Below are 57,556 nucleotides of genomic sequence, written 5' to 3'. Positions count from 1 at the left end.
TGACTTCTGTCCTTGCATGGCTCTTCACGGACTCCTTTCTGACTGTGTTGATAGAACCTCAACATCTTTGCTTATCTGGGCAGCAATTTCATCTTCATGTCCTTCTTCATCAGTGTTACATGAACTTTCATCATCATCATGCATGTGCTGAGGAGTCCATTCCTCATCCTCTTCATCCTCATCATGATCATCTTCTGCTGACTGTTTGATGTCACTTGTGTAGCCATCCCATATATTTTTAATGTACTTTCTTTTTTGCTGTTCTTCTGTTCAACATAGAACAGAAATTTTGACTTCAAAGGAAATTTAACTGTGGAAATTTTCAAAATGCACCTGAAGATTGTTTTTTATTCATCATTTATAGATGCTAAGGGGAGGATCTGTTTTATCTGGACTGCAGCGCCACCTTTTGGCCTGGTGTCTCACTCACACTGTCGTGAAGACTTTAATTAAGGTGTGTGTTTGTTCTGGAATTAAATGGAGATCGGACCGAAACAAATTTTCTTTGTTCAAGACAACTTTTTGCTGGATACAATGTGCAGAGGTAAGATATTTATCAGTACAGTTATGTGGCGCTGTCATTTAAAACATGTCAACAAGCAAACGAAAGTTTGTACCGTAGTTTAGTAGCTGTTTATATTTAGCTGACAGGGTTGGAATGGACATTATCACAAACAGTTCGGCTCAGCAGTTTTAGCCTGTTCAGCTTTCTCCTGCTCTTCTGTCAGTTTTCTGTTTGACAGTTAGGCTCCTGTGTCCACCATCACTACAAAATTAATCACAGAAATTGTTTTCAGCAGAGAAAATCATGGATCTCTCTTCTCACCACCAAACTTAATCAGCCAGCATGGTGTTGTGAAAGAGACTTTGATGTGCTGAAAATTAATCCAGTTGGTTAAATAATAAACAGAGTGTTTGAATTTTCATACATAAAATGTAGATTACATTACATAAAGGTTACGTGACGATTCGGGGAAAAAAGCACTTTATATACCTGGAATATCAAATCTGATACAGACAGTATGAACAATAAATTAGTAAATATGCATTATTTTAATGTAAAAAATATTCAATCATTACTTGTTTGTTCATTTATTAAAAAATTTATTCATTCATTCACCAAAAAATTACCATCAAGTTGGATGTTATTCTTCTCACAACTTCTGAAAAATTAGCAATGATTTTCCTGAAAAAAAAAAGAAAGAAAATTGTGTGGATGGGAAAAAAAAGGAAGAAGAGGACTACAACACAACTTCAGCTGCCTGTAGTGAAATGATAATCCTCAAGAATACGTGTATCAGGTCATATACAACAGGTTTTAAAGGAAACTATGTATCATGTTGGTGAGATAGAGATCTTTGAAACTCATGTAATGTGAAACTTTTGTTATTTGGTGTAAACTATGTGAAAATGCACAGAGGTCTTTTCTGTTCTGTCAATAAGTGAAGCCATCTCTAAGTTTCATTTTAGGGGTTGCTGCACTGTAGGGATTTAACACACTTTTATTTCTCTACCTGATGTCCCTCTGTATAAAACTCAACCTCTCCCCTGAATGACCAGTGTTTGATCCAGGTTGAAAGACAAACGGTTTGACCAGCAGATAAACCGGTCACATACTGGTGTCATTCAGCTGTTTGTTTTTCTTAATTGGCAGATGAGTTTGAAGGCTGACATGTAAGATAAACAAGTTCGGAGAGTCATTTCAGTCACATGTTGACTGTTGAGTGTAAGGCTCTTTGTTGTTACTGAGCGAAGCTGAAACAGTGAGATCAGGAGTCAGTGAAGGCTGAGTTACCGTCAGTAAAGGCTTGTCACTTCATATTTAAATCTTCCTCCTGCTGAACGTTATGTCAGACCAGCTCTGTGGCTGACTCTACATTCCCCCATGAAGGAAAACATGTCTTTCCTGTTTGCAGTTGTCTCCTATTGGGTGTAGTTCGGTTCCTTTCTGGCACACCTGTGACGGTGAAGTGAAACTTGTGTCATTGTTGACACGTCTCAGGGAGATACAGACACATTATCAGACACCAGGTAAGATAGGATTTTGTCAGTTGAAATTAATGAGTTGTGACTATCTTTTTTTAAAAGCATTCTTCAGTATGGTTTGTGTTTTCATCAAACATGTGATGTCGACTGTGGTTACTGCTGCGTTCATCTGTTTTTTTAAGTGTAACTCACCTCATTTTAAAGGGTAACTATCCTTTATTGGCTCACAGATAACATCTTTCCATCATTTTAAATGGATAAGTTTCAGAGTTAATCCAGTTTTTGAATCAAACATTTTTACAATAAGGATTTTTTTTTTTTTTTGCTGATTCAGTGTTTTTCCAGTCAAATCAATCAATCCTTCTAAGCTGATGGAATTAGTCGAGCTGTCATGAATTTGTGCCATCTAGTCCTAAAAATGTTAGGAGGCTGTGTTAAATGTTGATAGAATTTTGATGGATTAAAAATCACTTACACCCTTTATCCAAAATAAAATAGGTCAAAGACAACATACTAAATGTTACAGCTGAGTGTGTTAAAAAAAAAAAAAAAAAGATAAACTTATTTTGACTTTGAGGTCAGCAACTCATTGGAACTTTCAAAATGATTTTTTTGTCCCATTTTTCCCTGAAAGAGGATTCCTGCTGTTGAACTGTTCATTATCATGTTCAACTGTTGTCTCGTTTTGTTTGTCATGTTTTATGGGCAACACATCAGGCCTGTAGGCAGTCAGGCTGGTTTAGCATGTAGAATCTGTTCCTACAGAGCCATACTGTTGTTACAACGTGCAGAACACGGTGTTACACTGCTTTGCTGAAGAATACAAGGTCAGGTACGACTGCAGTTCACAAAATGATTAAGGTCTGTTTGACCATCAACCTGCCTGGACCACTACACTTAACAAAAGACATGAATAGAAAGAGATGCCCCTCCAGATGTTGCTTTTTGTGTGTTATAAAACTTTTTCAGAGTTTTAAAGTTCTGTCCCAACTTTCTGAAATTTGCTGCTGGCATCAAATTGAAATTGAGTGTAATACGGTGCTAAACAAGTTTCTTAGACCACCACCAAGTGTCAGGTGTTTAACACTACCCTACATTAGCTGTGTGTAGTTGACTACCAAAACACTTTTTATGTTTCTGTTGGTTAATCCACCAGTATGTACAAGCTCTAATCGAAATGATATATTTAATGCTAAATATAGTTATTGTTTTTATCCATGAATTCTCAAATGTGCTGTTTTAAAAAAGCACAGTAAAGCAAAATTTTATTGTTTTGATTGTCAAATTAAAGTTATTCATTTTATTCCTGAACACAAACATGTGTTTCAGTATTTGTTTTATATATATATATATATATATATATATATATATATATATATATATATATATATATATATATATATATATATATATATATATATATATATATATATATATATATATATATATATATATATATATGTATGTATGTATGTAAATTTCTGACTTCTTCAAAGAATTTCAGTTTCCTGGCTCACATTTAGGAATAAAAACATAAAACCAGTTTGAAACTCCTCACTCCAGTTCAAATTGGTGAAGTGAAGGAAAATCTCTACAAAACAAAAAGTCAGAGATTGAAGCTCTTCAGGATGCTGGGTGGTTTTCTCATTTTTATAACAGGTGGTCTAATACATTATTCAAGTACTGTGTATGTGTTGGACTATTTTGTTCTTGATAAAGCATTTAAACTTTTAGTTTCAAAGCTCCGTTTTTCGCATATGCACTTTTTCTAGTTTAAAAATGGGTACATTTTTTTTTTTTTTAAACACTGAACACTTTTTTAATCAACATCTGACAGCATCCCATCATTTTTGGAATGAGGGTTTTAGATTTAAAGTTCCTCTGAATTTAAATATTCCCCACTCAAACCCAGCTGAGCCTTGAAAAGTGGTTAATGAAGGTCATCCAGGAGAATCAAAAGTCAGTATTGCATGTATTTTACAACTGACACTGTAATTATTTAAATATTTCATGTTCTCTGTTTTTTTTGTCTCTTCCATATTCTTTTCACCTGTTTTAATGAAGAACTTAAACAAAATTACCTTTTGGTTTACAGTGTTTTTTTTCTCCAACAGCATCTTTTTTTCATAAAGGGAACTTTTGAGCAAACTAACCCATTATTTGTTTTTTTGCAGCTAAATGGCCCGTTGCTACTGTCGCCTGCGTAGAGTGTTACTCTGTGTGTGTACCCCATGCATCCTGCTGTTCACTTTTTTCCTCTACATCTCTGTCATGATGTGTATGACCATGACTGGCTCAGCTTCTCCAGTGGTTATGGGTACAGCACTCATCAGGGAAAACACTCACTTTGTGGCCCCAGGAACTTATAGTAACAAAAGCTTTGCCCCGTATCCTCAAACTTTCTGGGGGATGGACCCACACAGGAAAGCCTTTTGGAATCAGCTCCAGCTGGCAGTAGATCGAGTCTTCAACCCAATCCTGCGCCCTTACACCGTTCATAAGGGATATGAAGAGAGTTTGTCTCATCAGTCTGTGGTGAAGCAGCATTTCTCTGAAGTTATAGATTTGGACAGCACAAAGAAAGAGTTTAAAAAGCTCCCACAGCAGATTCAAGACTTTATGAGCCACATGCATAGGAGGGACTACCCAGTCCTCAATCAACCAAATGGAGTGTGTGGAGCTGGGGCGAAGCATGAGAAAGAGCCCCCTCTGCTTCTTCTGGCCATCAAGACGAGTGAGCTGAATTTTAAAAACAGGCAGGCCATCAGGAAGACCTGGGGCCAGGCGGGCTGGGTATCAAGACAGAGGAGGAACAGCAGCACAGGAGGGGAGACTGGAGGATACGTCCGCAGGGTGTTTCTGCTGGGCAAAGAGGACACAGAGGATCTGGGTGTGGATGTGTCGAAGTTACTGCAGCTGGAGAGCGAAAAGTATGGAGATATTCTACAGTGGGATTTCAAGGATACTTTCTTCAACCTCACACTGAAAGATGTGCTTTTCTGGAGCTGGTTCTCACGCTTCTGTGGTCACACTCGTTTTGTCCTAAAGGGAGATGATGATGTCTTTGTAAACACTCTTAATATGATCACCTTCCTACAGGATCAGTTAAACAAACCAAAAGCAAATGAGACCTTACAAGAATTCATGTTTGGTGAAGTCATTGGAGCCGCCTTACCCAGTCGAGTCAACAAGTCCAAGTACTTCATCCCTGACAGCTTCTACAAAGGCCTCTATCCGGTATACGCAGGCGGTGGAGGGGTGCTGTACTCCGGCCTGCTGGCCAAACGTCTGCACATCATTTCTAAAAGAGTTCACCTGTACCCCATCGATGACGTTTATGTTGGGATGTGTATGGTGAGGCTTAACGCCCACCCAGTCCACCACCCGGCCTTTCTCACCTTTGACTTTCCCTCGCCAAAGGAAGAGGAGGAGACGTGCTCCTACCACACAATCTTGGTGGTCCACAAACGAAGCCCCGACCAGCTGATCAAACTTTGGGCGGATATGAAAAACACACAAAGACAGTGTGGACACGTGACCCTAAGGGTTGATGAAAAAAAGAAAGACAAAGACAAACCCCCAGTGACAGTGGCTTCTCCTCAGTGAATATAAAAAAGGCCTGTGGACTGAAGAATTTTAAAGTTTACATTTTATAAGTTTCTGTCAGAGTGGTGGAGAAATAACAAGGAGCAAGTGTTTGTATTTATTCTTTTGTTTAAGACATTCATGTCCAAATAGTGAAACGCATCATTATGGTATTAAAGGAAACAGTATTTATTAGCAAAGTTTAAATATTTTAGTATTTTCTACCATTTTTTTATAGATACGTTAAAATAATAATTTAAAAAAAAAAAAGATTTTTACAGTGGGTTTTTTTTTTGGAGGGACTCAAAGACGCTTTACAAAACAGATGTAAGTACAGGTATGAGTTATGTTTACGTTCATCATTTTTATATCTCACTGAGTGAAACTCAACTTTAAGGGAGCTCTCTGTCCTTTCAGGCCAATGAGTGTTGGCATTTCAGAATAAAATGACTCAAGAGTATTTATGAGTGTGACCATCCTCTGTTTTCTAACTTTTTTAGTTTCATCTATGCTTTTATAGAATTAAAACCTGTTTAAAGCTACTAAGTCTTTTATGGCTGAGGAGAGCGACTTCTAAACGAGGATCAGATACTGCTTCCATAAAAGGAGCAAACAAACATGTCCCTACCCTCTGTCTATATAAATCCCATGTATGACAAAAGTTATTGTGCTCATACAATCAGTTATACAATCAGAGTTGAATATTAAAAGTTAGCAGTGGTTGAACCAGTTGAACGGTGCTTGTGGGAAGGTTTAAACCTTTACATAACAGGTTTCAGTTAAACTGTGGGGTTGCTATGATTTGATCTCACAAGACTTCTTACAAAAGGTATGACGGCAACATTTTAAACAACAGTATCACAAAGTTATTCTTGTGTTTCAGATCTTATAACTCAGGAACACCTGGGAAAAAAATATGTATTGTTCCACTTCTTTGATTATTAAATAACTTGTAAAATGCACACTGCATGTGTGAAACACATCACTTCTATCAGGGAAATCTTGTCCCTCGAAGGCAAAACAGTGTTTTTGGCCCCTTCAGCTGTTGGCCAGTGAGAATTAACTTGATACATAGAAATATTCAGTTGTATTCATGTATTTCAAGCTCTGATCCAAAATGAAGATTTCACAAAAAATATCCTAAATCAGTGAAATTAGTTACACTGCAAACTCAGTGAACATGAAGTACTTTCTAAAAGCAAAAACCCTGTCCTATATTCAGACTGTGTAACTCATGTTTTGCCCTTACCCTCACCTCAGGGAACAGAGTGTCTATGTTCAAGGTTCATATGGAACTGGTTCCTCTGGCAGTAGAAACACACTGCTCGTTGCTTTGTGCCGCATGTTGTGAGCAAATGTTCCAGGCATTCGTACTTGTGAAAAATTCTTTAATTCTACATCATATTAATATCTCCACTGGTTAGAGAGTTAGATCTTTAAATCTGAAACAACATTAATGTCATTCTTTAGGGAAAAGCCATGATCGTTGAAATGTACAGGGACAATACAGCTAAGGAGGTAATCCATGAATTTGTGTCTTTTATTGCACAAACAAAATCTATGAGAGGAATGTCAGCAAAAGATGAGGCATAAAGTCATCATGAAGGCCAGCTAGCAAAGCATAGTGGCCACCAACCATTCAAAATCCATCCTGAAACTACAAAAGGCTCCACACAGGATTGATACCGATCCAACATGTTGCGACATGATTCCTCGAAAGGGACCGGTAAAACTAGAAAGGTGATCAAAATTTTCTCCACGTCACAGAGTCTCCTGGAATCAAGAATGACAGAAATGCATGACATCAACGATGACAAATGTTTTTAAAATCAGGTGAATTTGTTTGTCTCATGGTGATGAATGGAAACCTTTGGGAATAACTTTACCTTGAAACTTTGGCTGTTGATGCTGCACATCTGACAGAGCATGTGTGAGCTCCTTTCATTAACTTGTATTTCTAGAGCTCTTAACATTTGTATTCCAAAGCAGGACTGATTTTGCTCTTAAGCTAAGAGCATCAAACATATACAACAGGATTTTATACATTAGATACAGAGGCAGGGGGTGTGTCACTCTCTGTACAATAAATCATCAGATCAGTCTGTGACATCGTCTGATCACCAGCTCCAGATTGACACTCCTCCCATTTGTTTGTCCATGTCTCTCCAGCAGCCACTAGGAAATATTTTCTGTCCTCTCCTCTTTGTCACCCGTGTCCTCCTCGCTTTCCTCTTCCTCCTCGCTTTCCTCATCTTCCTCCTCGCTCTCGCTGTACTGATAGTTACGGCGGTTAGTGTTAACAAAGAGGTCACTCTCATCATCTTCAGAGTCGCTGGCATCCTCTTCCTGTGCTACGTCCTCATCCTCCCCCTGATGTTTGTTTGTACTGTCCTGCTCCGACGGCTCCTCCGTGAAGCCTTGTGGCCTGGCGGAAGTCGAAGATAAAACAAAACACTTTTAGTCACACTAACGGTGCTGCTATAGATGTGTTTTATCTATATGTCCGCACTAACCAGAGCTGCTCTCGTTGCAAATACTGGATGTGATCTTTGTAGAGAATGGAGCTGATCTCTGCTTTCACCTTCTCTCCCTCCTCAATGGGATCCACAATGACATAGTCACCTAAGAATCCGCGAGCAGGAAGTGTGAGAAACATAAAAAAATTAAATTACTGAGATTGAATATTGAAGATCACTATCAGTCATTAGTTTGATAAAAGATTTGAATTTGATTATCATGGCATTTATTCTTTTCATAAGCACCACACACCAAACAGCTGCAGAGCAACTTAAACAACGAAAAGGCTGCATTTACAGCTGCTGAGGTCATAAATGCAGGAAGAATACACTCTGAAAGAGCATGGTCAACAGATATCAGGACAGACTACGCTCAGATACATGAGATTTGTTCCACTTACTTTCATTATAAACTATTGAATGTATTCTTAATACAACACTCCATCACGTACCTCTCTTGATCCAGATGTTCTTGCGGAACTTGGTGGGCATGCTGACCAGGAAAGTCTCACCTTGTGCTGTAACAGCTTCATGAAGGTTGTTCCCGCGGCCACCAATAATCTATGAGAACACAAACAGAGGATGCAGACTACATGATAAGAAAAATGCATTACCGTTAACTGTGGTGTGGATAGATGTTTGCAGTCAATAAGTAGGACATTTTTACAAAATTTATTTTATTCATTCATTACTTGCCTTCACAATTTGCTGGGTTTCTGTCGGTGTGACGTAGTCTCCGAGGACTTCCTTGACAACATGCTTGCGTTTTGTAGCCTGAGACATTATAACATGTGGGCTTCAGGTTCTTTCGCCAGCTACAAAGCAAATATAGTGTGTGTTTAAAGAGCTGATACACAGTAAAGATCTGTGTTTACAAGTCAGGAGGCGGTAAAGCACATCGTGGACACAACAAAGATTTGCCAACTGTGCACATTGGACATGAACGCAACATTACATAATAAACTTTCTAGAGAAGGCAGATGATCTGAATTCATTTTAATGAAGCCCGGAGGAATATGAATCCTACATGTGGCCATCGTTCACTGTCAACATTTGGCATAAACACTGAGAGATATCTGCTTTCCTGATACAAACTAGTGCTAACTAAGTTAAGCTAACACTCGCTATCTTAACAAAACCCAATTTAACACATAAAGACTTTAATAAGAACCTTGAAAGATGTTGAGTATGTTTCTTCGAAGAAGATTATTATTTAACAGCTTGACATCAACCAAAAAAGTCGATAGAACGGCTAATTTCACTGGATTCTCGGTGTTTCCAAACCACATGCGTCCCTTTTCCGACAACGTCACGAGATACACTTCCGGTACGACGTCGTGTACGTCACCTTCAAAATAAAGGTGTTTGTTTGTAAGGATTTGCGGATGAGGTAAAAATCCAATTTTAAAAAATGAAATATAAATAAAATAAATAAAATGGACAAATAATTAAATTTTGTCTCTACATTTTCAATTTTCAACGATTGTGTGACAATGTATAAATAGAGCAGATATGTAAAATCGCATTTTCCCTGAAACATGCTTCTATTTTACTCTTCCATGTCATTCGTGGGAGATACACGTCTTGACGAAACGTTGTACCTGGAGCAGCATTCAAGACCACAAAATATGAAAGGTTGACTTGAGTTTCTAAACCTATGTGTTGCCTGGAATGGCAAAAACATATTGTATTCTACACTTGTTTTATTCCTGTTGTGCTTTCTTCTCCAAACTGGTGGCTTCAGTTTGGAAAGCTATAATACAATCAGTTACATAATGCAGATTTTAATACCTTTGCAGTATTTGTGTTTTTATCAACTAAGCTCTCAGACCATGAGGCATTTTGAACTTGTGAGTACTATCGCCTCGTTCAAATGGGCTCTTAAAAAAGTGAGGACCCAAGTAACATATCAGTTTTTCATAAAATAATGCTTCACCATACTTCCTCCCTTTTCAACAACAGTGGGAGGTGTGGAAAGAGGAGTTGAAAACCTCACAAAGATTTAAATGCCTTCCACATAAGAGAATGGTTGCTCAGCTTTTTTTTCCCCCCACTGTGTGTCACATATTGCACACAAGTGTAGTTCTCACTGGCACTGTGTTGAAAGCCATCAGCTGGGGAGCAGTATGTGTTTGGAGTTTCATTATGTTATAAAAAAACAAGATCAAGAAATAAATTTATATGTTTTTTTAAGATGTGTACCTGTACAAAATCAAGGAACTTTTCTACCAAAGATGCCAAGCAAAACACATTTTCTTAAAAAAGGCTTTGTTAACTTGTTGAGTTCATAGCTGGAGGAATAAAAAACAGTGGGCAAAAGGCCAATCTATTGTCATCTGCATGTATTAATATGACCTGAGCCATTGACTGCTAAATATAAAAACACTCAGGTTATGTCTGAAAATTAAAAAGGTATTAGTACGTTGAGCCCATAAACAATGAAACAGTGAACAGTAAAATAAAAGTAATAATAACATTATTCTTAATAATATTTTTTTATATATATAAAAGCAGGGAATGAAAAGATTATTTTCAAAATGCCTTTCTGTAGAAGTTGATTTAAGGGAGTGTCATCCAAAGCAGAAAATAGGAGGAATTCAAGACATAAGCACTGAACATAATAGAAAAGTGACTATTTTAGTCATGTATGTACAACATTTTCTTTATGGATGGCTGCTGACAGGTGTAAATTAATAAAACAACGTTTTTGGGGTAGTGTTTTAACAGTTAATCCTTGTTCATCTTTTGATCAGTACAATTCCTCGTTGTCACTTCAGCAAACATAAGAAAATAAAGCCTCAATAAAAAATACAAAACTTGATGGCTTTGACCTAATTTATTTCTTATTTTTCAACAGCAGTCTTTACAATTGTATTGCAGTCACATGGAGATGCAAACTCTCAATAATAATAAAATAAAGAGTCAAATCACAATCATTCAGAAAACCTTCATACACTAAACAGTATCAACAGAAAAGAGGAAAGACGAGACGGAAGTCTAACCACAGTTAGTGCTGTATATTTGTTTAAGCCCCAGTAAGGAGTTTCTATCCACATATTACTAGACTTAACTGAAGAATGATGCCTTTATATGACAAAAGCGAAAACAAACTATCTGCAACAAGACTTTTTACTGCTTTTCACAGCAACTATTTGTTATAAGTAAAATGTTTCCCTGTGACACACAGAAATGTGAGATTTTGGTCTTAAAACATGACATACACTTACAGGACAAGATCAGCAAGAGAGATCAGAGATAGAAGTTAATTTCTCCTCAGGGGGGAGCTAAATATGACACAAGTTCCTCACAGAAGCCTCAAACTGTGTCTTAGCTACTGTCAAAGAAAGATGAGGTAAAACACTGACCCATCAGGCTAGTGGAACGAATAGCAAAGTTAAAATCAACTTAAAATCAATACAAATGTCATAAATCTGTTATTCTTGAAATAGTTTGTTTCCAGTGAATTGACACAAAATGTAATGTAGAGGGGCAAGGACAAGTCAGGATAAAAAGAGTAACATTAGTCTGACTTTGCCTGTGTTTGACTGTAATCTCCATGCAGTTTGGATCAAATGTGTGTCAGTAGAGTAATAGGGGGTTCAGCTTTTAGTGCGATATTTGCTGGTGAGAGTCAATGCATGTCAGTGTTTGTAGATAGCTGTTTAGTTGATGACAGCAGAGGAGCACATCCTGTTGATCCCACATGCATTGGACCCTCTGTACAAGTAGTAGTAGCCCTGTTCAAGAGAGAGGAGACAAAAATCTCAGGTACTCAAATTTTTATAATTGTGTCCCATGCCTCAAAGACTTTCAGTTTATCACAACAGTAGATGGCTGTATAAGATGTGGTGTTCCCAGAGGAGCAACGACAGACCAAGGATGTGTGATGAGGTAGAAAACAACCTCTGTCTGACTTAATGTTACAATAATAATGTGGGATCTCTTAAAAGATAAAAAGACCTTGTGCAATGTATTCTCTAATTCACAAAAAGTGTTAGGCGATCAGGTAGTCTTACCTGCTCTCCATAATCCTCTCCCCAGCTGTTTTTGATGGCCCAGAATGGAATACCTTTACCTGAAGCACAGAAACATTCACGCAGTGAACAAGAAGTTGTTGTGACTCCACTTGGTATTTTTATGGGGCTGTTAATAAAAACTGGTTTGACCAATGAGAAAAAGTTTCAGTCACAGGAGTGGAAACAAACAAAGAGGAATAAAAGCACTCACGTTCTCCATACCCCACCATCAACACAGCATGGTCAATCATCCAGGGGTTGCAGAAGATCTTCAAAGGGTGAGACACACCTTTCCTGTAAAACTATTTTGAAGGAGAGAAAAAGAGTCATTTAAATCTAGTGAATACAGGATAAATCAAGACACGACTTAGTCATTTCTTTGTGTGTGAGAACATGGTGATGGTGGAACTTTTAGTCTGTCAGAGTTGAACGGTTTGTTTGACGCGGTCAAGGATGAGAGAAGAAGCAAAAAATTTGCAAACCTGCATTGCAAAAGCATTCAGAGCAACTGAGATTGGTCCATTCTCAGCCAGCCACGCTGCAATTTCTGTGGATAAAGCAGCAAGAGTCATTTAAAAGCCTAGTGTTTTGTTTAATTTTGTAGTTCAAAATGATGTACATGTAAAAGAAACACCCATAAATCTCCACTGCATAATTTTTCCTAAAATGAGAAATGAACTTCAGATTTTTAAAAATGGTTCATAGAGTTCATTTCAGAAAGACTGAAACAAATTGTGTTACTGGTGCTATGTTCCTCCAGCTAACTCACCCTCCTCATCTTTGGAGAGCTCCAGAGAGCTGTTGATGTAGGCTGCCACCTTCCTGTTGGTAAAGTCACACTTCTGTTTGTGTCCGGTGTAGGAGTAGTCAGACTCAGTCTCCAGACCACCTTCACAACGCATGAAGAGTGGAAACAGAGGTGTTAGTGTATTCAATTTATTTCATTTAGAAAAATAAGTTTCCATGTGGGAAAAAAATCATTAAATTAGTTGCATGAGATGAAATTCAGGTCCGAAAAAAATGATTAAAAATGGTTTAACATGCTAGTGTCGTTCTTACCCAGCTTCTCAATGGCTTCATAAGCATTTGATGGCAGCCCCCCTCTGCATGCCTGGTCCAGCCCATCACAGTCAACCAGCTCTGAGAATCAAATCAATCAGTCGATCGATCAATCAATCAATCAACCACTCAGATCATGGGTTTTATTTGTAAATGCAAACTGTAAAGTTATTGTTTGTTAACTCTGTTTATGTCTGTGTTATTGTACCTTGTTCTGACAGAGACAGTAAGGACCCGTTTTTGAGGAACCATTGGCCTTCAATGTTACCTGTGACAGAAAACGCCCAGCAGGACCCACACATACCCTAAATAAAAAAGACACACTCACTTCCATTAGCATAGGGATGATAATCATTGGTTTGTATGTTCTATTTAAAGTTAATCCTCTATAACGAGGGCTGTTGGCCGTCACCTGGTTCTTAACAGGACTAACAGCTCCATGATCCCTCCAATCCCAGCTGGCAGGAGCGGGGTTACGGGCAGGAGCGGCCAGTTTCATTGGTCGATGCAGTGTCCATTGACTCAGAAGCTGGTTTAGATACTTAGAGCGAAACTCTACCTCTGAAGGAACAGAAGAAAACAGGAAGAGCAAAGTCTGAGTAAGGGTTGAGCAAAGGCTGATGCAACACACTTTAAAACAGGAAGATATATGTCCTAATCCCAAACTATGCAAAAATACAAAGACGTACATATGTTTGCACATACCTGTTAAGTCGCTGAACTTGGTGACTCCGTACTCAGCTGACCCTTGATCCAGTGACTGAAGCTTCTCGGCTGTCTTTAAATTCTCATGGAAGATACGCAAACGGCGGTCTGCCTCTGCAGGACAAAATAAGAACATACTTTGAACTTTCACTGTGGTAATTGCAGTTCCATCACTTGCTCTTGGACTAAGTTTTAACCAGAAATACAGCTCTAACTGAAAAATCAACCAAAAACTATTTTTTTATAACAAAACTATGTTGATCTTTTCATTGTTGTCAAACCTCAAGGTCTTTAATCCCTTGATGATGGTTGTCACAAATTTGGACATATTACATCAGGTCTTGTAGCTGGGATCCCACTGCAATGCATACTGGCTCATGTTCTACACACTGAACTTATTATTATAAAAATTTGAACTTATTGTATCTATAATATATCTTATAAATATCTATTGTATATGATATATTCATATTAACCGCTTAATTTGTGGTTAAAACCAATGATTATCCACTTAATTTAGCATCTGTAAGAATGCAAAAGCACACAAAAACATTTTTTTATTTACAACTTAATTAATTCAGACAGTAAGGGGTTTGGGTGAAGCCAAGTTTATAAGGTGTCCACTTGATAAGTGTGATGCTCTGTGACAAAAGAGATCTCAAACAGCTTCTGGTTAGATTGAACACTGAGGTCATATTATCTGAGAGCTTGGAAATGCAGGGCAATTTCATGCTGTGTTTAAAACACACAAAACTCAGGGCAGTTTTACTTTTTTGATCTACTTCTTGTGCAAACACCACATCCACAGCAAACTCTGTGGCTACGACATGTAAAAGGTGCAAATGTGCACAAAGCACAAGCCTGTTTCGTGATGTTCGCAGCTTGAAGTCATAATATTTTGTTCTTTTAATAAAAAGGAGGGAACCCAACCAAGTTAGTATTCCCTGCCTCTTATCTCTCTGTACTTGTTGATTTTTCTCTAAATTTTAATGACGTATGTATTATATAAACAGAGGATTTACAGATCTTAACACCTTGATGTTATAATCAATTTATTGAAATGTATTTGAATTTTCTGTCTGTTGTTTTGTTATTTGAAGAAAAACCCAGAACAAAATGCAAGGCTCACAGCACAAACAAAACAGTTTCTTAGACAGAATCTGTTTGTACTGTCCCCAGACACACACACAAAAAAAATGTGTTGTCCACTTACTCCTTTGGAATGATGAAAAGTGATCTGCGACTTTTTAGGCACCATTAGCTCACACTGAAGAGTACTTGCCCCTTCACTTTGAGATCAAAAAGCCAACGTTTACGTTGGCGATAACAATATCATGTATTTATTGCTGATTTATAAACCAAAACCCCAGCGTATTATTGATTTCACTCAGTTGGGCTTATTTTGTTTTATGTTTAAGTTTAAGGACACTCTAGATTTTTGTTATTGAGTTGACAATGAAAGGCGTTTCCATACTATGCACAAATGAATGTTTGGTATGACAAGAATACAGGAACCAGTGACTCACCCTCCTGACTGCTGTAATCTTTATTGTACCTCACCATGAACTCTTTGAACTTTCCTATCAGCTCCACAGACTCCTGCTGGGGAAAACAAATAAAATCAAAAAGGACATATCTTCAGTATTAACCAATGCAAACTTTTCAAACAACAAAAGAAATTTCACAAGCTACCAAGTTATCACCAGATATAATGGAAAGACTGATAAACCCTGAACACTGTTATTGACTTTTACCTCTAAAGGTGGGTTAGCAGGGGCATCCACGACTTTGGGGGTCTCATCCTGTTCAAGTTCAACTGGTCAAAGAAACATTAAGAAGGACGTGTTAAATGACAGAAAATTTAGTTACAGGTGGACATCACGATTCATACTGATGATTATTTAACCTCTTTTCTCCTCTGAACTTTTGGTATAAAGTGTTACTCAACAGTGAGATGAGGTGACCACACAGTGGCATTACATAATAACAAAGAAATGAAGGTCAATCCTCACAGGTTCTGGCCAGTTTTTCTCAGATTAGAGTAAGATCTGATCAAAGAGCAGGGAACATCTGAGTTGGTTCAAGGTCTCACCTTTAGGCTGGCATTTCTGTTTGAGTAGAGTCGAAGTGCCCTGCCAGGGGATGTCCCACACCTCAAACACGCACAGCTCTGTCTAATATGAACAAAGGAAAAGGGATGAGACATGAAATACACATGACAGATGACGCATATATGACACTGTGTAAAATATTCATAGGTAAGTGGAATATGTCTCAACGACACAGTATGTAGCCAAAGCTAAGAACAGGAAAGAAAGTCAAGTTAAGTAGCTCCATTTTCCCTCGACTCTGAGAGGGTTTTAAGAAAAGTGTGACTAAGTTTTAAGGATAATGAAACAAACAAACAAAAAGCTTATTGTGTTGGTGTTGTGAACGCATAAAGTAGACTAGTGAACGGGCATGCTTGTGGTTACTGGGAATCAGATTCAAGTCATGAGATCATATAATTGGTTGTATCTCTGCTAGATAAACAAAACTATGCAGTCATAGCGGTCTGATGATTCCCTACTCAGGAAACCAAAGAAATGGGTCATTTTAAAATCATGAGAACGGCATACCCTTCTTTTTTTTTCTGACATTTATTTTGCTCAAACATTCCCCTTTCTTGCATACCAGCATAACCACAGTACCTTGAGTTTCTCGGCCTCGGGATAGAAGTCACATGTCCTGAGCATGGTGGACTTCTTACACTGGGTGTTGCTCAGTTCAACAGTTATAGTGTAGCGAATCCCCTTAACCAGCTGAAAGACAGACAGGAAACGAACATACAGACATTTCAAATGCAAAACATCTTTACATCAACATGACTTATTTGGTTAAATTCAAGCTTGACTTAAAACATACAGTTTGTAGGTCTCATATTTTATCTTTGACTTTGGCTCTATGTGAATGCTGATTATGTTGTACTTTTTTGATGCTTGTTTAGCTGCATGGACTGTCTGGTATTATAAAACTATTTTGAACAGATGGATGCAAAAAGCAACTGTGAAAAGGCAAACTGTGTGTCACACTAAACTATAAGATTAAATTTGTTACTTATACTATTTTTAAGTTGTTTTCCTGGAAATTTAAATTGGTGGTTCAGACTGATCTAAAGTTAAGTCAAGAAGTGAAATTTCAAAAATCAAGACGAAAAGTTTTTTTTTTCATTTTCAATCTAAGAAGAGATACTATCTATACGGTTGAAACCAACTGGTGCCTTGATTGAGATGGTCCCTCTTTGTTTATGTGACGCAGCATGATATAGCTTTAGGAACAATGTGTACAACCTAGCATAAACTATACATGCAATGAGCCAAAGCACAGTACAGTAAAGACATCCTGATTAATGTTAGTCTGTGACACAATAAATCTTACGATGCTGTGATAAATTACCTTTGTAAGGTCGGCAGACATGCTGTGCTGTACTGACCTGTTTGGTGGCGGAGATAAGCCGGCTGACTCTGCGGAGGTGCATGGCGTTCGACCCTCGGTTATAGCGCTCCTCAGCGAAATCCAGAGCCTTCTTCAGGCCGGGGTCGGAATCATGCAGCCGGACAGGAGAGCCCGGAGGCCCGAAAAGAGGACGATCGAGGTCCTCACCATGCCCGAGAACCGAGGCAACCACGGCGGCCAAAGCCAGCCATATCACCGTGGAGCGGAACCCACCGGCAGTCATCATTGCTCCACTGAGCTACCAGATCAAAAGAGACCGATACACGGCCTGCCCTCGGTTAAAAAGAGTGTCTGTTTGTTTTACGTCGTTAAGTCAAAAACTGTGTCAACGACGGTTATACAAGATGTTCCGCTGCGGCCGCACTGTTGTTGACAAACAAAGCTGTTGGAGGATTTGAGGGAGGGGACTGTCTCTTTTTCTGTTTCACGCAGCGGTTGATAAACAAGCTTAGAGGAACAATACCGCCACCTGTTGGCTGAAGTGTGGAGCAGTTGGTTTTCAGTCAAAAGGTGACCGGAGCGCTACACAATTTCGTTTCCTCAAGTGCCCTGTGAGGACTTTGTGATAGATGATCTCACTTTTATATATTTTCCCGTTCATAAGCCACAATTTGAAAAAAATTTATCAGCGCATTTCTAAACGCTTCCATTATTATTATGCTATTCATTTCAAAAGAAAAAAAAAAAGCCCACCTTAGCATGAGCAAGAGTCGTGCCTTTTTCTGATAGTGGCACTTCTGGGGAGAAAAATCTAGAGTCTTTACAGTGTCTCTAAAAATACTGGTTAATCAGTCTAAGATAAGAGATGACTCACTTTTTCTTTTCTGTACTTGGTAAACCTCCTCCCCAAACCCATGATTGTTGTTGTAAAGATGTTTGCCCCTGTAATTTATGTCCCAATGTGTACTTGCCATAGTTTTCCCACTTGTCTTTTAATGAAAACATTCTTTTCCCACATCAAACCACATTCATTGGCAAAACGGCTGACTTCAGTGCTAATACCTCTTGCTGCCTCTTTTGTGCAGCGTGAGCTGCCGTAACACACCAGTACTTTCTGTTCCCTTTCAGAGACTGAATGGTGACATAAATAGATTACAAGCCTTCCGCTGTTCACACAGGTTGTTTATTGAACCAGCCTGCTGCAGTGAAGTGTAACTGCAAACACATCAAACATAGTTTCATTCAGACCCTCATCCACTGCTTTAATTTAAGGACCTCTTCTTTACTGTCTGAGCCAATCTAATGTGGTAATTTAACACTGATGCCTTCTGCAGCTCATGTCAAAGGCTTTCCTTTGAATGTACGATAGATCTGTCCATTTAATTTTCCAACTTTCCCAAATTTGCTGGATGGGGTTGAGGTCCAGACTTGAAGGGGCCGGTCCATCATTTTCAGTGTTCCTTTTTATAAGGACAATGACCTAAAACTCCTGGCTTTTTACCTTAATGACCAATTAAAAAAACAACAACTTAAACTGTTTAAATATACAAAGTGTTCTAATAATTATTGCCACCACTGTAGTTGGTAATGCAAAAGACATATTTATAAAGGGAAGGAAGAAACAAAACAACTTGTGTTAGTTTGAAGCAGTCACTTGTGGTTGTAGAAAATTCAATGCCTGCTGTACCAGTACAGGCTACTTTCCCTTCCTTGTCTACTGCTAGAGTGGTGAAGATGCTGCAGGAGCCTGCATCTATCCTCATAACCTCCACTTTTCATGTGAAATAAAAAATTGTGTCTCAAAGTTTTGCACATAAATTAGCATACAAGTTGTAGCTGCAACGAGGACAAGAAAAAAAAAAACATTTTTGAGTAAACCACATTTTAGTGTTTTAGTTTGACCCATACACAATTTCTTCTAATGAAGGAATGGAGGTTTTATTCCTATACCTAAGGCCTTCATTCAGTAACCATTTTTTTAGAAAAAAAAAAAAACACTCTTGTGCTAACAGAAGAGCACTCAGAGAAGAAACCCACCTAAAAACTACCTGTACCACAAGTCTTCAAACCAAAGCCTGAAGACAAATGAGCAGCAAGAGCCAGAATTTTACCGGGGTTATCAAGTGGGTACCTCCTGTCACCTGTCTTTCATTAAGTTAGGCCCAAAACACCCCAGAGAGGCTAAACAGTTAGTTCTGGTGTTCCGAAGCAACCCCTCTCTATGCCACTTCCCATCATCCATCACATCCGTAGGTAGAAAAACCTTGACAATGACAACCCAACTAAGTTAGGATTGTGGCATACAAAGGACCCAGGCCCTAGGAGCTCCAGTGACAGCACTGACAATGTGTGACCTGCCCCTGGAGTAAGCCCTTAAAGTTTTGGCCTCACTTTGGTTGAGTTGGTTTGAGTCAATATACATATATATTTTACATTTCTAAACACCACAAAATAATTTCATTTTATCCACTTTACTGTGAATTAAAAAAGTTTAGGACTTCATGAAATTACTTAGCTGAGCTTTTTGCTTTTAAGATTCGCAGATGGCATTAGGGTATGTAAAAGTGTTTACAGGTCCGCGTATTTTTTTCTTCTACATAAATAATATGTCTGCGAAAGTATCTCACTGATCCAGTCTATTCTCCTTTTGGATAAAACTGTAACGTCGTTAAAACTTTTATTTTGAAAGATTTACCCCGGATGTGTAATATCTGTTGCTGTTGGAGGGCTAGAAAACAGCCACTGACGCTGCTAACATCGCGGCCGAAAAAAACGACTGTAAAGCTAACATTTATACGGTTGATGACATTGGTTGACCTTACATTTCTCACGCCTCTGATTCTGGTTATTTAGGGCAACGTAAGTCACTTTGCTGTGGCGAACGTTATGACTAATTTATTGTCAAGGATCAGGCCGCATTCTTAGCATTAGCCTCTGAGCTAAGGTCCGACTGCCAAACATGGAGACTCGGGGAGTCGAAGACATGTTCGACTTTCGTCGGTAAGTCATTTAAGGGGAGCAAACTGTTTTACTGTGATCACCAGCTAATACAGAGATGTTAAGGGTTCTTGATCAGATATCCAGTACACTGATTTGGAGGACGGTCATTGGCGAGCCAACTACTTCGTAGTAACGTAGCCAAACAAGAGATCTACGTTTCTACAAAATGTGGACGTTACATACCTGATTAGCTTCTGCTGATGGAGATAGTTTCAAAATGTCCTTTTAACTATTTATTTGCCTAAGTTTGTGTAGTTTTTATATCAGAGTGCGCGTCTATTAGCGAGCTGTGATAGTAAATAAACTTATTACATAAGTCAAAATAATACACGTCGGCTATAAGACACGTTAGGCGGTAGAGCTGATTGTGTTTGTTGGCTTTACAGTCAGCGGAGGAGCAATTCTATATTTGATACTTCTTGTGCTTCTCAGCATCTGTCTGTCAATAGAGACACGTGTAATAACGGATTGTAAGCAGAGCCACGGACGTTGGTTAAATGCATGACTGACGGCAGCTCACGGTGCATGATCAAGGTTTTCATTTTATATCTCGATTAACTGTCGTGTAGTGAATTTAAAGAAAATACTGAAGTCCACACAACCTTCCAAAATATAATTTTGTGTATAATTGGGAATACTCTATGAGGCCTGTATTAAAGAATTTCCATACTTTGCATTATATCATACAACACGAATGCTGATTTGTACTTTAAGTAAATGAACAAGTAATCCTCTGCTACAGACGCGTAAAGCTACGTGGCATGCTGTTGTTCGTCAGGGAAAAATCAGGACAGTGGTGCTTCATGTTTTTTTTTTACCGTTATTGTTTCAGGAGAAAGTGTCATCCACGTTGTAATACATTACTTTCTCATTCTATAAAATTATCTTTTTTCTGTTATGTTGTAACATAATGTGTTATAATATTAGAGTGGCGGTGCTATGATATTTCTGTCAAGTTGTAATGTAATGATAATGACTGGATTTGGGCAAATACAGACTTCTCATATCTGTGGTTGTGAAGTGACAACCGCAGTGTTTGCAATAACTTGCTTGTAGTTGCGTGTATTAAGCCTTATGCCAGATCTGACATCTCCTTCAGATAACGAAAGGCTTTCTAAATGGAGAACACTTGGATACTTCCAGTTTTTTTGTGTTTGATAGTACTGAAACTAGCAAAGCTTGTGAAAAAAAGACACAATGATTTTTAACCATAGGCTGCCATGAGTGGAAGAGAGAAAGCGTCATTTGTGAATACAAAGTGTTTGAATTAGACATTATTTTTGATAATGCTCTAAAAAACTGTAAATATATCCACACCTTTTCACAAATAAGCTGAAAAAATGTGGATATTGTTTTTGTGAAGCTCTACCCTTCATAAACATCACTACACTGCTGCTTTTCAATTCAGCAAATAGCACATTTTGCAGAGTCCTGTTAGTGTCACATACAGACATTGCACAATTTATGATACTCATAGAGGGCAGAGGAAAGAGACAATGGTGTCACTCGGTTGTTTTATGTTTTCCAAAGGTCTCAACCTGTGAGCCATTTCACTAAGGCTGGTACCCACAAAAATTCATAAATGAGAAACTTAGAGCATAGATGAAAAGCACACACTCTGCAGGTTCAGATACCACCCACACAACTCCAGATTATAAACAATAATGGAGGAATTATTAATGGTCGTGCAGAGAGGAAATACACACACCAGAAAAGATGAGGAGCAGCTGTAAACAAAATTCAAATAAGCTGCAAATCAAGCTTCTTCCTGTGCATTTGTGCAGAGATGAGGAAGTGTTTTTGAATTCTTTGGAGCATTAACACTTAAAAAAAAAACATGAAAATTCAGTTGAGTCTACGCGTCACTGTTTTCTTCCCAGTGCTGCTTGCTCTCTGAGCATCATCTCTTATGTTACTTGACCTTCACTGCTGACTTTTTCTTGCTTCTGGCAGCTTTGGGAGTCTGCATAATAGCAGAGCAGTAAGGTTATGGGACTTCCAGGGAAATTTAAGGACATTTTTAATCCATTTAATGTATCCACAAGAAGGTTGGAAGAATATGTTACAGAGTGAACAAACAGCACAACACTTTGATATACCTGTCATTCACTGTTCTTAGTAACAGCTACATCTGGCTCACAACAAAAGCATGAAGTAGACATAAATCAAACAACTGAGACACATTTCCTCTTCTTCTTCTTCTTCTTCTTCTTCTTCTTCTTCTTCTTCTTCTTTTTCTTCTTCTTTAGTAAATTGTTTTAGATCACTGTTGTGTAAAACTTGATACATTTTAATATCACAATATTAAAAGTAAGCTCAAGTAAACATCTTGTCACAGTTAAAAAGAGCAGTGTTTTCCTGTTCACGCTTCACATTTTCTGCTTCCATTGATTGCATTTTTCTAACCCTGAGTCTTTCTCTTCACAGGTTTCCTAGAGACACAATAATCCTTTTGCTGTTGCTGGTTTACTTCCCTGTTGGTATTTGTTTGATGCTCATAAGGATCTTCATCGGTGTTCATGTGTTCTTGGTTAGCTGTGCACTTCCAGAAAGTTTTATCAGAAGGTGAGTATTTCATAATATTCATATTATAATCATTTATGTAAGCAAAAACATTTGATCACTAATAGTTGTTGGGACAGTAAAAATGTAGTTTTCATTGTTTGCTCTTATTAAACAGTTATAATTATGGTGGAAATGAAGATATAAGTCAATAGTTAGTGTATTACCCACAGGGGGAAGCCCCCGGCTTGGCTCTTTTGTTGAAAAACTGTCCAGAGGACCAGATCAGGAGCTAGGCTAACATCAGCCGCAGATAGGGTCAACTCTACTGTAAGAAACACTGATACACACTCCTCATGTTGGTACATTTAAACAGTCTATTTAGGACATTTTTAGAGCTTGACTCTGCCAACAGAAAGCCCATTTGATTTGCGCTATTCACATTCCCAACATTTAGATTTTCCTCCTCCTACATCCCACTGATCTGCTGTTCAGTTATGTGTGCTTGCACAGAAACAAGAACACAACCAAATCAGAAAATAAATGAGGACATGAGGTCACACACTCAACAGACTAAAAGAGAAAGATGAGAAACCTCTTGAGAGGTCCTAAACTGATAGCCCATGCCTAAAGACCCAGAGATCTCCTGCTAGCATAAGTGAGAAAACAACAGGACAACATTTTCACCATACTGATTTAAATATACTGTGTAAAGCCCCGTTTCTACTAAGCCGTTCAGTGTGGTTCATTTTGGTACGGCACGCATCTTACGGCGTTTCCGCTGACTAATCCTGGGACGGATCCCCAAATAACCGCGACGAACTGTCCCGCTTTTGGGACCCTTCTGATCAAACTGATTCCAGAAGGTTGAGTTACAACACTGCAGACTGTGATTGGTCAAAAGAATCGTCACTTACCGTGCAACAGTGGCTATATTTCTCACAGCTTTCTCTGAAACAAAGCTTGATCGCACTTTGTAACAAAGAGACACATGGAATTCACAAAGAAGACAAATTGCTGGGTGTCATCCATTGTTGCTCTTTGTTTACATCTTTTTCTTCTTCGTTGGATATATTAGCGGGGTACCCTGTTGGCTGCACAGTTGGCTGTGGAAACACAAACTGGATCAGGCTTAACTGATCCAACACATACCAGACTGTACTGATTTAAACCGGACCATTTCGTGGAAATGGGGCTTGAGCTGCTGAAGGGAAAGAGTGAGCTGCATTAAACTATGTATCCATGTCAGATATCACAGTTTATTAGTGCAGGGAGCACAGGTCAAGTTGAGCTGTACGTTGTGGACAGGATTAGCTGATTGGAGCATAGCAGGCTGAGGAATACATACAGTATGTGTTCTGTTTCTGAACGGTGCAACAACAAAGAGCCTCTCTGACGGGATCCCCCTGTTGATTATTCACTTCTTATTGACAATTACCTTGTACAGCCCAACCTCAAAATATACATACTATCCCTTTTGATAATCAATACTCTAACATGCTTCATATTACATATTGGAAATGTATGGATCCTACAGTTTAATGACTGCAATAAATCCAACCCCATTAAAAACCATGAAGACAGTTTTCTGCTTTATGTACACGGTATGGTTTGTCCGTGTTAAATTAGACCTATGTTTAATCTGTCTCTTATTTTGTTTAATCTTTATACCAAAGTGATGACTGTGGGATCCACAAACCTGAAATCCTTTTCAGTCACCATCTTTGGATGATGACGTGCAGCTGAATTTGTGTATCTCCCTTAGAGCAGTATGATCCACTGACAGTTCATGAAAGCCAGCCCCTGTTCACACCTGTCTCTCTGTCTCCTCTTTGTTCAGGTTTATTGTCAGGATAATGTGCTCGGTCCTGGGGATGCATGTGAGACAAAGAAACCAACGCTCGAGGGACAAGAATACCAAGCTGTACATATGCAATCACGTGACGGACTTTGACCACAACATCATCAACCTGCTGACCCCATGCAATACTGTGAGTGTTTGGCTTCTGTTAAATGTCTCTTAACCTATGTATACTGAAATGATGCTTCTCTTCTTAATACGTTATTAACTGTTGTACTGCAGTTACTCACTAACTGAACATTTTCCTTTAAGAAGTCCCACTTATGCTTCCACAGCTGAATCATGGGTGTTTTTAAGACAGTGATAGTTGTAAACGAGACCAATGAAGTGATTTGTTTAGTGTTTTATTTCTTTTTTTCTGATAAATAACAACCACTGTTTACACACATTTTCAGCTAAGTGTGAACTTGTTGTTGAACTGGTGCATGAAGTATATTAAATTACTCATACTTGGAGCCCAGGGGTTTCATTAATGAACAGTTTTGTACACATCAAACAGGTTGTGACAGAGGTGAGCACCACTCAGCAAGCAAGAGTTGTTTTTATGACTTTAAACCTAACAGGAGAAAGTGAGCACCAGTTACCAAACTCTGTCCCATGTCCCATTCATCACAAACTGATTTTTCAGAGGATATCTTTTCACTTGGTCTGAGACTTTTGAATTGAAAGGACTGTATTTTGGCTGCGTTGATCTTGTAAATGTTGTGCACAGTGCATGATAAGTTTTCTGTGTGTTCCTCTGCTCACCAGCCCCAGTTAGAGGGCTCAACAGGCTTTCTGTGCTGGGCCAGAGGCTTCATGGAAATCCATTCCTCATCTGTCCAAGGAGCAATAACGGAGACTCTACAGAGGTACTGCACCAGTGAAGGCATCCCACCTTTGCTCCTGTTTCCTGAAGAGGACACCACAAATGGCCGTGCTGGCCTGCTCAAGTTCAGGTTAGTGTAAACATTTCTGAAGAAGGCTCTTACCGCTAAGTGCACAGACACATGTAGGGAGATGTATAAACAACTGTTGCTAAATTGCACTTGTAATTCAGTGGTCAGTACTCCAGTATCAATAAGCCCTGGGTCATGTGGGGCTTTTATCAGTGTTTTTGTGAGGTAAACTTGTCAAAGCATAGCTGAATGTAGCTTTCAACTTCTTATCTTCCCTTTAATGATTTTGAAGCTGCCTTCAAAGCTCAGTTAGTAGTTAGGTAACAGAAGATGTCAAATTAAGGGATTCTGAGCTGAAAGGTGTTAAAATGTTTAAAAGTCTTGGCTCACTTTCGGTATCAATTAAGAAAGCAACTAAACACAAAATCAGTCATATAATCCATATTTGTTAAATGACTGTTTACCACAGATGTTATCCTCAAATGCTTCACAAACAGAGCAGGTCAAGACTGTACACTGCATTTTTTTTTAATGAAGACCCAACATGAAAATAAGAGTCAGTCCATCTTGCACAGTTTTCTTTTTGCACTAAACTTGACTTACTATGAAACAACACAACCTCTACACGGCCTTAGCTAGAGGAAAGAATTAAAAATTCACCAAGTGGTGTCCTTTAAAAACAGTGGTCTTCGTGAAAACACCAATCAGTCAAAAATATGACAATATGACTCCAGGTTGTGAAACAGTTGAAAAACTTCATCAGGAAATGAAATTCAGAGTGACCTCAGCAGCTACAGCCTTTTATTTTTTGAGCATACAAGGGTCCCATGTAGGGGTGCACCGATCACAATTTTCTGGCCGATCACCGATCTTTAAAAAGCCTGACCTGCTGATACCGAATTGGGCCAATTTTATTTTTTAGTTTTTATAACTAACAGCATACACCGTCAATGTTCCAATCTTATTTTATTGAAAATCTTTGAACAATACCTGGGAAACAATAAAATCTTAATTTTTTAACTTGAACAGCCAATTAAGTGTCCTGAGTTTCAGGTCTTAGAGCAAAAAGCAACAAAGGCTGGCTGTCAGACCTTCCCAGAGGTATGTAAGATCATTTTCATAGGTAAGGATGGGCAGATCATCAATCTCCCAAAATTCCCATGGATTTACCCAGGTGCAGATTTTGATTCTTGTCATCCTGTGTGACTTTAAAACATCATTTTTAAAAACTGTTATAGAAAGTTAAAGTGTGCCCCCCAACTCTGTCCAGCCTTGAATTTGATCACAAAAGAGAGAACAAGAGCGGAGCAGGGATGTTCCTTCCAATGGATATCTTTGTTGAACAACCGGATATTTAAATTGAGACCAGTCAATCAAAAGTTGAAAAAGTTAAAAAACAGAGTTCAGTGAGAAATGTGTGAAAAGAAGTAAAATCAGCTGTAAAGTGGATCAACTTCCATAACAACTTAGGACAACTCAGAAATCAGTTTTCTGTCTTCAAATAACATTTGAGATCTATGTATAAGCACTGAGATTAAAAATAATAATAATAAAAGGATCAGAAATGTTGTAATGCTTCTTTTTAGTACACAGAAAATTGATTCACTCTACTTAACTTTCAGCATCGAGACCAAATCAGACCAAAACCCTGTCAATGCGTGAATAAAGCACAGCACTAGTTTTCTGTCTGTTAGCGTCATGACTTTTGACAATAACTTCAAGGCTAAGTGAACACAATAAGAGGATAAAGCATTTTATGAAGTGTTTTTTTTGTCTTTTCTCCAACTGCAGCTCCTGGCCCTTCTCCCTGACTGATTCTATTCAACCTGTGGCCTTACGGGTGACCAGACCATTGATTACTCTGGTAATGTTCACTGAATTTTCACTATTAGATAAAGAGTGGAGGGAAACATTATCATGACATGATTATTCTGCATTATATAAAAAAACAACATTTTAGGCTTTCTGCACAGAATATATTACATCTGAAACAACAAAGACAGATGTCACTAATGGATTTTTAACATCTTTTTAATAGGTGTATTGCATTTTCTTTTGGTAAATGGATAAATGCAGCTGCTCAAATCTAACCCAGCAGCTCAGTGGAGATATATTTCAATGCTGGGTAGACCACTTCAGTCAGCATATCACCGTACCACAGTTAGATGAGTCCTTACTCTTTCCAGGCTGTGTATTGATAGTTTAATAAACAGAAAATGATTTTTGACTTTATTTTGTTTGTCTGTCCTCAGAGTACACCAGAGTCAAGCTGGCTGATGGAGCTCTTGTGGACATTTTTTGCCCCATGTACAGTGTATCATGTAAGGTACTAAATAATTTGTATCATTATTTCCATTCAGTAGTTAAATCCTAATGTTGTCAACTTTGCAGCAGTTGTGTTCATACTTGGGTAGATTTTAGATAGATTTATTGAGAGGTGAGTTTTGAAAACTGACACTATAAGCGGTAGAATAAGCAGATAAACAGGAATGAGTGTGTAAGGAGTAATAACTCTGGCTCATGCCATGTCTAGTCTGTACAGTGGACTGAAAAAACATGAATGTGTTTTAATTTAAAAACAGTATTTTTTAGTTATTTGTGAGAAACAGGTGGTGTGTTACTCCATGTGATCATTGCTGTGGACAAAGAGAGGCCCAGGAAACATGAATGTACACACTGACAGACCACGAGGAGAAATAAGCTCTGTGTGTTCTCTGTTTGTAGTTGAGTCATCAGATCTCTGGTTACCTGTACTTAGAGCTGTCTACTTGTCAGGTCAGGTGTTAATACCAGGTACAAGCAGGGCCAGCTCTTGTAAGAGTAACTCTGTGTGTGTGTGCGTGTGTGTGTTTTTTTTTCTTTTACCCCAGTTGGCTCCCATCCATATCAAGACAAGATGGCGAGTCAATGCAGGAGTTTGCCAACAAAGTCCAAGAGGTAAAAGCAATAAAATTCTGAGTTTTAGAATCATAATAGATTAGATTTCTGTCATGTTGAAGCACAGGGAAAAAAGTGTTTGGGCTAATGAACTTGTTCTTCAGGCCCAAACACCTACAGGTGTGTCTCAGTAAATAAGAATATTGTTAAAAAGTTTAACATTGTCTCTTATTTAATAATACAATAACTGAAATTGTTCACCTACTTTTGGATATTAGTTTTGACTATTATGGCATACAGCTCAATATTAAAATATCTTAAATGATGAGAATATTTAGTTTGAAGTTTAGGTATGTTACTATTCAAACGCCAAATTCAGAACATGCTAACTCACTCAAAGAGAAGACTGCAGAGAGAAAAGTTTTCAAGAATGTGATTATGAATCCCTCCACAAGGAGGGTAAGCCACTGAAGGCCAGTGAAATAACTGAGGAGGACTGTACCAAAGTGCATTAACGCAGAGATGACTGGACAGGAAGTGTGTAACTGGATAGTGAATACAAAATCATCAGGAGCAACTGTGATGACTGCACGTTGAGAAAGTTGATTCAGGAACATTTGAGAGCTTTAAAAGTGTGACCAACTATAAGATCTGTGTGTCAGGTCACTCCTGAATCATCAGTTGTAAATAAGACTTTTTTTTTAAACTATATTCTCATTTTTCGAGGTGCACCTGTGTGGATACATTTGTCTGTTTTACAAAGCTCATGGAATTTGCTTATCCTGACTGTTTTCAGTAGCCTAAATACACTTTTTTTTAATCTGCATGTCAAATTGCTCTTTCTTGTCAGCTGCTAGCTGGTGAACTCGGTTTGGTGTCCACCAAGATCACAAAAGCAGATAAAGCAGAGCACATTAAAAGGAAAAGACATACCACACCACAAACATCAACACGTAAGTAAAGCCAGAACAGATCTATCAGCTCTAATTGAAATTATGAATTTTGAATGTCAGACAAATGTCAGCTGGTGGTTTTTCTTCACGTTAGATGTCAGACCTGCATCTATTGGCCTTGGTTTCATGGTCCAGAGTTTGGGCACAGATGATCGCCAGATTGCCAAAATGGCCCAACAGGTGAAGGACGTGCTACCTCATGTCCCACTGAATGTAATCACCAAGGACTTAGGTAAGACCCACCTTTAAATGATTACTCTCTGTTTTACTTTCATCTACAACATGCCTTCTGCTCTGCTGTAGTCACACATTAAAGTGATCATATATTTTAAACATAAATGCTCTGTAAATTGCCCTACATTGACAGTTATATTCTGACTGTGTGCAGCAAAAACCAACTGTGTGGATGCAACCATAACAAACTTGCTTGAGAACAAGGAGGAAACCCTAACAGAGGCCACTGGGGCTTCATCATTAGGGTCTTCAAGGAACAACTCCTTTTCCTCTGGTTTGGCTCCCACCATAAAGGTTTGATTATTTATCATGCTTCGGGACCTCAGCTCTCTAGTTATTTCTCATCACTTCAAATTTAATGATTTCACAGTTGAATGACTCAATATGACATTTGAGTTCAGCTGTTTGATCTGCTTTCAAATGGTTTCTAAAATTGATATATCTGTTTTTTCTTTTTAATTCATTCACAGCCTGCTGCCAAATGTTTTGGGAAATCACCAGCTGATAGGCATCTGTCTCTCAAAGAGAGAAAAGAAGCACTCTATAATTTTGCGAGAAGGTAAAAGTTAACTGTCCTTGTGAAGCTACACCTGTTCTTTGTTCTGATCTCTTCCAGTGGTTGGCTTGCTCACCGAGGTTTTAGAGTCAGCCTTGTCAATTTCAAGTTTCCATTGCTTCTGGATTTGGTTAGGGTTTGTAATCTCTGACACTAAGATCAGTCAAATAGTATTACAACCACTTAAGTCTGACTAGTTGGTCAATACAGTGGAGCTTTAACAGAGCCAGATATTTTTATTTTGGCGTTTAGGAAACCTTCATGGAGAGTAAGTATTGAGTGTAAATTGCACAATGTTATCACAGTTGATTCACAACATAACTCTCTGAATAAACACTGAACTTAACCGCTAAAGTAAAAACCTTCTAGAAGGTATTTATCTGGGAGGATTACCCAATAGTCAGTAAAAATGTTAGCTTTTGATCACAGTCATCCTCATTCAGATTTGCCTTGTGGGTCCAGAGATAAAAATTCATCCCATTTTGAATACAGCAAGAAAATAATGGTAAATATCTACCAAAAAAAAAACATTGTCACAGAAAAAAACTATTGCCTATATTAACTTTTTCATCAGGAAAAAAAAATATTTTCAAATGTATTAAGTGACTCTTTTGTTGTGGTAGACTACTGTACAACACAAATGTGTAATGAAATGTATGATAAATAAACAGTTTATCACAGGTATGTGTGTGTGTCACAGATGAAGTTACTTCTCAGGCTCTGTCTCAAAGATTAACACTAATTTCTGTTTTATTTTTGTCCACATGTAGACGCTACATTGAGAAACATGGATTGGATCAAGAAGACAGTCACTGAGCACACTTTGGGTCAAACCATCAACACGTCAGAGAGAAACATATTCAAACTTGCATTGCTTTCTAATTTGAACAGTGAATTTTATATATTCTGAAGAGATTTGGAAAAAAGACAGATTTTGTTTTGGTGCAAATAAAGCAACAAGTATTCTGAACATATAAACATTGATGGAATGGTAATTCTGCATGTGTTTGATTTGTCATTCTGATACATTATTTTGATATCAATTTGTATTATGATCCACTGACTGTGAATCATCTATTTATTTTTATAATGTCTGGGGACGTCAATGAAAATAAAGTTCAGTTTGACTGTAAGGGATGTGCCTGGTTCTGTTCTGGTAATACCCTTTCTTCAATGGCTGAGGCTGGCCTTTTGACTGAAAATAACTTAAGCCTACCTGTAAATGAAATATTACCTCAAGGCATGGTGTTTCATTTAAAGATATTTTTTATTGAAGTTAGCTGTGTGTCTGTATTTTTTACTCTATTGGTTTGATAAACTGGCCTCCATTCATTACACAGAGGCAAACTTAAAGAAAAAAAACCTTGATAATTTAATGTAACACTGCACAAACTCAACCCCTTTTTCGAACGAGTGTGGCAATCACTTATTCATAAAAAATGGAAAATGAATATGAAAAAAGTCAATTTAACACATTAAAAGTATCACTGTCGCCTGAGATTTCACATATTTTACAAAAACTATTTTTTAGGACTGTATTCATCTCCACGTCTATTCGAAGCCATTCTCGCCGGGCCAGAAAGCCGTATTTCCCGCAGTTCCTGAAGGCAGCGGAAGTTGTGTGATCCTCTTCCTCGCGGCAGACAGACGGACGTGCTGAAGCTAGCAGTGACTAAGACCACAATGTCAGGTCTCTTGGAAACTTTAGATGAGCCTGTAGACGCCAAAGAGGACAAGGACTTTGATGTACAGACTGAAGACAACTTCTGTGATGAATACTTCGACCCGACTCGATATATATTTTACAGGTAGTGTTTTTTTTAAAAACATGTTTGGGTGGAGATGCTTAGCCTTGTAGCTGTAGCGGTGGCTAACGTTACACCCATCAACTTCAGTTTACAACAACACGATTTTATTCTTAAAATAAGTACTACTTTTATTTCACTTGAGTAAGTGAGAGGGTTAACTCTAGTTTCAAGATAATTAAGCATTCGACATCAGGGTAAATCGGGTGAAATAGTAAACAACGTTTAGTTTAACTATCGACATTTCTCTGTGGTACTTCAACTCAACGCTGCTTCAACTTATCCTTAAATTGTCATTGTAAATAACGTGATACCCCTATGATTACTGTTAAACAGTATTATTGATTACCAGCCAGTGTTATCTATTCTCTTCCTACATGCTTTAGAGACAGAAAGGAGTGGGCTGACCTGGATCCTGTTCCCCAGGATGATGGACCTAATCCCGTTGTGAAGATCGCCTACTCTGAGAAGTGTAAGCTCGTTTGGACTGTCATCAGTTAGACGGTCCACATAGAAAAACACGCAGAGGTTAAAAAGACTAGCAAAGATTAACGAACCATAGATTCTGCCATGACACGCTTGGAACAAGTTACCATACTTTATGATACCATTGGTCTATCACCTGTTAAACATTGTAAAATCACTCCAGGCTGCAGAATCACTTGACACAAAAATCCAACAACCCAGTTGATCAAATAAAATAAATAAATAAATAAATAAGTATACTCCTTTAAAATTCCAAAATGAATCCCAACATAAATCAAAGTGAAAGGAACTGGATAAAAATTGGGTGCTTCGATCAGTGATTCAGAGGACCTGTGCTTCCTATTTCAAGCTTTTTGACAAAGTAAAGAAAAAAAATAATGCTGCATAATGTGGACTATAACTTTAATCCATCTACATTAGTGACTGAACAATTTCCCTGTACTTATAATAATATATATTAAAAAATTGACATCTTTTTGTATTTGGTAATAGAGGATATGACAGATAACTTGTTCTAATTTTGTAATGTCTTCCAACAGTTGCAGATGTTTATGACTACTTTCGTGCACTCCTGAAGAATGATGAAAGAAGCGAGCGGGCTTTCGCCTTGACAGCGGAAGCTATTGAGCTGAATGCTGCCAATTACACAGTTTGGTGAGTAATCATTGTTATAGTTTGCTGCAGTATCTATTTTCAGGGTGGGGAATGACAGCAGAATGGACCACTTCCTGTTTTGAAATATATTTAATGAAATTCTTCTAAGAATAGTTTGGAAAGAGAGATTCTTCAGAGAGATACATGGATGGACAGACTGACCCTTTATTTTCTTTTTATTTAGAAATTTGTCGCCTCAGAGCATACATACACATGAAGCATAACTATCTAGCACCCACACTACCTGACAAACAAACAGTGCACATCTACCTATACATCCAACATGAACCCACATGTTAACACACTACCAGTGGGAGCTTTGTTCCAACTGAAACAGCAGTCCAAACAAAGCTCCCACTGAACCAAGCTTGTTTCCTCACCAGGGATCTGTAGACGCTGTGAAAATAATGTGTAGAAGGGATGTCTGGGGTGAAGTGTTTGAGTTTGTTCATGTTGGAGACACTTCATGTATTATAGGAACAGAGGAGAATGGGCTGGACAGTGCTTTTGTAAATTAACAGCAGATAACAGAAAGTGCTTTGCGTTTACAGATGCAAACAGTCTCTGTTGTTAGTGTTTATGGATGTAATTAGTGTGTTGTTAAAAGTGTTTATTGTTCACGATGAGTGCGAGATATTTGATGCGCTTTGCCATCTCAGCAGTTTCATTGTTGCGCAACACACAATGTAATTACAGCCTCTCAGTTTCTCTGTTCAGATTTAATCTTACAGCTTCGTTTAAAGACGTCTTTTGTTTGAATATGTACAGGCACTACAGGCGAGTACTGCTACAAGCTCTATCAAAGGACCTGAGGGAGGAGATGAGGTACATCACTGCCATCATAGAGGAGCAACCCAAAAACTACCAAGTCTGGTGAGAGCTGGCAAAATAAGTGTGAGCTATTTGTTTGAAGTCACTGAAAAAGGAGACAGTACTGATGATCAGATCATGTTTGAAGTGTTTGTTTAGAAAATTAATTTTGTATTTAGTCAAATATCAGAAACAAAGTGCTGTTTTACTGGTTGGAGTTGTGCTCAAAATAAAATCCTAACTATTAAAACATCTCTCTCAGGCATCACAGACGTATGGTGGTGGAGTGGTTGAATGATCCGTCAGAGGAATTAGAGTTTATTGCCGACATTCTCAGCCAGGATGCAAAGAACTACCACGCCTGGCAGCACAGACAGTGGGTCATTCAGGTCAGGAGCATGTCCCACTTTCAGGCCTCTGTCTCCTCCTCAGTTCATGTTTGACTCATGCAGGGTGGGGGCTTGACTTCCCAAACATAAGATTGTTGCCAACATTTCTCTTGCTTCCTTTCCAGGAGTACAAACTTTGGGACAATGAGCTGGAGTTTGTGGAGGGTCTCTTGGAGGAAGATGTGAGAAATAACTCTGCATGGAACCAGAGACATTTTGTTATTTCTCACACTACAGGATTCTCTGCTCCAGCTGTAGTAGAGAGGGAGATTGAGTGAGTACTCATCAAAAAGTTTATACAGTTAGTTAGTGAGTTTAGCTCCTCTTAAGCTGAACAAAATCCCTCTAAACACTGCATGTCTCTCTTCTGTGCAGCTATGATGCATTGGTTGGTTTCTGCTTACATGTTTCTCTTTGTGTAAGGTATTGTCTGAACCAGGTCCGAAAGGCTCCCCACAATGAAAGCGTGTGGAACTATTTGAAAGGGTAAGGTGTTCAGAACGAGTTTCTACATTGCTCATTTATAATAAGGCTTTGTCCTTTCTCTGATGAAATACATTTTTTCCTGATCAATCCAAAGTGGTCTCCTCAAATGAAATATGTTCATTTCCTCCCTTGGTCTGATATGCTTGTGGAAAAAACTCAACATTAAAACTTGTGAACTGTATTTTGAATAGAGAAGCTCACTTTAGTATTCCTTCTCGATTTATTTTCCAGGATGCTGCAGGACAGAGGTCTGTCGTCTCAGCCGGGTTTACTTGAAAGGATCCTTGAGCTGAAGGAGACGCATTGTTCATCTTATCTTCTAGCGTTTCTGTTTGATTGCTACGAGGACGCTTTGGAGTCTAGCAGCCAGAAAGAAAATATGGAGGAAGAGGAACGAAAGGAAACTTTAAGAAAAGCTCTCGAAGTAAGTGAAAATTTACATCAAAATGGAAACTTAAACTTCTAAACGGTTAAAGATGTCATGAGGAGGATCTGTTTTAGTTGGACTGCCTCGCCACCTTCTGGCCTGGAATTGCACACACTGTCGTAAAGATGTTCTTTGTTTGTAAAGATATTCTTTGTTCGTAAAGATATTCTTTGTTTGTAAAGATGCTCTTTGTTTGTAAAGATGCTCTTTGTTCGTAAAGATATTCTTTGTTCATAAAGATGTTCTTTGTTCGTAAAGGTAGAGGTAAGGTATCTTTCCGAACAGTTACGTAGCCCTGTTGTTTGAAACATGACCACAAGCAAACATTTTAAGTTTTTACTGTACATCAGTAGCCGGCTATATGCTGCGCTACTAGCAGCCCGGTGTTAAAACGTGAGCAAGCAAACTTTCAGTTCGTACAGTAGTCTAGTAGCCATCCATGTGTAGCGCTGACAGCGCAGTGCTCTAAGACATGTCTGTGATGTGTAACATTAGTAAATCCTGGTTAGCTATGTCCTGCCAGTCATCTACCAATCAGAGCTAATGTAACCTCACTCTTCATTTTATTGATAGACTCTCAAGTTTGAACAGACCACTGCAGAATAACTGCTGACTGTGGGTTGGAATGAACATTATCACAAACAGCTTAACTTGTGTGTTAAGCCTTTAGCTTGGGCTGTATCTCTCTCCCGCTTATCTTTCTTCTGTCTTTTTTCTGTCTGACAGTTAGGCCCCAGTGTCCACCATCACTACAAAATTAGTCACAGAAATCATTTTTCAGCAGAGAAACACACAGATCTCTCTTCTCGCTTCTAAACTTTATCAGCTGCTGTGGTATTGCCAATTCAGTCTTGCTTGACTAGATTGGGAAGCTAAGAAGTAGCATTTCAAAATAAACCATACTGGTGCTGATAATCTCATTTCAAAGAGTGGATTATGATCAGGCGTATATCTGGAAGGAAGACTTTTTCAAGACCACTTTCAAACTTCTCACAGCCCCTTTAATATCTTTGTTAGTTTTGCTTTCTGACTGTCTTTGTGTTTGTTTCTTCTCTTTTCAGATTTGTGAACTTCTGGCACGAGAGAAGGATACCATCCGCAAGGAGTACTGGCTGTTTTTGGGACGTTCTTTAAAGAGCAAATGTGGAATCAGTGATCCCTTCAATGAGCCTCAGGCAAATGATCCAGACCTGTCAGTCCCTGAATCTGAAAAACCGGCCATGAGCTAGACCTGTACAAGCTTTGCACTATTCCTACTTCTGTCCTGCTTCAGAAATACTATCAGAAGAGATGTTTCTGTTCCCTGTTAAACTGTAAGGGTAATCACTAACTTAACTTGAAAAGAAGTGGAGTCAAACAGATGGAGATAAAATAAGAACTTAGCTGAGATTAATTATGAGGAACAGAGAAGCTGAGCTCCATTTCAGACACAGGATGGAGAAGCTGTATTATACTGTATGTTGATGTTGTCATCTTTTCTCACTCCACTACACAGCTTTGGTCATGTGTGATACATCTGGACATTTGTCTTTTGCTAGTGTTGCTTCTTGTTTGCTCATTAATAAATATTTTGTCATCTTTTAAAATGTAGAGAATCTGATTTGATTGTTTAACGGACAGGAGGGATCAGATAAACAGCTGCACAGCGATCAGTGACAGCTCACAGCAGATCTCTCCTTTCCCAAACCATGCGTGTGTTTCAGTGAACAGCTTGCTGTGGAGCAGAGTTCTGCTTTAGTCCCCCGAGCTGTGCTGCAAAGAGAAACCCTGAACTTCACCAGCACAGCAGTATGTGTACTGAATGTGTATCGATGTTTGTCTGGTGTCCTGAACTCCCTTGGAGCTTGAAAATAGCTTCCTTCTCTTGATGCAGCTGTTTCCACTCCTGCTGACACTAAAACACAATCTGACCCTCCAGATTGTTACTAAGCGGTTGGTTTGTCAGCAGTGTGTGTTTACAGCTCCCATAAATACTTGGTATTATGGTTTAGGACTCCACATCCTCCCTGTATGGACCTTTTGTGATTGTTAAATTCATGTTATCAGCAGTTATGACTGTAACAGACCCCAGGGATTCTCCAGGGCATTTATCCAGCCTCTGAGAAGCAAGATTTACACCACGCTAACTGATGAAAAGAGGTAGCTCTTATTGTTGCTATGGGCCAATTTGAATGCGTGTGAAAGACTGTCAAAACAAACAAACACTCCATGATCCAAAGTGCCAAGTTTGAACATGAATACAGCTTCAGGCCTTAAAACAAAACAGATCGGATACCTGCTGAATCACTTCAAGCATTTCTTCCCTCTGGTAAAACCCTGACAGAAACTAAAAAGATCCCCGATGGACTGTTGTTAAAATGCAGACTGAACACAGCTCAAGTCCAAACATCTTTTAAAGTTCCCTTTTAGTCTGAGTGTCATGCTAAGCAAAAGCAAATAACAGAGTGCAGCCAAACACCCGTCCTCTCTTAAGGTATTGATGCTAAGTGATTAAATAAAGACGACTGAAAGTGGAACATCCCAGGCAAAGTTTTTATCACCTTCCCTTTCATTGTCAACTCCATCACTCTCAGATGACTCGAGGAAACGATTGTTTTTCTTCTTAATGTGGCGCTGTTCATTTGCACAGATAACTTATTGATGTAGAAAGACATCCTCTGATGTACACCTGAAAAGTTCAACACTTCATAATGTGGTGTCATCTATCAACAGCATAAAAACTCTCCACCGTATTTTAATTTCATGCATGGTGGATAAATTGGCATTTCTTAGATCCTGGAATGTTTGGTGGTACTGGTTATGCCTCAGTTGGCTGTTGTGTCTGGCAGAGCTGACAACACCTCATACATCATAATGAAGGCCTTAACAATTAAGGCCTGGACATCTGGACAGAGGACTTTTATGGACAACACTGATTGAAGCATGGTGGGTCAACTTTTCTTTGCGATCTTCCGGTCTGGTGAGATTGGTGAGGACATAGACATAGGGAGGGCTGTTGACCCCTCATTCATGAAGACAGAAAGGATCCTCCATCAAGAAGACAGGACCCCTCTCGATGAGGACAGATGAGATGCTTCAACAAGGTGCCAGACAGGACCTTTGCCTAAGATTAGCCAGGTAGGTTTGTCTCTTCTGCCATCTTTTTATGCAGGGCGTCGTGTTCCCTCATCATGACTTCCATGGTAGCCTTGTCTTCTGTTGTCCTCTGAAGCAGGGCGTTGTGATCGGCTCATAGAGATGAGAGAGCAGCCTGATCTTGTGAAGTTTTGTCAGTGTAGGTCATCTGCTCCTGAAGCTCGCGCTGTAGAGCCTCAATCCTCTGCCCTGTACTTTCGATATTGTTCTGGCTACTCTGGCTTTGCACTATTCCTACTTCTGAGGATTCTGCCATCTTCTGAAGCAGGGCATTGTGTTCTTTTGTCATAGCCGCCATGGTGCCCTGGTCCTGAGCCACCTTGTCAGCATAGACCTGAACTTGATTTTTAAGGTTGTCCACCGTCTTCCTGTCCTCAGTTGTATAATTTTGGTGCAGGACTTGCAGCTCACGGCAAGGACTAATCAACCTGAAGATTGACCGGACACTTTAAGATGATAGAAAGAAACATTCAACAAGTGAAGACAAAGACTTACTTGACGTGAAGAATCCTTCAACATGTAATGACCATGACCATCATTTCTCCATTCTTCTCTCTCCATTTTTTGAGTCATTGATGATGGACAAGACTGAAAACAGCAGCTAATATCATGAGGACAGTAAGAGCAGAACATCTACGGTTTCTGACCTGCAGGAGAGTCTAAGGGGCAGCCAGAGGTACGGTCGCACATCATGACAACATTGAATTTTTACACTTTTTTGTTTTTCATTTAAAAGGTCAATGTACATTACTCATTATTTCTGTTACTATGTCAGAGTTGTACAAAAGGCTGTTTCCATTTGTAGTCCTTGATCAGATGTTACATACTGCATCTCTGAGAGGAGCAAAACAAAACAAAACAAAAAGGTGGAGGAGAAAAACAGAGTGAAAATAGCACATATCCTACAATTCAACAGACCTAAAAACCACAAAAATAAATAACACAGCAGTATCAAAGAGACTTACTGAATACATTCTGTACCTTGCGATTTGCTCTAGTGTCCTTTATCTGTAATAAAGTCCAGGAACTTATTTATAGTTAAAATTGACGCAGCACTTTTATTGTTGGATGTTGTTTAAAGGAACAGATGCTGCTAGAATACCAGTCTAAGAGCTCTATTCTTCTCCAGCTCTGCTGTACTCAGCACCTTTTACCGCACTATCTTTTAAAAAAGGTCTGTCGTCTTTGTTTTTACTGTGTATTGTGTGCTTTCTATGTCTTATACCTTGCTGCAAAACCAATTGCTCTTTGGGGACAAATGAAGATGAGTTGAGTTGAACATTTTTGTGGAAGTGCCACGCTGATGTTTTTAACCAGAGCCAGCTGTTTTCCACCAAAATGTATGAAATATATTCAAGGAAACAAAGTTCTGTGAAGGAGAACATCTCTGAAGCGTTTCCATCATGTTTTTAGAGGAAGGTCGGGGGTTTTGAGAGGGAGGTAAATGATTGATAGTGCAGGCGTTCATGCAGAGGACAGGTTTGGCTGCACTGTGGGATAATGTAACTGATTACAGGACCAAAATCAGTAGTTACAAAAGACAATGGTGAGCTTCAGTAATATGAGTTAAACAAATGGAGTAAATCTGAGACTGTCTTTAGTATGATAACAGGGGTAATGATGTTAAAACAGGTGTTTTTGGTTGAAGCACTTGGAGTCAGGCAGCTCCAGGCGATCTACAGCCATGATCAAGAGGAACATGTGAAATGAGAGAGCTCAAAAACTTCCATGAAGTTATGGTTTTTATCTTAAATGGGACATAAAGATTTCAAGCCAGAGAGAGGAGCTTGTTGTCGTGGATAGTCCCAAAGATGTGGGACCTGAGAGCTATGCAAAGGGAGCAATGCCTCTCTATAATCAAATCTCATTTTAAGACCAACACACCCAGGGTTGCCAGAACAGGCTTGACTTTAGCTTCCACTTTGAGGCTAGACCTAGAAATGCTTTGGTCAGAAAATCCCTCACAGGGCTCGCCTGTGCACTACTTTTTTTTGGCAGGCCAAAAATATTGATTGGTGCAACTTCAAGGAGACTCTTTCTTCTCTACCACCTTTCCCTTTTGTTCTTTTTTGCATTTCTTCCCACGGCATCGTCTCTGGACAGTTCAGAGTCAAAACTTCAGACTTGCCAAGTTCGCGGCTGTTACAGCTAAGCGTGGTATATACTGCTTTAATTCATCAATACATATTTATACATTATGATATACAGGTCTAGGGTAAGTAAAGGGTTTTACAGGGTTTTGGCCTGGCGCTGCTATTGTAGCTGCACTGTAAAGCTGGATCTCTGGTGCCAAAGCCATTGACTTTTACTGATTTTAATGAGAGTTACTTTACAGCTTAAAAGCCAGTCACTTACCCAATTATTAGTTCATTAGCTCAACACATACTTCACTGAACTTTGTCTTATTTGTAAACCTACTTGTAGACTTACTCCTACACACACACACACACACACACACACACACACACACACACACACACACACACACACACACACACACACACACACACACACACACACACACACACACACACATCAGAGCCCCTTGAAACACTCACACACAAACACACAAGTTCTGGCTGTACTGGTAAAGTCAATGAGGTGGCTCATTATGATGAATTGATGGTCCAGAGTGTTCCCTGGTGCAGCTCTTCAGTGCCAGCACGAGCTTGAAGTAAATGTTTGGTTCATTAAGTCAAAAACCCAAATCCTGACCCAGCTTCTCCTTCAAAAGTATCCAGCTGTCAGTAAACAAACACCATCCATCAGTCTGCATCCTGTTGATCAGACTGTGTTTGTAAGACTTTTAAATGGTCCACTCCTGCCTATAGCAGACTTGGTACTTTATGGGACTTATCAGCCCCTAAGCTGATCAATCTCTTTGGTTTTGAGAGAAGAACCTTCTAAATTTACAGGACAGTGAGTGATTGACTGCCATGAGCTGAAAAACATCAAGATTTTAAGTCTATTTGTGCAACCAAAAACAATCAAAACAAACAAAATAAAAACAGCCCAACTTTGAGTGTATGTGTGTTTTAGGTAAAGAAAATAATATTTAAGAATGATTCAAGGCACATCTTTCTTTAAGGCTTATAAGCAGGACATGCTAAACTGACTGAATGCTGTTTTTTGTGTTTTACTTGGTTTCTTGAAGAATGCGCTCTTTTGATACACATTTTCCTGTACTTAACCATGCAAAGGTAGTGACAGCATTTTATATTTATGCCACAAACTGAGTCAGAATGTTTCCCCCCTCTTAAAGGTTAACATTCATGCCAGCTCTGTCCCAGTCTTGCACAGTGCTGCTGAATGTGACTTCCCTAAGACCCTTTGTGACTCTCTAGCATCAGAGCCAGCACACAACACCCCGTGTTAGACCTTTGCGCACCAAGGACAAGACTGCACCTGAACTCTGCCTCCTGCTCTGTTGCTGATCAAAACCACCTTCCTGTCTAGTATACAGTGGACACCTGTGCTTTTCACCTGTCTGGGAAGAAACACTCATTTACTGAAAGACTGTGGGCTGTACAAATTTGAGGCCGGTTAAACATTTCAGTATTGACTCAAGATGATTCAGAGCAGATCTTTTCTCTTTTTTTTTGTTTTTGTGTGTGTGTGTGTGTGTGTGTGTGTGTGTGAGTGAAGGAAATGAAATTCTTCTGTTATCATTTTTTCTTTTCTCTTTTTAATTATCTCTGGCCTTCACAGCCTCCATCACGCCAACCTCCTCAAAAAGAAAAAAAAAAAGAAAGAAACACAAAAAAGGGGGAAAATGGAAGAGATAGAAAGAAACAAACAAAAAAAAAATCCCGAAAATCATCGTTATCAACAACAAACACAAAAACAAGCTGCAGTAATTCTCCTTCCCTTACATTACGTTATTAGTTATGTGCCAAACAAAACGTGAAAAGTCACGTTTCTCCTAAGTTCCACTATTCTTGCAGTAATTCCTAGAAGGCTGCTTTGGGATAAGAGCTGTAGAGGAGTCAGCTGTCATCTGGCCCAGGCTGCGTTTTTCAGCACCACGGACAGCGCACGGAGGCTGACGTTTCACTGTGTGTTCAAAGCCAGTGGATAAACTATGTGTTTAGAAATCAAAATTCACTCAAACTCAAACTCACATATCCAGACATAAAGTTTACCACCAGGGTGAATTATTCACTGACTCCCTCTTCCATTTATCAAATGGATTTCATTGTGAATGTATTATCTTTAATAGATGGATGTAATTTATTCCTGCAAATCACGCCCTCCCTTTTCCTCATCCACGCAGCACGGCATTAAGCTCAGACACCTTTACAGTCATTGTGGGGTGTTGCAGAAATTTCGGGACCCATGGGTCATTGGCTCAGAGGACCCTCATACTTCCTCAGCTAGAGCAGCCGCCCCTTCTCTGCCTCAAGACGCCACACAGCGATGTGTTGACTGCAGATGAGGCTTCCTCTTTAAGAGGAGGAAAAGAGGAAAAAACTTCAGGTTGGGAGCGCGTTTCAGCAGCCTGACGGGGCTTTTTGATCATGTTTTGAAGAGGAACTATCGCTAAGAAGCTACGGAAGAAAAATGTTTCTTGTATCCGTGGTTTATACATTCCTGTGAAGCGGTGGGGATGCAAAGCAGACGCTGCAGCGGCAAAATTTGCCTGCCCTGAACCGGAGGAGTCACCGGTAAATAATGCCCCAGTGTGAGAAATCCTCCGGTAGAGACGAGGGAGGATGAAGACGAAGGGAGAGGGATCGAGTGCGGTAGAGGTGGAATATAATGAAGTTGAGTGGTAAAGGACTGTGCACCGTCTTCTCCGGCACCATCCTCTTCGTGTGCGCCCTGTGCGAAGTTGTCGTTGGATTAAGGTGCATCTCGCTGGGCTCTACAATGAAAGCGCATTTCCAACTCGGTGTCGCGGCCGGGGCTTTCTACTCTGGGCTACTTGTGGGAATGGGGCAGGTGTTGTTGGGGTCCGCGCTGCTCTGTCGCAGGGAGAAGCCGGGCTGCAGGAATTTCTTTCTCCTCGGCGTTGTCGTCTTCTTGCTGGGGGTGCTCACAGCTTTCTCCGGTGCGGTTGTGGACGGGGACACGGCTTCTTTAGTGGGGAGGAAATACTTCCATCACTGCTTCCAGTCAGCTGTTTGGAACCCTGCCTGCGAGAAGCTGAGGGATTACCAGCGGGCTCTGGTCCTCTCCACTGTTCTCAGCACCTTGGAGTGCGTCCTCGGGCTCATCAACCTAGTGGTCATCAAAAGGTACAAAAGGGCGCAGTTTGCAAGGAGCCGACAGTCTCAGAGGCAGCGCGCCGGCGCGATCATTTTCAGTGAGGAGAGAGACTGCTCCTCCGCTGATTTCCAGCCTGTGTCTTACATCAATCTGGGTGTCTTTAATGTGTTTGACGAGGTGGTTGCAGAGGTACAGTGTGGGGGACACCCGTCAAGCGAGCTGCCGGGATACTCGCCCACGGACCCTGAACTCAACCACTCTTTCCCTTTCTCTTACCCGCTCCCCGGCGAACTGCCGCCCGCATATGGTGACATTTTCCCGCTGAGGCATGCAACAAGCCTCCCTGGAGCAGCCTTCAGCAGCACTTTCCTCTGCCCTGACAATCAGTTACTTTTACACTGCTCGTCTTTCACATCTCGATCAAATCCAATAAGTTAATAGAAAAACATCAGTGCATTTCTAATGATGCGAGCCTTCCCCATTCTGCTTTATTGTATCTGCCCGGTAACTCATAGCACATCGCCAGACAGACACACAGACTGATGTAAAGGAGCAGAGCAAAGTGATACAGGCCAAAACAATGCAGGCAGAGAAAGGCAACATTCATTTGAGCAACAGCTTTCTAGTAGTCTATCTATAACAAGGCAGAGCTTGTGTTTTGAATGTTTGCTGTCAACATTTTTTACTGGGAAATAAAAGCTTATTTATTGACCTCACCTCATGTCACAATTCTGCCAGGAAAGCTTTCAGGAGTCCTGCTGTGGTCAGGTCAAACTTCATTTTCAGCAGTTCACAGCTTCCTCTGAATGATGAGCTGTTTCTGGTTGTGTTAGTTCCTACTTAAAAATAGGAATCGCTCTGTGTTTACAGTATAAGCAGTTATTTTTGTCTTCCATAACCAAAATATTGTCTTTTGTGCCATTGAGAAATGTTTCAAAATCATTGATACAGTGACACTTTATTCTAGTGAGACCAGAATCACATAGGCCTAACTTGTTCAGTGAACGCCTTTGAAGCAAAAAAAAAAAAAAGACAAGTTATGACCTGGGTGTCCTGCCAAAGATGGCACACAGGTAGATAAAATGATCTCACAATGAAAAAGTTACCTTGTCTTGAAAATCTGAATTGGCTTGAGGCGTTATTTATCTTACAATGATTATTTTAGGACATGATACTGGCTGAAGGAGGCATCTGCAACATTTCTAATTTTGGTATGGAGAGAGAAAGAAATTGTGTGGTCCTCATATCGGCAGCCATGGCCAAATGTTTTCTGAAGGCACAATAAAAAAAGCTAGTTTTCAGGGAGCTGGAGTCATAACAATAAAAGAAAGAGGACAAGGCTTGTGATTCAGACCCTTGGAAAAAGAAATATTCACCTAGCCTTTCACATATCAGCATGTGACCACTTTGCCAAATGAGTACGCTTGTTTTGGTATGTTTTAGGTGCTGTGTTGTAATTGGGGTTAAATTTGTTTGCAACTGGGGCAACAGATGTATTCTCACCCTTAGGGTGAGTAACTGAAATGTTTTCTTCCTCCTATTTTTGCATCCTCACTAGGAAACAGAGAAGAATCTAATTCAGGGAGCAGATGCAGCAAAGCAGTCCCGCCTCTCTTAAAATCCATAATGTATGACGCCTGCCACACTTAAAAAATGTTGTGACTAAACACTCGGCAAATTGAAATAAGATAAGTAATGACAGTGTGTTGGCCGTAATTGGTTTTGCCCACCTGCCTATTAATAAAATCTTCTGGCAGCATAATGAGGTGTAAGAGACCAACAGTGAGAAATGACATAAACTTCAGGCTGTTGGTGCTTTGGATCTTCCTGGTTCGATCACTAAAACTTTTGTTCTGGCTTGCTTTTTATTCAGACTCCATTGACTTAAAAAGTTTTCCAGTTGATTGTCCGCTTAAAGCTGCTGTGAGGAACTTCCTGCTTTTATTGTTTTTTACCAAATTGTTACCTCTGCCAAGGAGGTTTTGTTTTGGGAGAGATTGTCTGTTTGTCTGTGAACAACATAACTCAAAAAGTAACAAACAGCTCTTGATGAAATTTTCAGGAAAGGTTCAAAATGTGATAAGGAAGAAATGATTAAATTTTGGAGGTGATCCTGATCACTGTCTGGATCCAGGATTTTTTTATAGGGTTCTTTATCATTGTGAGATAGGGCTGTTTTCACCATAAAGTATATAACTCCACGATAAATGGTCGGATTGCTTTGTAAAACAATACAAGACAAGGTCACCATAATTTCTGACAGATGTAAAAGTATGATCCAGATCCTGCCAATATTCTGGATACTAAGATCTGGAATATGAAAAATGTACTGGTTCATCATCGTTTTCAACACGGTCAGGAAACAAATTATCGTACAAACCTGTAACTAACACCAAATTGTAGCAGACAGTCTGCTGAAAGGGAGTATAACATTAAAGTAGGACTAAAGTGTTGGTGACAATCACAATATGCTTGGCAGTGGTCTGCACTCTCTGAGTGCTTTTCTAGTTTAGTCATAGGACATGTGAATGGGTGCTGTATCCACAGTGTGCAGCTAATTCTGTGAACTGACCTCTACCCCCTGTCTGTTCTTTCAGACATTCACATTAACCATGGTGAATCAGCCCCTGTTATCCTCTATAGTCTTGTTAGGTCACTATAAAGCGGGGATATTGATTTCAGTTTGTTTAATGACCAGTGAAAACATTTTACAGGACCTTTAGGTTGGACAAATACACTTCACAGGGAAGTCATGGGTTTAAACTTTACCACAAACTGTACTGATGGCAGACTTGTATTCTTAGGCTAAGAGAGGGAGAGACATCTGACATTAGGACAGGAATGAAAAGACAAAAACCCAGCAAATCAAACAGTTTGTGTTTAAGGATAAGCTTTTACCACACATTTATTGGAGAAAGAAGAGAGCTCAACTTTATTTGTCCCTGAAAGATGATCGGTTGGTAGAGCAAATGTATCGAAAAAAAAAAAATACTGGTGCCTTGGTTTTATGACACGTTGCATTATGTTGGCTTCATAACAAAGCCCACTCGCCTCAAAGACCTGGATTAAGGTCCTAAAACCCACTGCAGCTGGAGTCATTTTACCATGCTGACTATCACGATAAATATACCTCCAGTATTTAGACAGAAAAACAGACTACGGTTACGTGAATCTAATCCTTATTTATCCAGGGTAGTTGTCTGAACGTATTTCTATTTTCTAGCAATTCACATTCAAGTTTGTCTCACAGATTCACTGACTGTCTTTTCGTCTTTTGCCTTTTTCAAGCTGCAGTAAGTGTGCATCTCTGAAGGGAATCATTTAACGGTGACTGGTTAAATGTTAAAACTAAAACCTATTTCCACATTGCCTGAAATCATCAAAGGAGGATTCTGAAATATGTCTGTAAAAGCAGCAGTTATTAAAACGCTCTACCCTCTGTACTCCCCTAATTTAATGAGGGAAGAGGAAAGAGAAGAGAAGAGAGAGACAAACGCTTTTCTTTGACTTTTGTTTTGCCCCAGCTGACATGAATTCTTCTCACCCACATCCACTGACTTCTTTTAACTTCTTTGTCTGACATCTTCTTTACTGTATTTCCTCCAAACTCTGTCGAAGCACTCCAAACTCGCTCGGTAATGAGACAGTTGATCGTGCGATGAACCCTCTGCATCCTACTTCTCCCAGAAGAACCTGAACTTTCTGTCCTCACTGTTCGGTCTCTGCTGCCAGCTCTGCTTTTCACTTTCAAATTCCTCCTCCACCCTGTCCTCCTAGGGCTTTATTTTATATTATTTTTATATTCTATAAGATAAACCTAACACTGACTGGTGGACCGTAGCACAATGCCAGGTCTCAGGATAGTGAAATTTAAAACAGAAAAACAAGTTCACCTCTTAAAACTACCTGCTGCTCCCAGTCACTTGAACCCTATAGGCGACCTGCCTCACACCTGCTTAAAAATCAGTCTCCTTCATATTTCTCCCTCTTAACAAGGTCAGTGGCTGCTCCCTTTACACACAGAGTTCACCTCGTCTCCTCCTTTTCTTTCCGCTGAGCTTTTCAAACCCCAACAATATCGCCACTAACCTTTACAGAAACTGATCTCATAGTCTGACAAAATGTGACTCAAAGTTGCTTTCTCTGATCACAATGTAATGTTGTAGATTCTGTGTTGATGGCATCTTAAGTTCCTCATTACAGGATTTTAATTCAATTCTCCTCCATACTCTGAAGGTCCCTCCGGCTAAGCTTCCTCTGTTAAACACTTTCCCTGGTTGGACCACTGTCACTTCCTTGTGCTGCAGCTGTTCTTCTATCAGTTTCCTTCTTTAATTTGCTCCACACTGGTTTGTCTGGGATGAGCCCAAACCCCCCCAGCCTGAAAGAGATGCATTTTCTTCCTGTAATGCCAGTCTTGTTAGTTTCATTTCCTTCATTTAGTTGGAGAACCAATTTACAAAACACCATGTATTCTCTCACTGACATCATCTTTGATGTAACCTTTGCAGACTTGGTTTCCTCTGTTTAACCAGATATTGGTTGATGAGGTTTAACTTATCCATACAGTGACAAATTACTAAGACACCAAGAACCTACAATACAAATAAACCAACCTCTCTAGACTTTCCACTGTTGGCAGTGATATTTCAGAAAGTAACAATAGCCATATCATCCAAAAACAACTAGATTTACTGCTGGAGACAGATTAAACAGCAGAAATACATGGTCCATATAAAAGTGGTAGTCTAGGAACCTCGTCTTCTCCATCCTGACTGTTATTCAGGTTCCTATCCCCATCAGCCACAGCTCTTCACTGACCTATCCTTTACAGATGGAGTTTCTTCCATAATCTTCCTCTTAGCCTATTTCATTGAAACTCTGTGGTAATGAGTGAGTGGTATTGTTAAGATTTTTTTGATACCAGTGCCACTATCAATTCCCTGATCAGTTCCTCCTGTTAATTTTCTCTGTGCAAAAAGCAGGCTTTACAGGTTTTCTGTGTGAACAACATTTTAATGGGTTTATAAGTCGATAATTATGAAATCAGTCACTGGATGTGGATATGTCTGGATATAAATAAATAAAAATGAGTCAAAATCTTTGCATACAATGTAAGTTCCAGGCACTCCAGGGTGATGTAGAGAATCAACAAGGGAATCGGAGCATAAGGCTAATGGTTTCAGCGGTTACTGGTAATTGGTATATACTATATAATTTATGTAGGCTCTGATTGGCTATCTCATCTCAACCACTCAATTTGAGCTCGTACAGGTACTTTAATTACCTTTATGAATGCCAGTGGGGAAAATAGTACACCCTGATTACTTTACTAACCCCCATGGGAAAACTTTGTTTTTCCCTTTGGAGTTGAACGTGCTACACATAAAGGCTAATTTACATGATCAAGCACAAACAGGATCCTAAAGAAATTCACTAACGAAGAGATATCAGAACGAAGGGAGCTGCCAAACTCCCAACAGGCAGCTAACAGCTCGGTTTAATGTGGTCTATACCAGAACTCGAGCTGGATACCCTCCTGTTCCCGAGCCAAATCCCTTTGGACTGAGCGACTGGCGCCTCTACCTTACCCCTAACCTCTGCAAATAATTTTGAAAACCCGACCTTCTGTTTTCAGGGATGTGGTCTAATTTCATCTTATTTACCCAAGTTTTAAGCTCATTCAAATTAAATATACATTTTTCAAGGTTGTTCTGGCCAAAAACAGCAGCAGAGCAGTCCTCAAAGTTTTCTGAAACTGACTTAAAGCTGGGATTAGGATTCCCCCATATCCACTTTACTGGGATTAATTGTTATTCTCAAACTATTCTGAACAAGAATTTAAGTACATCAGGTTTCATTTCATAAGTTTGGTACAGGGGCTCTAATTGGCCCCCTGGATGTGAGATGGGTAAAGTCTTCTCCAGCCTGAGAAAGTCCCATTTCTCTATTTCTCCCTGTAATCGCGTAAGGTTTTTAAATTAACTTCTGTAATTGTTCCTCTGCCTCTTATTTTTTGGTCTTCGAGTTGCACTTCTTTTTTTCTGAACCAAACAATCCTGTAACAAGCTTTAAAGGTTCCTTGTAATATCACGTCTGAGTTAGTTCCTCAGGATGTTCTGACCCTCTCTCATCTGCCGGATCCTGCCTTCACTGCTCCCTAAATTGTCTCTTTCTACATCATTAATTTCTTAATTTGTCACCCCAGTAGAGATCGACATGGCTGTGCTCTCTCCATACGTGGTCTCACTGTCATATGTGGTGTTTCCAGTCCTCTCCACTTTGTTTACTGCTCTTTCTTTCAGCCCATGTAGCAACATGAACACCAGAGCCCTGTTAACTGTCACCCACTCTTTGCTTTTATTTGCCAAGGCTGTTTAATTCGAGCTTTTTGCCCACAGCTCCTCTCTGGCTGGCAGGCTGGCCTCAGTACCATCTACATGCTTTCCTCCTACCTCTCAGACACAGAGTTACTGATATATTCTGTGAACTGTGGTTTTCTGTGTGTTGCTGGACTTAAGCTGACTGACTTCTCGAGAAGAATCGATCGACACATTTTCTGCCAGAAAAGGTATCTTATCCTGAGTTTTGTTTCTGTTGCAAACCCTGCCAACTCTAGTACAGTCTTTTTTTATTATTATTATTTCTGTCAGCCTGTTTTCCAGTCCAACCCATGGACCTTCTCTGGCTGATTTCTGCCTTTTTTAAACCAGTCATAAGCTTGACATGTTCTATATTTGAAAGAAGCACAGGGTATTTCTGCTCTTAAGGGATGTAAAGGCACTCCTTAAGGGGACTCATCCCTTTTGGCCTCATCACAGTGTTTATACTCTCAGTGACAGGGTTACAGATATCTTAACATGTTGTTTTCCACCTGTCGCCCATGACCACACCTCTTTTTCTTTTCACAGATGCCTTTAAGGAAAGGAAAGTTGTGACTCTATGTGAACTCTCTCTTTATTGTGTCCTTAGATAACTTTAGATAAAATCTTTCTAAAATAATGGTGGATGGATTAATCTTGTAGATCACTTGATGTGTTGTTCCACCCTCTGCAGCGAGTGTTTCATGTTTTATATCAGCAGAAGAGCCTTTGATAGATAACTGTGCTCCATTACTCTAATGACAGCCTCAGCCGTGGTCACAAAAAGAAAAAAAAAGTGCTGACTTGCATGTTTCAGTTCCTCCCTCTGAGTGATATTATTCAGAGTCTTTGCACGAGTGATTCCGCTGCAGATATTTGGATGAATGATGTACGTGGCCAGTGGCCAGAGCTGGACTGGAACAAAAAAGTTGGCTCAGACTTTCCCCTCGTAATTGGTCAAACACAATAAAGCAGCTGCCCCCAAAATCCACTCACTGTAGGATAATATTCTTAGACCTCTTCTCTGCTGAGAGCTCAGCACAAAAGACGCCAAACAACACTGAAACAACCAAAACAACAGGAAGTGTTTTGTTGTGAAGGGAGGCGAGCATGGGGTGAGGAAGCAAGTCCAGGTAAAGACAAAGCTGAAACAGGCTGTGATTTTATGGAAATGTTTTACTGGGCTGCTGCTGTGTCTGCAAAGTAAAATAAATTAAGCATCCAAAATAAAAGTAGGATGTTCAGAAAAGCTATGCTAAAAATATTCATCAATCTGTTTAACAGCACTTTTTAAAAAAATAAATAAGTAAAATTTCATGGGGGGGGGGGGGGGGGGGGGGGGGGGGGGATTTTAACCTTCACTGTATGTGAACAAAAAATATTTTGTGAACAGTTTTTAAAGGTGTTATATCAGCTCCAGCTCCAAAGTGTGTCAGCCTTTGGGACTATGCCTCAAATAAGTGTCCAGCCCTGCAGGTTGTCCATTTAGCTGAAGAGGCCTTGAGATGGGACCATCCTCAGTTCAGTGAACACTGATAGAGAAATGAGCAATTTAAACAGCAACCTTTTTTCAAACTCTGGCTGTAAACATTTTTTTTTTCTGTTAGGACCATCTTTATCCAATAGTTGAGTTTCTGGTTTCGGGTGCTTCTGCAGCCAGCATCAAATAGACGTTTGATGAACTGCACACTAGCACTTCTGCTCAGGCTTTGTTGCTGCTTGGTTAAGTCCTAACCTGCTGGTCGTGCGTCAAGAAAAGTAAATCAGTGCCTAAAAGCTTTTCACACAACCATTTTGTGTGCGTGCTGCTGCCGGTAAGTCTTTACTTAGAAAATCTAAAGTGGCTTTAATCAACAGCACTCAACCTTTACTAACAAAATGTGTGTCCAAACTATTAGAATCATCACGACCTGATTATTCCTCTGATCATTTTGATCTCAGCAGAAGAAACAGCCTTTGAGCTTTTTTTTACATAAATGCAGTCCTGATGAAAGGGCAGCACCAGCTGCAAACCGTAGCGCAGTACAACCAAGTGTCATTGTTTAAAGTATGTTTATTTAATTATTTATTTATTTATTTATTCATCCTTCATGTTCTAGTTTACACAGTTTCCAGTTGAGACGCTACAGCTTACCACTTCCGATAGTTCTGTTGACTCTCAGCTCACACTTCTCAGTAGACAGCGGACTGGTTTTACACCTGTATTCTTTAAGAATCTTATTGAGCAGTGAGCTGACATTTAAAATGTGTTGAATTGCTGACTCACAGTTGAAAAAGAAAAAAAAATCAGATTAAAGGTCCCATATTATGCAAAAATCACTTTATTAAGTCTTTTAGTGAAATTTGTGGGTCTTTGGCTTTCCTCCCAGCCCACAAAATGTGACATTTAATGACAAAACCTGTATTTAGTAGTGCTTGTGAATGTAAAATCCTGACCTAAAATGAGCTGCTTGGATTTGGGGGATTTGTATGATGTGCATACGTCAGCGATTCCCTTTTTTGACCAACCAGGAGCAAGTCTGACCTGATTGGTCCACCGGAGCAGATACCCCCGAACAGCCTCCCCGCCCACTCCGGTCCCTGCTGCTGTGGGGAGAGGAGTGTGGTTGTTTTTGGCTGTAAACAGCCACATAGTTCCATGCACAAGCTTCCCATCTCGGAAGAAGACAAGACTAAGTGGCTAGAGTTCATTTATCAAGGAAATGTGCCAGCTACACTCAGTAAAACTGTGCATGTGTGTGCTGGTCACTTCACGGCCAACTGCTTTTCCAACTTTGGACAGTACAACAGAGGGCTAGCTAATAGACTGGTCCTGAATCCAGGGGCATTACCAACCATCCACCAACAAACCTCGGACCCTGGAAATGTGAGTATTTTAAATGCTGTGTGCTGTGGAGCAGATGTAAGAGCTTTTCCTCAGTGTCCCTCCTGTCTCTGTGTTAGCTTCAGGATGCTAACTTTAGCTGTGGTTAGCCTGTTGTTTTAGCCTGTAATGTTACGATAAACGAGCTTTGCTGTTTTCCAAACATTGTGCACTCGGAGCTCGCGGCGCCGTTTTCAGTGACGCGGAAGAGCAGGGCGGTATCAACTGTGGCTCATTTACATATGAAGGCCACGCCCACTAAATCAGAGCGTTCTGAACAGAGGGGCTATGAGAGCCTGGAAACAATGCTGCTGTGCTTGATTTATTGGCTTTTTGGACCAAAACCAAGCGGCAACCTCTGGTCTCAGAATATGAGACAATGCGGAAGTGCTAAAATCTGCTGTTCGTCGAGGCTGGCTCCAGAAGTACCGGAAGTCACCTACACACCAAGCCAAAAAAAGCTGTTTTCAAAGCAGAAATTGACCTATTTACAGCCTGGTTCAAAAAACGTCTCCTGTCTGAGTGGCTAATTTCACTAATGGCACCCACTGTACGGGGGGTGAATTTTTTTTCAAACTTGGCCGTTTAGATTATGTTAAGATCACAAGCTCGCCCAATCAGAGGCATAGCTCAGGGTCACGTGATGTCAGGCGCCCTATAGCTGTAGGCGAAGTCTTTGCCACTACCAATATGGCTGCTTTAGTCGATGTGCTTCATTTTCCGTTTCAGGAACAGATGGGTGACGTTGGCGAGACTATGTCCATGTTTTATACAGTCTATAACCAAAACATGTTACTACCATTTCATGAAGACGACAATGATCCATATTAAACTGCAGAAAAAGGAGCACAATATGGGACCTTTAAGGTTATATCAGAAGGTGCTGGAGCTGGTTCATTTTAATTGCAACCTCATAAACTCCATTCCCCAATTAACACCTCTATAAATCACATAAACTCTCTAAATGAGAAACAAATCTGAAATTGAGCACTGAAACAGTAGGATGTGTCAGTCTGGAGCCACTGCTCAGAGCTAAATCAAGGTGTTGCTTTCTTAGACTCCCTGACACTTCTTTTTGCCACTTGGATGAAACAGGTTTATTCAAGCTCCTCAACCTCAAGGGGTTCACGTTATGATAAAAGTTTATGTGCTGGACATAAACTTTTATCATAACGTGTTTGAACCATTGTTACGTGAACTTTGAGAATCTCAGCTGCTCAGATAGATTCAAATGTGAGACTGTGCAAATATAGATCAGTAGCAGTCGATCAGCATTTATGGATAACATGGACGCCATGTGTTGTATCCGTTACAGACTCCTGTCATCAAAAAAGACAGAAGGGATTATGGATGTCTTGCTGTGATGTGTGTTGATTGGTCCAGCTGTTTAATAACTTACTGTACATGAATTCAGCCATACCAGAAGTGCTGCTGTGAGTTTATGAATGTTACAGGGCTGATCTTTCATGGCAGCATGTTGAACTAATGAAGGACTGACCAAACTGTTGGTATGTATCTTTGATGCTTAAATCAGCCTCTCAGAATCACATCTGTTTGTTCCATTTGAACAGAAACTAATTTGTTTGAATTTTTGGGAACATATTTTTTAATATGTCTAACTTGAGTCAACATTTTTTCATTGGTAAATTATAAAAGAAAAAAAACTTTTGTAAAAAATTCAGAGCATCTTATCATTCGTTTTTTCTTTTTTTAAGCTGAATCTCTTGTGAAACCAACATCACCATCTTCATATGGAATCAAATACACGTCTAAGGGCATGTTCTCAACATAGCTTGGTGGACATTAAGTCACATCATCTTCCTCTTTCAAATGTACCTTTGACTCTTCCTCAATGATTTGAAAGCAGAAGGTTGATGTAGCTCAAAGCTGCCCCTCTGCTGTCAAGACTGTAGTGATATTTTGCCAACAGCCAGTGTTTCCTTCTGGACTTCAGAGTAGATTTTCAGTGAGCTGGATCCTCTTGGTGTCTTGGAACAGAAAGTGTAACAGAGAATCGGTGAATGGAGAGGGGGAATCCTGGCATCGTCTGCAGCCAGAGTGACTCATGCATCGATCAATAACTCCTGCGGTGGCTGTGTTTTCAGAGGGAGCTCGATTTAAACTTGCAATAACCTCTTTGGCTTGCTGCCATTTCCCACTTAGCAGACGACCCCTGAAGCATCAAAAGTGCAAAGTGGTGCAGCTGAGGTAAGGCTGCTCTCACACAGAGAGATCCAGCACTTCACTTTCCCATGCAGCTGCTATCATCTGTTTTTTTTTTTGGTCCAACTCTGTTTTGTGTGTGACAGAAAAACACGATACGGTCTTACACTTCACATAAAAGAAAGAAAAGGATCGTATATGAATGTACACAACACAGATATTCCATAAACAAGTCTGTGGATAAAGCATAGGTCATTTGGGAAAACTATGCTGCTTTAAGATGAAGAGTTTTATATGCCACAGGAATCCTCCTCTGTTTGGTGCTGGGCTGTTATGACTTTCTCCAAAAATTTCATCTGAAGTAATTGCTGATAAATAAAAAGCTGTGACTGAGACAAAAGTTAATCAGTCGTTGAAAAATAATAGGGGATCTGAGGGGAGCTGCATTTAGAGGAAATCCTCAAGCAGCCCTTTTCTGTTTTTCACCTACTCATTTGTTTTACATCAGGCACCTTTAAATCAAGCTGAAGCTCAGCAGATGTGAAGTGTTCCATAAGGTAAAATCTTTTTTTTTTTTTTTGCTAAAGTTAGTTTCAGGTAAAGTTGGAACCAGAAGAGCTAAGAATCAGAGTTTGCTGTATTTGTAGCCTGCTCAGGCAGCTTTTCACAGAAAGTGTTTTTTTCTGCTGCTGCTGCTGTGGTCACTTTTCAAACAGAGTCCAGATGAGAACTGACACGAAGAAGAAGTATAATTCCAACCGAAACACATTTTTTGTGAGCTGTCCATTTTCAATGTTTTATCATAATGGTTTAAAGCAAGTAACAACCTCCTTTGAAACTTAGCCAACACAGGGTCAAGAGTGTCTCTGAATTTTGCGTCATCACAAAAATACTTTATCGAGCTGAGATCTCTTGAATGAAAGGTCTGAAATTGTTGATCTACATATTTGCAGTTGTGTTTTTCATTTTTAGTAAAAGTTTGTTCAGTTTAACAGATGAGTAACTGTGAATAGACAAAGAATTGTAAAAAAAAATAAAAAAAATAAAAAATAAAAAACTAATTCAAAAGCTCAAAGTCTTCAGAAAAAGCCACTGACTGCATTTACAAATCACAGTCAGCTTAATTATAGGTTTTATGATGTTGTCATAATCTGTGTTTCTTTAAAGCCCCAACATTATTCCTAAATTGCTGACCCATTATATATATATATATATTTTTTTTTAGTCCATGGTTTAATCCCACTGGCAAAATTTTTTGAAGTGTCAGTTTGACTTTGGATAGGTAATTTAAGTTTTAAAATGAAAGAATTTGAAAATAAAATTAAATAAACAAATGAAAAAAAAGTATGAAAAATATCCTTATTCAACCAAGAGAGGTCTAAGAAATGAAAAACATGCTCTTATTTTTTGGAAAAGTATAGGATTATCACTATACAGAAGATAATGGTTTATTAATTTGTACACCACATAAAAGACATCTTCCCATGGGGCATGTTTCAAAGTTCTTCAGCAGCATTTATTCTGAAGTCTTTTTTCAGTTCTCGAACTGAGAACACTGACAACTCGTCTTAAAGTGATTTTATATCCCCACAAATTTTAGGATTATAGTAAAATAAAAAGTTGCAGCAAAAAATGTTATGTTGTTATACTGCTGGGCCACATTAGAGCCATAAGGATGGGTAAAGACATTTCTTGGCAAAGACTTGAAATGAGCAGTGTAATGTAAAGCACACTGAGACAGAATGACACACGTCAAATAAAGATGATGATTGGATTCAGACTGTTTCCTTTATACTTTATGAGGAAATGAGAGCCTGCTCTTCAGTGAATCTAAAGGTGTTTTGTTCTGATGCTAACCTGATCCATGTGCAGCTTGTCTGTGTGATTCTTCTTGTTTTGGGGCTGGAGTCGTTGAAGCAGATTATTGTTGGTGTGGTTGGCACTGAAGCTTCCCCTCAATGTCAGAAACAAAAGGCTCATCTGAAACAAAACAACCACAGCTATGCTTTGGTGTTTTGTTTGGCATCATCCTCTCTGTGTTGGTTCGAAGGCTGTAAGTCATCCCAGCATCAGGCAGATGCTGTTTAAATGAAGCTCATCAAGACCAGTGACGAGTGTTGAAGCAGCAATCACAGTTCACTTTCCTACCTCAGAGGAAAAGCTGCACACTGTGGCTTTTACAATATGTCTCTGAGCAGCTTCTGTCTCAAACAAATCTCAACGGACAGCAGTGATGTAAGAGCTGCAATGTGTCTGCGGAGTGTTACAGCTGAGTCACCAAGTATGTCAAGTCTCCAGTCCCCGGTGTTCAGGTCTGAGTCCTGTCAGTGGGGAAAAATCTGAGTCAAAACCCTGTAGAGCAAAAACTCAAAACTTCCTCTGTACTTCAAAATGATGTCAGTACACTTACAAGAGCCACATTCATCAAAGTCCAGTAAACATCGTAGTTCAAGACGTTATGAGCATAAAAGGGTCAGTTATTTGTGTTGGGACAAAAACAACAACTGCCAGTCAGTGAAACAAAATGTCTGTTATATTTTCTGGAATAGAAATTATTTCCTAACTTTACCTATAGGCTAACCCGCTCGCTGTTCATTCAGTCAGT

The 57,556-nt window shown here is 39.5% G+C and overlaps 6 protein-coding genes across 8 annotated transcripts; 4 read left to right on the top strand and 2 right to left on the bottom strand.

Moving 5' to 3' along the window:
- The first annotated feature begins 4,164 nt into the window (after window positions 1-4,164).
- On the top strand, window positions 4,165-5,661 carry LOC141793802 (N-acetyllactosaminide beta-1,3-N-acetylglucosaminyltransferase 2). The gene has a single exon (XM_074674675.1). The coding sequence runs from the start codon at window positions 4,165-4,167 to the stop codon at window positions 5,590-5,592; it is 1,428 nt and encodes a 475-aa protein (XP_074530776.1). The 3' UTR covers window positions 5,593-5,661.
- A 1,119-nt stretch (window positions 5,662-6,780) lies between these two features.
- On the bottom strand, window positions 6,781-9,432 carry eif1ad (eukaryotic translation initiation factor 1A domain containing). Of its 2 annotated transcripts, XR_012598411.1 has the most exons (6): window positions 9,259-9,432; window positions 8,784-8,902; window positions 8,540-8,648; window positions 8,085-8,193; window positions 7,458-7,996; window positions 6,781-7,344 (listed from the first exon to the last, which is right to left on the bottom strand). XR_012598411.1 is itself a non-coding variant. In XM_074674175.1 (5 exons), the coding sequence occupies exons 2-5, from the start codon at window positions 8,868-8,870 to the stop codon at window positions 7,747-7,749; spliced, it is 555 nt and encodes a 184-aa protein (XP_074530276.1). In that variant the 5' UTR covers window positions 8,871-8,902; window positions 9,259-9,432; the 3' UTR covers window positions 6,781-7,746. The 2 variants fall into 2 exon arrangements, 1 of the variants encoding a protein (XP_074530276.1); XM_074674175.1 differs by having other exon boundaries at window positions 6,781-7,996.
- A 1,481-nt stretch (window positions 9,433-10,913) lies between these two features.
- On the bottom strand, window positions 10,914-17,778 carry ctsf (cathepsin F). Of its 2 annotated transcripts, none has more exons than XM_074674173.1 (14): window positions 17,340-17,778; window positions 16,558-16,668; window positions 15,960-16,041; window positions 15,622-15,683; window positions 15,394-15,469; window positions 13,868-13,981; window positions 13,575-13,723; window positions 13,371-13,467; window positions 13,163-13,243; window positions 12,873-12,992; window positions 12,586-12,650; window positions 12,315-12,405; window positions 12,104-12,162; window positions 10,914-11,824 (listed from the first exon to the last, which is right to left on the bottom strand). In XM_074674173.1, exons 1-14 carry the CDS (start codon window positions 17,586-17,588, stop codon window positions 11,750-11,752), a joined length of 1,431 nt encoding a protein of 476 aa, XP_074530274.1. In that variant the 5' UTR covers window positions 17,589-17,778; the 3' UTR covers window positions 10,914-11,749. The 2 variants fall into 2 exon arrangements, with proteins under 2 accessions (XP_074530274.1, XP_074530275.1); XM_074674174.1 differs by having other exon boundaries at window positions 15,394-15,466.
- Window positions 17,779-20,005: 2,227 nt separating this feature from the next.
- On the top strand, window positions 20,006-31,280 carry aup1 (AUP1 lipid droplet regulating VLDL assembly factor). The gene is made up of 12 exons (XM_074674192.1): window positions 20,006-20,302; window positions 22,730-22,867; window positions 24,645-24,795; window positions 25,416-25,603; window positions 27,335-27,407; window positions 27,796-27,869; window positions 28,414-28,480; window positions 29,271-29,373; window positions 29,468-29,605; window positions 29,762-29,901; window positions 30,078-30,166; window positions 30,934-31,280. Exons 1-12 carry the CDS (start codon window positions 20,262-20,264, stop codon window positions 30,977-30,979), a joined length of 1,248 nt encoding a protein of 415 aa, XP_074530293.1. The 5' UTR covers window positions 20,006-20,261; the 3' UTR covers window positions 30,980-31,280.
- Window positions 31,281-31,754: 474 nt separating this feature from the next.
- Window positions 31,755-36,773, top strand: fnta (farnesyltransferase, CAAX box, subunit alpha). Its single transcript, XM_074674197.1, has 9 exons — window positions 31,755-31,971; window positions 32,355-32,440; window positions 32,994-33,108; window positions 33,877-33,981; window positions 34,181-34,307; window positions 34,433-34,581; window positions 34,731-34,793; window positions 35,025-35,217; window positions 36,282-36,773. The coding sequence occupies exons 1-9, from the start codon at window positions 31,847-31,849 to the stop codon at window positions 36,447-36,449; spliced, it is 1,131 nt and encodes a 376-aa protein (XP_074530298.1). The 5' UTR covers window positions 31,755-31,846; the 3' UTR covers window positions 36,450-36,773.
- A 5,870-nt stretch (window positions 36,774-42,643) lies between these two features.
- tmem271 (transmembrane protein 271) lies at window positions 42,644-45,691 on the top strand. The gene has a single exon (XM_074674389.1). It carries the CDS (start codon window positions 43,114-43,116, stop codon window positions 43,999-44,001), a length of 888 nt encoding a protein of 295 aa, XP_074530490.1. The 5' UTR covers window positions 42,644-43,113; the 3' UTR covers window positions 44,002-45,691.
- Window positions 45,692-57,556: the final 11,865 nt, after the last annotated feature.

This window comes from Halichoeres trimaculatus, unplaced genomic scaffold, assembly GCF_033239565.1.
Source record: "Halichoeres trimaculatus isolate MK-OKI-2021-1 unplaced genomic scaffold, fHalTri1.1 fHalTri1_scaffold_7, whole genome shotgun sequence".
Classification (NCBI taxonomy): domain Eukaryota; kingdom Metazoa; phylum Chordata; class Actinopteri; order Labriformes; family Labridae; genus Halichoeres; species Halichoeres trimaculatus.
This window is presented reverse-complemented; position numbering and strand designations above follow the sequence as displayed.

Excerpts from the sequence above, each read along its gene's own strand:
- LOC141793802 (XM_074674675.1), top strand. The coding sequence starts at position 4,165 with ATGGCCCGTTGCTACTGTCGCCTGCGTAGAGTGTTACTCTGTGTGTGT.
- eif1ad (XM_074674175.1), bottom strand. The coding sequence starts at position 8,870 with ATGTCTCAGGCTACAAAACGCAAGCATGTTGTCAAGGAAGTCCTCGGA. Across the intron at positions 8,194-8,539 it reads GAACATCTGGATCAAGAGAG|GTGACTATGTCATTGTGGAT; the intron begins GTACGTGATGGA and ends GCGGATTCTTAG. Across the intron at positions 7,997-8,084 it reads TTGCAACGAGAGCAGCTCTG|GCCACAAGGCTTCACGGAGG; the intron begins GTTAGTGCGGAC and ends GACTTCCGCCAG.
- ctsf (XM_074674173.1), bottom strand. The coding sequence starts at position 17,588 with ATGATGACTGCCGGTGGGTTCCGCTCCACGGTGATATGGCTGGCTTTG. Across the intron at positions 12,651-12,872 it reads GCTCTCCAAAGATGAGGAGG|AAATTGCAGCGTGGCTGGCT; the intron begins GTGAGTTAGCTG and ends CTTTATCCACAG. Across the intron at positions 12,406-12,585 it reads TGAATGCTTTTGCAATGCAG|TTTTACAGGAAAGGTGTGTC; the intron begins GTTTGCAAATTT and ends CCTTCAAAATAG.
- aup1 (XM_074674192.1), top strand. The coding sequence starts at position 20,262 with ATGGAGACTCGGGGAGTCGAAGACATGTTCGACTTTCGTCG. Across the intron at positions 24,796-25,415 it reads TGCTGACCCCATGCAATACT|CCCCAGTTAGAGGGCTCAAC; the intron begins GTGAGTGTTTGG and ends TCTGCTCACCAG. Across the intron at positions 27,870-28,413 it reads TGTACAGTGTATCATGTAAG|TTGGCTCCCATCCATATCAA; the intron begins GTACTAAATAAT and ends CTTTTACCCCAG.
- fnta (XM_074674197.1), top strand. The coding sequence starts at position 31,847 with ATGTCAGGTCTCTTGGAAACTTTAGATGAGCCTGTAGACGCCAAAGAG. Across the intron at positions 33,109-33,876 it reads GCTGCCAATTACACAGTTTG|GCACTACAGGCGAGTACTGC; the intron begins GTGAGTAATCAT and ends GAATATGTACAG. Across the intron at positions 35,218-36,281 it reads CTTTAAGAAAAGCTCTCGAA|ATTTGTGAACTTCTGGCACG; the intron begins GTAAGTGAAAAT and ends TTCTCTTTTCAG.
- tmem271 (XM_074674389.1), top strand. The coding sequence starts at position 43,114 with ATGAAGTTGAGTGGTAAAGGACTGTGCACCGTCTTCTCCGGCACCATC.